Raw genomic sequence first — 55,410 nt, 5'->3', positions numbered from 1 at the left:
AGATATGATAATTGGATGATTACTGTGTGTAACTTATAGCAACTTTGTCATGGGTAGGTCCATTGGAGTCTGCAGTTGCACGATATTCTATCTTTTTATTTAATCAAGCTGTGAACATTTTTACATTCCCTCTGGCCACTGTAATAGCTTCACCCGTCACCAAAGACAAAACTCTCGGAAAAAACATGTGCCAATCTAACAAAAGATGAAAGCTCAACTAAGGAGATAGAACTGGAAGAGTCAATGCATGATAATGAAAGTAATTTATCTTTGGAGATAGATGGCCAATCTCAATGACGATGAAATCATAAAAATAGAAGAGCCAAGGCTTGATGATGAAATCGTTCCAGCGGAAGGTACGTTCCAATCTCATCTTATTAGTTTCACCATTTAATCAAAAGACATGGCAAGATGTCAGTTCTTTAATGACCGTATTTGTAGATGACCAGATTTTACGGCAGCTACATGTAGTAAGGAAATGGAATATATGTCTTCCAATCTACTTTACTAGTAGTTGCTGAGATCCTTGGCGTTTTGTTACCATTACCTCTAGCATTTGGTGCTAAAACCATATTTGTTTTAATGAGCGTAATATTTGTAAGTGTCTTTCTTCTAGATATAATTGTTGGATTGCCTTGACACTACATTGACTAATTGCAGCTGAGCTTATTTGAATAAGCTCCCATACAAACCTCAACTAGGAGCTACTTGCGATTGAGATCCATTGGGGCTCCTGCCATTCTTCTTTCTAATGTTATGCAAGGCATGTTTCTAGGATTCAAGGATACTTGAACTCATTTTTATGCCACTAGTATGAGGGATGATTTTCTTACTCTTCCTCATAAGTTATTTTTCCAGTTGTTGTGACAAAATGGTAAATTTGCATTTGAGTGATTATTATTTACTTTAGACTATTTGTCTTGTTGAGAACTTAAAAGTATGGAGAAATGAGCTCACAATATATACATAACACAGTTCTTAATACTTCATGTTGTTCGTAAATGAGTCTGATATGTGAAATTTAAATCAATTAGATGACTAAAAGCAGGAATATCAAAAGTGGAGAATATGCAAAATTGCAATAAATGAGATGTCACAACTTGAAATCTACATATATGCTTTGATAAAGGGTTTGACAAAAAAAATTTATTTAAAAGTTTAGCTTGTTAAAAAATAGGTCCACTAGCATATATAACATATGTCTTGGTAATATTCACTACATAATATGTGGAAGCAAATTTGATGTGTCTAACATAGGATAAAATGTGTTTACAATGAAAGTGCCTAAGATAAGGAGAAATCACCTATTGACCAGAGAGACAGAAAAAACAATTGAGTGTAGATTAATTAGAGTCGTTCTATTGGAGCTTCAAAGCATCAAAGTTTCCAATGATTAAAAGTCTAGGTTGGAGGAAGAGTGCTTTTAAAGATAATCATGTCAACAAAAAGATTAATAGTCATTATTTTACATGATGCACTATTAAAAATCCTAGAATGGCTCAAATTTTTAGTTAAAAAAGTTTACCATTCCACTTATAGTAAGTCATGTCATATTTATGGATTTCTTTGTCAATTAATTGACTCTATTATACTGATTGGATGGTAGGATGATATATCTGGGTAAAATGCGTAGTTCTTGTCCCAGATAAAGTTGTTACAAGTTCATTTTATAATTAACTTAAGCCAACAATACAAAAAGATATTTGATGTTTTAAGCTAGGAAAGCAAATACAATAGGAGAGTCTAGAGATTTCCTATCTTGCAGTTTACATTTTTAGGCTATACTCATGCTTCATTACCGCAGTGAAGTTAATGGTCTTTGTAGCTAAGCAAATTAAGAACTATGCTTATTTCTTGGTAGTTGTTTGATTGTTTATCTGATTGATTAATAACAGTTGCAGGAAATCTTGCAAATATTGCATTGGATCAAATATTAATTTTTGTCTACAAATTGGGGGTTAGAGGTGCTACAATTGCTCATGTCTCTTCTCAATGAGTAGTGCTATCCATCTATAACTTTCTTTGGTTTTGTATTTTTGTTTCAAGAAGTCAAATAGAATCACCTATTCATACACATGTCATAATGTCTTAAAGTATTGAAAAATGACAATATCCTTTGTCTTATTTCATTAGGTACTTAATATTTCTTATTCTCCTCTGGAGGCTGACAAAAAAAGTTTATATTTTACCTCCAAGCATTAAAGATATAAATTTTTGTCAGTTTCTAAAGAAAGGTCAGTGAATATTTTATCACTTTGTCTTCCTTCTTCCTTAGACAAAAGGACTAGAGCTGCCCTTTAGATTATACCATTGTCTTATATGAATATTGATAATTTATTTGCTCATGGTATTATAGCCATGTGCTCCCCAGTATTACAATATAAAAAAGTTGCCTCAATGACAAATTTGATAGTCTTTCGTGTTTATATTGCAAAATACTCTTTCTTGAAATTTGAGAATACTGCCAATTCTAAATGTATACTTGTGTTCATTCACAAGACTTCTTGTGTTGGTAAGGTGATAACTCTAACAACCTATTTATCATTTGCTACCTTTTTGGTTGCATGCTTGGGCTCAACATTTATGACAGCAAATGAAGCATGCTTAATGGTTTGAACGATATCATCATTTACTACTAATGGTTTGGCTGTTACTGAATAGGTAAAACTACTTCCTTATATACTTTTTAGAAACAAATGCACTTCATCAGTGTGTGACAAATTCATTAGATCTTTAGGTGAAGCAATGCAATGTACATGACAATTAGCTTCTAGAAAAACAAGAATAGGAATTCCCCAAGTGTTGGTCACTTTCTTGGAAAAATGTAGTTCCATGTCTAGAATTCTTTTTTGTTTTCTCCCTTCTATACTTTTTATTTTGATGTCCACTTCTAATCTTGCTTTAAAATGGTCACCATCCACCTGAGCACACATTAGAAAGATCTCAAATAGAGTACATAGTGCAGCTTGGTATCTAAGACCAAAAGGAAATGAAGAATATTTAAGAGGTGTCAATCTTGGCTTGAATTATTTTTCAGTGCTAGCATAGCGTATTTAAAGGATTTCCCACAAGCTTCTCTAAACCACCTAGACACTAGCCAAATGCAAAAGAGAAATATGATTCATTTAATTAGCAGGTAATAGTCATTTAATAACTTAATATAGAGAAATCACTGCAATCATATGTAACGACCCGAGCCCTATTGTGTAATATTGTTTGCTTTATTCAGTAGAAGACATGACTGAAAATTTGGGATGTCACACGAAATAACTAAGTAACTTTGCTTCATCAACTATAGAGACGTTGAAGTTGAAGTGGTGCAGATAAAGTCAGTTAAAAAGTGAAGACAAAGTGAAAGAACATCGTGGAAGTTATTGATACGAGGAGTAAGTTTTGCAACTTAACTATTAAGTAGTATAAAGTATTTGAAAATCTTAGACGGTTGCCTTGTCAAAGTCGGTAAACAAGCCTTATTCAGAGTGGACAAAGAAAAATGGAAGCACGAAAAGAATATAGCTACCGACGAAAGCTACAATCCTAGTCCAGGTACTTAATCTTGGCTTGGACTTTCGACTGCGATAATATCTACACGACTTGTATATAATTAAATGACACAGGGGAAACAGACAACATATATGAACTGAAGCAACGTTGATATTAGTGAGGCGAGTTTAGTGATGTGTAAAAGTTTATAGTCTTTTGCGTCAATAGAATGGTGCTAAATTACCAGTTAAACTTCATTATTTCCTTTTCAAGATTTTGAACTCCTAATTTAGCCCTTCCTCCTCCCAATCCTAGCCATTGGACCATTTGCGTCAATAGAATGGTACTTAATCTTGGCATGCTGCCGCACGATAGCTGCACGAACGTCGCACGACCGCCGCACGACCAAAAACCAAAACATTGAGATACTCTTGCTTTGCATCATTTAATCAATGTAGTGTCAAGGCAATCCAAACAATTATATCTAGAAGGAAGACACTTACAGATCTTACGCCCATAAAAGCAAAGATGATTTTAGCACCAAATACTAGAGGTAATGGTAGCAAAATGCCAAGGATCTTGGCAACTACTAGTGAAGTAGATTGGGAAGACATATATTCCATTTCCTTACGTCATCCAAAAATACGGTCATTAAAGAACTGACATCTTGCCAAGTCTTTTGATTAAATGGTAAAACTAACAAGATGAGATTGGAACGTACATTTGTTGGAACGATTTCATCATCAAGCTTTGGCTTTTCTATTTCTATGATTTCATCGTCACTAACAAAATGAGATTGGCCATCTATCTCTAAAGATAAATCATTTTCATCATCATGCGTCGACTCTTCCATTTCTATCTCCTCAGTTGAGCTTTCATCTTTTGCTAGGTTGGCACATGTTTTTCCGAGAGTTTTGTCTTTGGCGACAAGTGAAGCTATTACAGTGGCCAGAGGGAATGTAAAAATATTCATAGCTTGATTAAATAAAAAGATAGAATATTGTGTAGCTGCAAACTCCATTAGACCTGCCCATGACAAAGTATCTATAAGTTACATACAGTAATCATCCAATTATCATATCTCTTGAAGTCTAGATGCTATTGTAAGGGGTGGATTGGAAAATTGTATCTCTAAACTAGTCATCATCAGATGAGCTAAGTACTAAATTCATTGTTAATTTGAAACCATCCACACAAAAGTAGGTATCAAAACAAATAAATGAGCAAAACCAGCTATATTCACCAAATGTTCCACATTAGGAAGACAACACAAGACTCTTGGTGAATTTAGGCACACAAAACCTAAACGCATTTGCTTGCTATTGAAATTTGGCAGTCAAATATGCTATAAGAAATGCTCCGATTGCACAACCAAGCAATATTAGATGCAGGTTCTATCATGATTCAAGTAAAGCAGACATACCAAAGAAAGGCAGCTAAACCAAACCTAATGGAAATGGTATATTATGCGTTCATTAAGAAAGAATGGAAGAACTTCCAGAGAAGTTGAGTGTCACGCCATCAAAATTCTCCAGAACGCAGAGAAAGTGCTATCTGAAAGTATAGTAATCAACATAAGCATCCTGAAAAAAGAGATTACCATCCAGGCCAATTTTCAGTCCAAAGTTTGGGCTTTTTTGGAGAATTGGGAGTATATTGATCACAATAGAAGGCATTGCAAGTATCTATCTGCAGAGCACGAGAAACTCCAGTTAAAGATGAATGTTGATGAAACAAGTCTTTCTTTCACCATGCCCAAAAAACAGTGAATAAGGCTACTTCAAGTAGAAATTAGTCTCAATAATGTCCTCAAAATCAGAAAACATCAGAGAGCAGATGTCAGAAGTCTCCACATCAAAAGCAAAATATATAGTTATCATTTTCCTGCGTACAAATGCTACAATGCACAAATATCTACCCATGACACATTGTGGAAGAGGTAAAAAATGATGAAACTCTTGCGATATATTCAGGAGCATTGGGCTGTTGGCACATAACCCATGGAACAACAGTATTTTGAGAGACTGCCATCCTCGCAGCCCACATGACATGTGGCTTCGCCTCGCCGTATTATTGTACATTGTATCCATATTCATTTTCTACCTGCAGTGAGAGATGCATGTCTCACCCACTAGTTAGAGGCTGATCAGACTTATGAAGATAAAAAGAACCGCAATGTGAAAGTTTGAAAACAAGAAAGGACTCACAAATAACGTACTACCACCATCAAAACTTTGAAACTCTTGTCATTATCATTATACTTGTATGAAAATAACTTGCCTGGGCTAAGATGATAGGACCTCCTTGCAAAGCATAAAGCTTTTCCTTCTTCATCAGTTTCACTATGAACACACGAATTTCTTCATGTGATACTGAAAAAAACGAACAACAACATTGGACCCACGTCAGAAATACGAATTCTTAACTAACATTCATTTATAGGGCATCTTTTCAAGTTCCTCCAAAAAGCGTTTGTTGATATTCCAATTAACATGCCTTGAAGGGCACGTTATTAGTGCGGAAGACTGTCCCTGGGACAAAATGCAGCCAGATTGGCAGCCCTCTGTGTCAAGAAGTAGCATGTATACCACTCCAAAGCAATCATCACATTCTTCTATGAAGTAAGTATATCATAATGTGAGGAAATTCCATACTCAGTAGCTAGTTTCTATGACATTCTTATCATCCTATTATCAGGGAAGAACATACCCAAAGTTCCATTCAGCTGTGATAAAGGGGCCAATTCGGAGAATCATGTACATCCCTGCATTCTGCACTATCTTCACGAGCTTGACAAGATCATATCTATCTTCGAAGCAATACTACACTCCCCCAAAACAAATGAAAGCATTAATTACAAAAATCGCTACACCGGGAAAAACATCATAGCTTCTTAACGAAAATGAGAATGTGGAGCACTCACATTGCCTTGAGAAGGTTCATGACCATTCCGAAACACATACGATTCGATCGTATTTGCTCCGCCTTCTTTGGCCAGCCAAACCAGTCTGGGCCACATCTAAACGCATTCCAGATTATACACTTGAGCACAATCTTAATTAAGACTTGCAACATATCACCAACACAGCAGTGCCAACAGACGATGGCCCATGGATTTAACCAAAAACATGAACCCGCGTGCTGACATGCAGAAAAACCGATGAAACCAGAAGTTACAAAATCAAGAAACATGAAAACACACCCATGAGCAATCCATAAAACAAGCGCATTACGTGAGCTTCATTTTCGTGGAAGACAAGCAGCTGGGTCAATTAAAAGACAGAACATTTCATCCCCAAACAATCAAAAAAGGAGCATTGCAGAAAAAAAGTAGCTCTTTCGACCGTTATTTCTCTTTCTTTCATAGTTTTTTATTATTGTGGGTGGTCTCAGAACCAGAAAAGTTGATGAATTGCTCACCCCAGGAACGCTGCGAGGATAATGAATCGAAGCAGAGATGAAGAGCTTCCTCTGCCCATCGATGATGAGCGACTGACGTTCGTACGTCACGTTCGCTGCGAAACAGGACGTGAGAAATGAAAATAGGATGAGAGCCACAATGGTTGTTGCTGTCTCGAGAGAAAGCTTCATGTGGAAGCGAGAAGCAGAAGCAGAGCAAGCTGTAGCAGAGCAAGATGAAGCAGAAGGTGACGTGTCTTTTGTCAAGCAGATAGACCGTGATCGTCAGCTTGGACTCGTTTTTTACCTACTAAAAATTTGTTAATTTCATTGCCTAAATTCGATAGGCTTAAACATATAATAATTAATCAAAAAAGCTACCTACTGCAGTAATGCTAACGTTTATCTTTCTTGCTTCAACGTTGACAATTTCGAAAAACAATCTCACAAAACCTGAACAAAATTTACAAATCACCTCAATACTTGCCTGGAATCCATTTCTTTTTCCATCTCGATTTTGTAATGACTTTGATGAAATTATGACCGCTATCAATTAGTGACGGCTTTGTAATCTTTGATTTGGTTTGATTTATGATTCTCTCCTCTACTTGTTTACAAAGAGAATTCTCAAATCACAATAAAAATATATCAGAAATAAGAGATTTTCTCTCTTTCTTTTCATTTATTAGCCAAGTTCTTTCTATTCCCTCCAATTATTCTGCACGGAATATAGAGGAAGATAATCCGTTGTATCGACCTGGCACGGTGGCTGCACGTCTAGAATATTTTGTTCTTGTATTTCACCTTCTCCAATGTAGTATACTACAAATTTCTCCTCTCAAAATCATCTTTAGAAAGAGCCGATCTTGCTGCAGGATTTCCTCCCTTCGGAAACGAAATTCAAAGCATTGATATCGGGAAGGAGGAGACCGCCACATTCTCTGACAAAAGATTTGTCTGGACAGCAGCAGGCTTTTTGCTTTAGCAATTGACGGTTGTTTTTATCCAGTATCTGAAATTTCTGATGTGAAAACATTTGACTTATCCTCTTCAGTTTCCTTGGAAACGTTCAAGACGGTAGAAATAGAAAGCCCGCAGACATGTGAGATCTGACAGCAAATTGCAAAATTTTGTCTTTTGGACCGTCTCATCCCCTTTGCCAAAACATTGCTGGCAATGGCATGACCTCAAGACGCTTCTTTCATTATCCAACATCACCATGCTTATCCAAATTCTTGAATTGTAATTTGTGGATAAAGTTAATAAAGATGCGGCATTTTTTTTTTAACTCATGATGGGATACTCTATAATATCGAATTGAAATTATTACAGAATTTCTGGGCCAAATTTTGTGCACCTCAATTAGTACATCTCTCTTGGATCTTAAAGACACTCGCCTACGTCGGCTTGATGGATTATGGATTCTAGCTCCCAAAGTGCTCCGCAAGTGATCTTCTGATGAATCCAGAGATTAGCCATCTCCTTGTTAGTAAATTAGAATTTTCTAGCTTAGGATAGGTATCGGTACTTTGAGAAAGCAGTCTATTTACTCTTTGAGCGAAAAAATTCTATCTCGACACTTGCAAAATATTCAAATACATTAAAACTCTTTTCTAGCATCCGTCCCATAGTTATTATCATTATATAAAGAATTATGCCAAAATCTCCTAATCATGGATTATGAGATCACGATTCTAAAGCTCGCTATGTGCCACCCAGTCAACTCCATGTGAACGATCGTTATTCACATAGGAACGCTAGGAAACGCTAGGAAGAACGTTCTTATATCTCCTAATCATGGATTATGAGAAGGCTTTTCGCGCAACCATCGTTTTCGCCGGGGATTTTTTCCATGCAAGTTATCCTTTTGCAATTGCTACACCACACCTTAAAACAAAAACCAGCATTCTAATTTCCGAATAACGATAGTTTTACAGGATTGCGATGAATCATGCAAGTTACCCCCCGGGACTTCGAGGCGCGGCAGAGGAGGAGGCCAGAGGCATCAGGCCTCGGGTTCAAGACCGCGAGCGAGAGGCGCAATGGTGGTCGTTCGGGGCTTCGGTGGCGGAGGGGGAATGACACATTATGGAGGGGAAGTGAGAGTAGGAGGAGCAGAGGTCGAGACGATGGACATTCTGTTGCTTTCGCAGAGGGTTGAGCTTCGAAGGTCGGGGTTAGTCTGCAATGGCGGAGGAGGAGCAGAAGGAGGAAGAAGAATCTCAGGAGGAGGTTGATGGTTTTGGATTTCTTGCAGGCGAGAAAGAAAGAGAGCGGCATTTTTTCACCCTGAAATATCTTTCGGATTTTTTTTTTCATTTACTTTTTTTCTTTTACAGTAAATAAAAGTTAAAACGCAGAAAAGAAAATCTTTTAACAGAAATAATAGTAGAGCTGGTAACGGTTTATAACCAATTTTTTTTTTTTTTTTTTATAATCTCATTTTTTCAAGAGATGTCGGAACCCGACTGGCACGGTCCATCTTTCTAGCCTCTTTTCTATGCTCAACCACGTACATCAAGACAAGACACTTTTCGAAATCAAAGTGCAAGCTACAAGAGAACCATGTTAATTAGATAGAATGTCGTCAATATCTCCTAACCATATTTTAGGATGAAGACACTATCTAAGGGATCGTTAATATAAAAGAAAACAACTTTCAAACTCTGCTATTTTCGATCCATTGCTATTTTTAATCATTTATTAATTCTGGACACTACTACATTATCCTTTACAGATTTCACTCTCAATTTAAAATGATATATTTTACTTTTTTTTCTTTCTTTTTTAAATTTTATTAAAATACAAAACTACCTACATCCCTTTCAAGTAACTTTTCTCTCAATCGCTTCTTCTACAACCATTCCATTTTAAGGTCCTTCATGTTTGTTTGTGTCTAAACTTCTCCGCGAATTATTAACTTTATCCTAGTAATCGTGAATTTTTCAATTTTAATTTTTCATACAATTAATGACAATTTACTCAAATATTGAATATTGTGGTTGATGAATGCATTACACAATTTACTCATCTTTCATTGTATTCTTTTTGCAGTGCAGTCACTTTGGAAGACAATCTTGGAGAGAACCGAAATAACTTAGAAGTATCTATTAACGATGAAACTATGAGTGGAGAATAACAATCAATCATGCAACTAGAAAAAGTTACTCTCTTGAAAAAAAAATTAAATCAGACAATGGAAGTTTTTAATTATATCAATAAGAGATTCATTATATATTCAGTGCATTTGTATTTTGAGGATAATTTTTTTTTCATCAATGATTATAAGAGAATTCTGATGCATTTAAAATTGACCAAAAAAAAAAAAAAAAAGAGTTTGCAAATGGCTTGAATGGCTTATCTTATAATGCCATTACAATAGCCATAATTTATTGCCAATAACTAATTATATCACGTTATCAGAGCAAGGATGGTGTTATGTGTAATAATGTTTTAGGGAGCATTGTCTTTTGCATTTGCATATGCACCTAACTTTATCATTTTTTTTTTTTTTTTCTGAAAGTATCTTTTAAAACATTATGTAATTATGCATGAAAAAAAATTAAAGATTAGACTATTAGATTCAATTGATAAATGAAAGTAAAACAGTTAAAACATATAAACTATGACGTAATGATGCATATTAAAATTATAATTAAATGAAATGTCTACTAAAACGAAATATGTACTTAACTTTATCATTTGTTAATTTTTTTCTAAAAGTATCTTTTAAAACATCATGCAATCATGCATGAAAAATAATTCAAAATTGAGCTATTAGATTCACTAATAAAATAAAAGTAGAGCTACACCATAAAGACGCATATCGAATTTATAATTAAGTGAATTGTGTACTAAAACTGGAAGATGGATTTTTTACTCATAATTTTGCTTAGGTTTTTTTTTTTAAATAATAATTTTTGTGATATCTTGAATTTCGACCTTATCTCGATTAAATGAAATAAGTATTTCTCGATTAAATGAAATAAGTATTTCGTCGACGTACCTATAGTCGTTTACTTTGAAATGAGCCCCTCATGAGTTAACTCGATCTATCAGGTTATTATCTCATAATAATTCCACCACGATGTATCTCCAAGATTTTGTTTGCTAGGGTCTCATAATTTTAAGGGAAGAAGAAAGCCTCCCACTCGCAATTGGTACTTAAGATACCTTGATTCGAAGATTTGACACTATTTCGATAAGATCAATAGGCGTTTATGTCTCAGATCTCGCAATTATTCATTGATATGCACCATAGGTAAATTTCAGAGAGCACAGTTTGATGCCTTCTGATATAGTAAGGCCGACTGATATCACAAAGTAACATGTCTCACACTGCTTTTGCTGGAAAAAGGAGAAAGAGCCTAAAGCTAATGAATTAGAAGCCGAATAGCTACTTTCACAAAAAGGGAGGGAAAAAACAATCATGGAATGGAACCTCCGGCTTCTGATCTTCTCTCTACTAAGCTCAATATCATCTGCACACTGCTTCCACGGCTAGTTTCCTCGTCGAACCAGGACACAGGTTCTTACTAAAGTTCCCTTCAGTTAGCTCTATAGCACATTCATTTTTGTTTAAGCAAGCCTGCAGTGATGAAGCGTGTCAGGGAGGTTGCAATGCAATGAAAATGAATCAATTTCACTCTTAAGAAATGAATTTCTATAGCAGCTACAAGCCAGAATACGAAGTTAAATAAATAGAACATGGCGAAGACCTTCTGCAACAATTAAGACTGCGCGTCTTGAGTTTAGAAAATGTTCATCCTCATAAGAAGCCAATAGCACTGAACTGACCTTTTCAACCACAGATTTGGACAAGGGATCATGGCAGTCCCCCAAGCTGTAGGATCCACAAGATCCCACCGGATTCCCAAAGCTTGCAAAATTAACAGCAGATATGTGGGTAGAATCGGGGCATTTCAAGTGAGCTCTGGGTGCTTTATCCTGACTGCGATCGCCATTTAAGTCTGGCTTCCAAGATTCTAAGTCAATAGATGGGTAATCTTCTGCAACAGAGCTGCAGACAGTTGACATTTTACGCTTTGAGAAGGCGACTTTCGTTGGATCACCTCCTACCTCCTCCAAGATAACCAGAATGTTTCCAGATGGCTTGAACCAGGATCGTGGGACATGGTACCTGTTCGATGTAGCAGAAAAAACAATAGATTTAACACGACAAGAGACAAAAATTTCTCTCCTTATATTATCAAGTTTGAGAAAGTTGATCCACCAGGCATCATTTAAATTGTCATAGAGAACGTTATTCCAAATAATCTTTGGAAGAAGACTGGGCATTTGCAGTGTCACTTCATGTTCTAATTTTTAAAGTATGAGTTTTGTACCATCTCTGGCTAGGCTCTCCACATCCAGTGACGCATTTGTCGGGCTTGAAGGTGCCTCTGTAGTCGCACTCCTTGACACACGGGTCCTCAAAGGAGACTAACCTAGGCCAGTAAATTCCTATTGGCTGTCCGTTTAACCATGCTAGTCCTTTACCCATATGGATCATATCCAGCCCAACAGGTTCATTACCCGTTGGAGGGTCCACAATAGCCTGCAATATGTCAACTTAATTGTGACAGATGTTACATTTAACTAATAGCGCACTCTTCGGGCCAATGAAAACAAGACCATCGAATGCATTGGGCATTGTCCAAGCACCTTTTACCTTGTACCATGTGAGTGGCTGATTCTTTGGTGGTTCTGTTGTTGAAACCCAGTTTACACTCTTCTGACCATATGGCGCCCCCCAACTGTTCTCCCTCCAATCCAATCTGCCAAGGCAGCAAAGAACACGTATTTAACTATAAAGACTGAATACTTCAAAAAGAACATTGCTTACATTAATATCTCTTTTTTTCAATAGTTTCTTCTGTTGATAATTCAAGTTATTAGTAGGCTGTCTTAGCCCTTCTCCTAGGTTAGAGTTGACTAGATTCCCAACAGAATAGCTGCTCTATGCTGCAGGCAGAGATGGCATTTATAACCACACTGATGTTTAAGCATCATATGGCATGATGTTTAACAATACCTTGTAGGTCCACTTATATCCAGATATGTCCAGTATCCCCTTGTTCAATCCCTTAATCTTCACAGTAGTCAATCCAGCTGGCACCCATTCATAATGAGACCCTGCATTCTGAAATCATACCAAAAAATCAAACAAGGATAATGCGCAATTAATGAAAAGGCACTAAGGAAGGACCTTAAAAGCCAAATGTATATAAGATAGCTCCTGCTAACTTTTCCATTGTTATCAAGAACAGTTTCATCGTCATCAGACTCTCTTACATGTCCTGAACAATTTTACACTACAGAACTGCGCCCGGTAGCTGTCAAAGTTGGCCACCCTTCTAAAGTGCACTCCACTACTTTATTAAAGTTAGCCATTCTTTTGCTAAGCAAAAGATTTAATGACTAGGGGCAAAAAAGGAAGTTACTTTTTCATAAACCCATAAACCTTGGACCAGGAACATGGACATGGGACTCACTTGGATTCCAACTGTCAAGCTCAAAATAGCAATATCATTCTTTCCAGCCTTGAGAGAAATGGGAGCGGAGAAGTTGAAAGGTACATTCGTTCCATTTCCATAACCACTACCTGACAATTGACAGTGCAATAATCAAACATCAAAGTCTGAACTGCAACCATGCATTATGACCTGACGACTGAATGAAAGAAACTTTCTCCAACATCTATTATGACAAGAGCTCACCCTTAAAAACAATATGCCATTAAAAGCAGGGCATGGAAGGAAGAAAACATTACATGGTGAAAAATCCATACCCATTTAACTCTTGAAGGAAGATCAATTTGCACCACACATGGCATGAAAAACACATAGGCGAAATGGAGGCATAATTGAAAGCAGAATGCTAGGCTGCAAGTTGAATGATAAGTAGAAGAAGTTCCCCATAGAAAGAAATCTCAGAGGAGACACAACTCTAACCTTGAAGCATCTGATTCACAAAAGCATGGAGCCCATGACCCTTTGATTCAACCAAAAGGTAAGGTTGGCTTCCTCCCTTTAAGAAATCCTCATTTTCAGCGACATTTATACTGGAAATGCCAAACAAGAGCATTCATCAGAAGTTGCTCAATCAGGATCAGTCCATAATCCATATATGTAAGGGTGAAATTTTGAATTGAGAGTGCTTGTTTGTAATATAAATAAGTGTGCACTCACTAGTAAGCTAATTTAACTGTGAAGAAAGTGACGAATCCAAGAAGAGGCCAATTATCGATTAAATGCATGAAGAAGTGCAGAAGAATTAGAAAGGGAGAAAAGGAGGAATAGAAACACAGCGATATGATACAGATATATGCAGAAACAATGGACTCCTCGACTGTGAGGGTCGAACACTTTTTATGTATAGTTCCACTTCAATCTGGGACATGCATAACCATGTGTATATCTTTGGCAGGAAAAATAAATTAAGAAATGTGTCAGTGATTTTCTACAAGTGAATGGGAACAAGAACAACCTTGTTGTATACCAAAGGTAGTCTGTCGTATACTTTGTGGTGTTGATGTGATCTACAAAACTATTCAGACTGAAGTCTTCTTTTCCCCATAGTCCAGGTTTCTCAGTGAATATTTCCCATTCAAGAGCTTTTGGATCCTTATCCGATGATGAGGCAGATGGTATCAAAGATTCTGGTACCATATCCACCACGGAGCTCGGGGAGCGAACCTGTTCAAGTTATGCTGTTAATATGGAGGCCATTCTACAGAGGGCTTGTAACAGAATCGAAGGCATGCACACCGAAGAGAAAAAATGTGGGTCCAAACCCAACCTTTTGGCTAAGTATGTGATGCATAAAAACTCTTAAGGAAAAATGCTTATTAGAGAAAGGCAAAAGAGTTGAAAGTGCTACCTTTGCCGAGTTAAAGACTTCATTTTTGCAGTCAGGAAGAATGCTGACTGACCATGCAGGCAAATTATAAGACATGTTTCGGAACTGTACTGTCTTGTCTTCTTTATCGTCAGTGTTTGCCAGAAAGGCGACACAAAATTCTGAAGAAGCATAGACATCGGCCTACACAAATTTTGGTCAGGGAATGACAATTCAATAAGGTTAATTGGGATTGGGAAAAAAGGAATAGATTTAAATAAATAGTTGTGACATGAAAGCCGTATAATATGACAGAGGAATATAAACAGTAAGAATCAGAATATGCATCATTGCAACTACTAAGTCTGCCATTTTTCTCGATGGTCTATTTATAGTAGACATGACTAAAACTGTCGAGAGATCCTTTAAAAAGGAAATAAGCTTTTAACTGGAAATTATTCCAAGGTTGCCTATCAACTAAAATGAATGAACATGGTTTTGAATATTAATTCCTCATGATAATTTAGTATGATCCTATATTAATTCGCTTCTTTCACCAGGCTATTAACCAGGATTCCACGTGACAAGTGCAAAATAAAATTCGGAGATGATAGTCTGCAGAAAAGGAAGTAAACAGGTAATTACATTAAAGGGTGACACTATGTTGAGGTTAATATTTGATATAAGTCCAGTTAGCATCAGAACAGAAGTCATAACATTAAGAAGTGAAAAGAAAAAAAGAAAGAAAGAAAGAATCAGTCACCTCGGCTTTGGGACCTAATGACAGAGTAGTTGGCTCACTGTTCAACAGCGCATGCTCACACAACATTATAGATTTGTGAAGCTCCTTGAGATGTCCCCACTTTGGGAACCTTGGTAAACCTGAAAGCAAGCCAGTCAAATTAACAGCCAAAATATAGTCATCCTCTAGAAACATTCACGGTTGTCAAGTTTAAACATGTGCGTGTACATGCTAACAAATTATGCTTACCATATTCATCAATTGGTGCCTCATAGTCATAACTTGTGGTGATGAATGGCCCGCCATTAGTTCGACCGAAATTTGTTCCTCCGTGATACTAAAAGAGACAGAGCATAACATGGGTAATTAGAATATGTAAGGATGAGTCATTTATGAGGTTAATTACCAATCAAGCACTAGATAGAGGATAATATACACATCCAAATCTATCTGTGAATCAATTCAAACCACAGGTTTGACTTCCATCATTTCATTGATGATGGGTGATCTCCTTCAAGATATAAAAATATCCACAATGTTCTGGAAATGATAGAAAATTCAACTATTAGCACATCCACCCACTTTATTAATCGGTAGAAGAATGAGGGATTATTTTCTTTCTTCTGAAAAACTAAAACCACTATTATAAAATAGCATCAAGAGAGAAAAGAAATAGAAACATAGTTCTACTAGGGAAGACACGTCTTTGCAGAAAAGTTATGAATTGCAACCCTGACATCATATGTTCCAGTTCCTTTAACATAGGAAATTATATACAGGTAATGGACAGGTCGATTGGCCAGTGCATAGATAAGAGAATGATTCTAAAACAAGCAAGTTTACCATGTAATAATTGTGCACACAACCGCCTTTCTGGAAGAACCGCGCAACTGAAAATGCCACATCTTCTGAGGGCCGGTGTGGATCTCTTGCCCCAAAAGTCTTAAACCTGAAAAAGGAGAGGTCATCATAATTTATCAGGATCACATGATTCAAAAGGAACCTGAAATGCTAATTTAAGTCCAAAAGTTCTCGGCTCTCCAAAGCTACAATTCTCTGCAGCACAACTACAGCATGGCGCAGATGTTGTACAGCAACAGCAATTACCAAATGGACTCTATGTGAATAAGGCCATCATGGACCTGATATGCAAGTGGAGTGGAATATTTAAACACAAAATAAGGCTTGTCTTCATGACACTCTCTTGCAAACAACAATACATTTAAATACACTTTTGAGAAAAACAAATGAAATAACTCAAAGTTTCCTGACTAAATCATGTTCACCTGCCTATCCTAAACAAAAACATCAGAAATGACTCCCCCAGGAAAAGCATAACTACTCGAGTAATTCTTAAGATGGTCCCACAAAAATTCATTGGGTAAGAAACTCTATAGATTATCAAACCGGAGAGAAGGTACTCTCCGGAGAAGGTAATATTACAATTCAAATCTATAATACAACAGATGGACCTGTATGATACTAGGGATCACATGCACTGGGCCTAATGCACCAGGTGTATGTAATTTGTGCTTGTAACACAACAGATGCCCTAGTGAATCTGCCACCAAATCAGAATTTAACTCAACTAATAATGTAGCACAATACAGAATTCTTCATGAAGGTCCATAGTGACAACCAGCTTCTGAAAACAATACATTCTAAATACTCTTGAAAATTACTAAAATCATTGTGCAAGTTAAACTCTCTTCATTCCACATAGTCAATTTCAGATGCAGGTTCTATCATGATTCAAGTAAGGCAGGCATACCAAAGAAAGGCTGCTATAGCAAAAAAGAACCAAACCTAATGGAAATGGTGAAGCGTGTGTTAAGTAAGAAAGAATGGAAGAACTCAAATAGAAGTTAAGTGTCACACCATCAAAATTCTCCATAACACAGAGAAAGTGCTATCAGAAAGAATAGGAATCAACATAAGCATCCTGAAAAAAGAGATTACCATCCAGGCCAATTTTCAGTCCAAATTTTGGGCTTCTTTGGAGAATTGGGAGCATATTGATCACAATAGAAGTCATTGCAAGTATCTATCTGCAGAGCACAAGAAACTCCAGTTAAAGATGGATGTCGATAAAATTGGTCTTTCTTTCACCATGCCAAAAACACGGAATAAGGCTACTTCAAGTACAAATTAATCTCAATAATGCAACCCCACAAAATCAGAAAAAATCAGAGAGCAGATGTCAGAAGTATCCTCATCTAAAGCAAAATATATAGTTAGCATTTTCCTGCACACTAAAGCTACAGTGCACAAATATCTACCCATGACGCATTGTGGAAGAGGTAAATAATGATGGAAACCCTTACGATAAATTCAGGAGCATCGGGCTGCTTGCACATAACCCAAGGAACGCCAATATTTTGAGAGACTGCCATCTTAGCTGCCCACATGATATATGGCTTCGCCCCCTTGCCGTAATATGCTTCATTGTACCCATATTCATTTTCAACCTGCAGTGAGATATTCATGTTTCACCCACTAGTTAGAGACTGATCAGACTTATGAAGATAAAGAGAAGCGCAATGCAAAAGTTTTAAAACAAAAAAGACTTGACTCCAACCATCAAAACTTTGAAACTTTTGTCATTATCATTATACTCGTATGAAAGTAACCTGCCTGGGCTAAGATGATAGGACCCCCTTGTGAAGCAAAAAGCTTTTCCTTCTTCATCAGATTCACTATGTACGTCAAAAATTTCTTCATGTGATACTGAAAAAAAGAACTACACACATCAGAAATGTGCATTCTTAATCAACATTTCAGCTTATTGGCATAGAACATTTATTTCAAGTTCCTCCAAACTGGACTTGTTGATATTCCAATTAACATACCTTGAAGGGTGCATTATCAGTGCGGAAGACTGTCCCTGGGACATAATGGAGCCAGATCGGCACCCCTCTGTAACAAAGAGTAGCATATATAACCACTCCAAAGCAATCATCACATTCTTTTATGAAGTAAGATCATAATGTAAGGAAATCTCATACTCAGTAGCTTGTTTCTATGACATTCTTATGATCCTATTATCAGTGAAGAACATACCCATAGCTCCATTCAGCTGCAACAAAGGGGCCGATTCGGAGAAACATGTACATCCCCGCATTCTGGACTATCTTCACGAACTTGACAAGATCATATCTATCCTCGAAGTAATACTACAGTCTCCCAAAACAAATGGAGGCATTAATTACCAAAATCACTACGACAGGAAACTCGCCACAGCTTCTTAACAAAAACGAGAAGAAGTGGCACTCACATTGCCTTGAGAAGGTTCATGACCGTTCCAAAACACATACGATTCAATCATATTGGCTCCCCCTTCTTTGGCCGTCTTAACCAGTCCGGGCCACATCTATACACATTCCAGATTACCCACACGAGCACACTCTTAATTAAAACTCACAACACATCGCCGACACAACGGTGCCAACGGACGACAGCCCATGGATTCAACCATAAAAAAACATCAACCCGCATGTCGACATACAGTAAAACTGCCGAACCCAGAAATTACAAAATCAAGAAACACGAACCCACATACATGAGCAATTCATGAACCAAGCGTATTACATTAGCTTCATTTTCGTGGACTGGGTCATTGAAAAACCAGAACATTTCATCCGCCAAGCAATCAAAGAAGGAGCATTGCAGAAAAAAAGTAGCTCTTCCCACCGTCATTTCTCTTTCTTTCCCAGTGGGCAGTCTCAAAACCAAGCAAAGTCGATGAATCACTCACCCCAGGAACGCTGCGAGGATAATGAATCGAAGCGGAGATGAAGAGCTTCCTCTGCCCATCGATGATGAGCGACCGGTGGTCGTACGTCACGTTCGCCGCGAAACAGGGCGCGAGCAACGAAAGCAGGACGACAGCCACAATGGGCATCGTTCTAGAGAGAGAGAGCTCCATTTTCTCTCTCTTTTCAGCTGGGTTTATGATGTTGAGCTAGCGAAGGAGGGAGCAGTATATAAGCAGAGGCTCATGTGAGGAGCTGAAGCAGAGCAAGGTGGAGCAGAGCGTGACGTGTTTCTGGATAAAAACAAAAGGGATGAAAAACAAGGAAACAGAGGAAGATACGACCACTTTCCTTTGTCAAGCAGATAGACATGGACGGGGGATGAGACCGTGATCGTCAGCTTGGACTCGATTTTCTACTTACTTCAAATTCGTTGATTTCGTTTCGTAAATTCAGTAAGCTTGAACATATGGAAATTAATCAAATTAGCTTCCCAATGCAGCAATGCTGACGTTTTATCTTCCTTGATTGAATTTTGATAATTTCCATCTTAAGTTTTGCCGGATATTTCGATGGTCTGGAATCATTCAATGCCATTAATGAAAATAATGTTTGCAATCAATTCATAACAGCTCTCTTACCTTTGATTTGATTTATTTGATTTATTGATCTTCTCCTGTATTTGCCCATAAAAAGAATATCCAAATCACTATAACAAAATTCAAAAAATAAGGTATCTTCTCTTTTCTTTTTATTCATTAGCCGAGTTGTTCCTATTTTCTTTATTTATTTGGTACGGAGTATAAAGAAATATCTCTTATATCATGAATAGGGTATCTCTTAGACATTTTATTCTTATAAATTTCTCCTCTCTAAAATCATTTTTTTAAAGAAAAGCAGATCTTGCTGCAGAATTTCCTCCCTTCGGAAATGAAATTTATGAGGAAAGCATTAAAATCGGGCGTGAGTAGACCGCTAAATTCTCTGACAGAAGATAGTCAGCAGAGCTACAGGCCTTCCGCCTAGCAATTGACAGTTGTTATCCAGCATCTATCTGTTGTAATAAACTTTGACTTGTCATTTTCTTTTGTTTTCTCTGGAAACCTTTAGGCCAATAGAAGTAGAAAGACCCGCAGATCCGCGAAATCTGGCGGTAAATTGCAATCTTTGTCTTTTGGACCGTCCCATCTGCCTCGCCAAACCATTTGCTGGCAATGGCATGACTCAACGCGCTTCTTCAGTATCCAACGCCACCATGCTTATCCCAATTCTTGAATTGGTAATTACTAATTTGTGGATAAAATTTATGAAGATGTAGCGTTTTTAACTATGATGAGACATTCTACGATATCAAATTGGAATGATTATAGGGCTCTCAACCCCGATTAGTACACCGCCTTTGGATCTTAAAAACACACTCACCTACATCGGCCCTAATGGATTCTAGATGCTGGCTCTCAAAGTGCTCCACAAGGGTTGGACTCAAGACTATAGAAAAAAATGAGAAAGCGTTCTTATCGTTTAAGCCAACTTCTCTAGAATTATCTATTTTAGGGAAGGTATCGATATTTTAAGAGGTGGTCTATATACTATTTCAATGAAAAGAATTTGTGTCAACACTTGCAAATATACCGAAACATTTTCTACATTTATCCCGTTATTGTTGTATAGAGAATAATGCTGAAGTCTAATCATTATAGATCATGAGATCATGATTCTAAAGCTCATTATGATGCTACCTTGCCAACTCCATGGGAATGATCGCTATTCATGTTGGAATGCTACAAAGATTGCACCGACATTGTTATCTCTCCAGTCAAAAGTTTCGTGAAGAGTATAAAACTCAGGCGACCACGCTTAGAGGGGGTAAATTTTATTGATCGATGTCCTTTCTCCTTTTGACTTATTAAAAAATGTAATAAAGTTTGGCCATCTGTAATCGGGGGACAAGCAAAAGGGGAAGATGTCTAGGCTGGACCCCAAAGGCAGGATCGCAGTGAAACATGGGGCAAAAAGTCAAAAAAGCAGACGGTCGCGAGAGTGCATCCAACATTGAAGTAGACAAAAGCTGGAGAAGGCTTTTCGCGCAACCATCGCTTTCTTTTGGGGTTTTCCTTCGCTTCTAGGTTTCATGCAAGTTGTCCTTTTGCTATTGCTCCACCTTAAATAAAAACCAACCATATTTAATTTCCATAATGATTTGACCATAAAAAGAATTCAAAATAAAAATTTATGGCAAGTTATCATTGCCATTTCTTGGACCATGAATCCACTAAAACATGCGAAGCCACGTTTCTATAAAAAGAATTTGATTGCACTTTTTCAAAGAAGATTCACAACTTTTGTATAACAATCTAAAATTTTAAGGTTCGGCCTAGATAAGATTCGGGATTTTCAGTATTTTCATTTTAGTTCTTATTATAAGGAGTCAAAGCCCTTTCTTTAGGTTTGATTTATGTGCTTGAGTGCAATGGTTCCATCTGGAAGGGACGATCTCATCATTTCATCTTGATCAAGCAATTATCTATAAAAAGAAAAAGAAAGAAACCCTTGAACACACATGAGAAAAATAATTGACTTTGATGGAACTTGAGGAGGAAAAACCTTATTATTAGTTTCATCACCTCCCCTTTTTTTCTCCTAAATTCCATTATTTGATAATGAATCCAAAGAAAAAATCAACCTTATTAGTTTTCTTATAAGTGATGAAATAGGAATAAATCTTATAGAATTGTTGAGATTTATTCTCAGATCCATGGGACATGGATAATTATATATATATAAACACTCAACCATATCAAAAGAAAAGTTTTAGGAAACTTCATCTTTCATAAAGAAAAAATAAATGTAGATGTAGCAGTCTTGTGCACACCCTGGTGACGTGGGATTATTTAAACCATTCTTATTGGTTAATCTCGAAGAAATTGTCCAGATTAAAATGATAAAATATACACCTGCTGAAGGAAAAAAAAAAAAAAAAAAAAGATATCCCTTTGACGGTGGGCAAGAACCAATGAGACTGCTGTTCTCTAGGGAAAATAGAAACAATGATACGGGGTCACGCGGAAACATGGTCCCCCGACACAATCCTCAACGGGATGCTACAAATATTATTACAATAATTCTGACCAACCCAAGCCATAAATAAAAAATAAAGGAGAAATAATTAAAAATTTATTGGCCTCTTGATGTTTCCACGCGCCAAATTCCGAGCGTGATCAAGAGAATTCGTTCTTATTAAAGAACAATACTAACAAACATTAGCACAAATGACTCTTGAATTTTTTATTTTATAAGGTCGTCCTGGAACTTTTATTTGTGCAATCTGACCTCCAAACTTTGGCTCAATTTTAATGTCGTTTCTAAATTTATGACTTGTTCAAAATAGTCCTCAAACCATATAAAAATATTTAAAAATTTGAGAATCATATAGAATATTGAATCAAAATTCAAATATCATATTAAACAAAAGGAAATTTTATAAATGACATTGCACATTGAACTAATATTCAATGATCATATTAAACAATAGTTTAAAGCTAACATTGTACATTAAACTATTTGTGTCGTTTTAAAAATTTGTGTTTTCTTTTCTTTTTTGAAGTTTTTGCTTCTCTTTTTTTTTTTTAAAGCTGACAACATACGTTAGATCATTTGTGCCATTTTAAAATTTTGTGTTTTCTTTTCTTTTCTTTTCTTTTTTAAAAGTTTTAGTCCTTTTTTTTCTTTTTTTAGCTTGTCTTTTTCATGAGGGAAGAAAACAAGAAAAAGCAAAAGGACAAAAATGCCATGATCGGCTAGTGAGGTTAGATCTTTTTTTTTCGAAATTAATATAATCACTTTAGATATTTATTTGAAATAATATCCATTTCATATCTTTATTCGAAAAATTAAGGATATTTCAAGTCCCTTTGGAAAATAATTTTCTAGAGAATTAATGGGGAGTGGAGAGGGTTGAATGAGGTGGGTGACGTGCACGCTCTGAAAAACCGCGAGTGACGTTTCCAAGGAGGGCCGTGCCGGGGAGGTTGGGACCGCATTTAAGAGGGGACACGTGTAAGTGTCGAGAGCAGGACATGTGGTGATGCTGCTGTTTGGTGCGGTGGTGAGGAGTTCAAAGGACATCCAGCTCATCCCCATTACATACTTTGGGCCCTTCATTGCACCCAAATCCAAAGCCCACTTCACTGTGCTTGTTCTAATGTGAACATCCACACCTTCCCATGAATTTCCGGAATAATTATCCAATCGATCATAAACCTATTATATTATATATCAATTTGACCAAAGTTCTTTTTAATTTTATCAATTTGGTTTTACATTTTTTTTTCACAAATTCTAATATAATCATTTTGGCTAATTATTGTCGGGAATCACTAACATGTCGATGTGTAAATTGATGGGAATGACTGTTTTAGAATTCCGCTTAGAGGTTTAGAACTAAATTAGTAAAAATTGAAAATTTTATTACTGAATTAATGTCCATATAGTACGACAAGCTTATAATTGATTTGAGTACTTGGTAATGAGGATGATAATAAGTTATGATGTAATTCATACCTTTAGCTTGGGGCTTAGGAATTTAGAGCAAGAGATTTCGAGTTTGATGTTGACCCCCCTCATCCAAGTCATTCCCATTCATTCACGAGGTTCTCTTATTTACTCATTGTAGACTTATCGGAGTCTTCCGCTCATGTGTATCGAGTTTGCATGCATCAAACGATATCGTGATGCGGACCCTCAAATTTATGGTCGAAGCATAATAAGAATGACAGTTTTTGTCCAACTTGGAGGAAAGAAGAAATGCAATGGTCATCATATAGCATTTTGAGTCGTCTATCCCCAATGATTAACTTATTGATAAAACCTCTCCTATTGTAGGAAGCGTTGGTGGAGCCATCTTCCAAAAACTCATCACCTATTTGCTCTTCGAAATGTTTTGACCACTACATTTTAGAAGAGTCGTCACTTGTCATGACATGCAACCATTTGTCATGATACATCGCCACTTGTCATAATTAGATCGTCACATGTCGACCAACACTTTGGAATCGCTTCTACCTAGATATAGTGGCTCAACAGCTCAGTCCTTTGTGCACCGATTATTAAATTAGAATACAACATCGTTTAATTAGTAGGTTATAATTCTACCTTATATGCATGTTGTTTGCCTTCCAAGGATTCTATTTTATAAAGGTATCCCTTTAGATCAAAATACTCCTTCCTCGCATGGAGTCTGCACAGCACTCGTACGTAGCCTTATTCCACACTTGTACATTTGGGTTTAACCTGATTTCATATGTAGTCATGTGAATACAGCCGTGCCCAGGATTACATCAAGGCATTTCAGGGAATCCGACGAACGGCGGGAAGTTCATGTATCATATAACGAGCAAATTACTAGCGAGACGATAGCATGAGGATCCAAAGAAGACTGAAAGACAATCAAGTAAACTTTGCAAATTTCAAATTCTGATTTTGATAGCTTCGCCTGTGAAAAACATTGGCACTAGGATTGAGCAAGATCATTAGTTGACCGCAGACCAATGCAAGGTCCTAAAAAACCTACAGACAAGGGCAAGATATCCAAAAAAAGCAACCGAAAGGCATCTCATCTTCGTAAGTGATGAAAAAAGTCGTGATCTCTAGAACTGCAAAAGCACTAAAAGCCAAGTCAAGATTCCGTTGCTCAACGAGCATCATCATGTCAGATCGTGCTACTCTGGCTCGATGCTGGTTCCCTCAGTAACTGATCTAAGCTTGACTTGAACCGCCTTCGGGCTTGTCATCTGGGGGAGGACGAGCCGGCGAGTCAGGTTTAGGGCAGGTATTGACCTTGGGGAGATGCTTCGACTCCGTCCGGGAGACTGAACAACCCTCCTCGAAGGGAATGCATTAGGATTACGAGATTGAATCCGCTCCTTTGCTTGGAAAACTGAGTCCTCCATTTCATAGAGGTTGTAGCAGAGTCTGCACGCACAAGAGTCGGTACAGAAAAGTTCCGCCGCAAAGCATTCGCAATTTCTGCCAACATGAAAGGTCCAGCATTATTTCAAGCAATACAATGCCTCTCCTATCTTTCGGCCAGGAAAAACAACAGAAGAAATCTCAGTTAAGCAAAGTAATCTATTAGAACCTGCTCACTGTTCCGATCAAGGACGTAAATGAAAAACAGTGGATTAGCTATCTATATCTAAGTAGACAGGCTGTTCCGATATACGGGAATTGCATAACACAGAAACTACCATCACTTGGCACACCCAAATTGAAACTTTCGATGCGTGAAATCTGGACACAACAACAAGTATGAGAACCCTGCAAACCACAGTACTGCTTACAGTTGCAAGCATTTAAATGTCCTGCAATCGCATCTTTTAAAGCCTCCATTCTGTGTGGCATTTTCTGCACTCGTCCTAAATCAAACCAAAAATAAAACTAGTTCAGCAACACGTAAGCCTGTCGATATAGTGTACAAACAAGGATGTCATATGTGTGCTCACCCTCCAGGAGTGGCCGAGCTTGGTTCTGCAGCTTTCTCACGATCTTGTACTTTGGAAGCGGTTTCACTGCTCCCCCTATTCCCAGTGTCAGTCGCTCCATCTCCATCTTGACCGTCGCCAACAAGATCGGAGGATTTCCAGGTAGGATTGCTGAAAGCAAAGCTACTTTCCAAGTCCTCTGGCATCTGAATCAGCTTCTCCTTATCCATTAGGCACTGGAATGACATCTCGCTTGCATCTGAATCCATGGAAATTGAAATGTCAAGGCTATGAAGGAAAAAGATGTGCGGCGACTCATAGAAACAGGTTGGCCATTTAGTCTTTAAATCGTAACCACTAGATTGACCCCTGAATTGTTGCCGACTACTGGATTCTTGCAGTTCGCCGCTGCTCAAAAGCGAATGGCCCGAGTTCTGGGGGCTAGGAGGAGGCCCTCCTGAACTATACCCAGCATGATTGTGGCATGTGCAGGACTCGTCGCTCCTAGGAGTGGAACAGTGGCAGGGAATTACATCATCGAAGTTGAGATGCCGGCAAATATCATGGCAGTGAGGATGTGCTTCCTGCATTGATAATATAGATTATCCAAGCACATGAACTCTCTGATGACGGTTGATTAGAACCGAGTTATAATCATCAGAGACGAATCTCTTTTTATTCTATATTCTGGATTTCGATACTAATCAAGAATACTGATCAAGAATAAAATATGAAATAATCAATCAAGAACATCAATCCTGTCAGTTCAATTATACTACAACAAGCCGCAGATACCTGCTCATCAAAAAATCTTCCCAGATGCCAATCTTGGAATACATTAGGAGGGACATCAAATCTCCGAACCACATTTTGTTGACTGGAAGGATGCTCTTCCATAGCTTCTTCTGCCGATGCTGAACCCCATAGCAGGCCAGGATCGCCGGCCTGTAAGCAAGACTTAATGGCATCAAAAGGATTAAATTTGCTGAAGTAACCAAAGGCGGTGGACAATTCCTGCAGACACCAAAAGCCATTCAAGAAGGCAGCGAGAAATCCACACTCTGGTCGACAGCAGAGGAAGAGGAATGCGAATCACATCCGAACTGACTAAACCCCGAGAAAAACCAACCCAAAGAGAGATCAGAACGCTAGAAGCAGCATGTAAATCAAAACCTGGTGATGACAAGCAGCCGAACCACTGCTGCCGTCGCCTCCTCGGTCCTCGTCCTCCTTTGGAGCGTCCATGGGAAATGGAGCCATCGAGTTTGCCAAGAGAATAGAGGAGGGGAGAAAGCAAAAACAGAACTTGATGTGAAATTGAAGAGGATGAAGGATGAAGGATGATGGGGAGTTTGAGTGGAGTAGATATATAGGCTCTGCCGTTCTTGATTCTGGTAAAGGCGTTCAAATCCGTTCGCCATTGAGCGGGAACGAGACCGTTACCTCCTGCCCCGATCTCTTTGCATTTCCAACGAACTGGGTACACTCCTCGCCGAAAGCCCATTAACTGAGAATGAGCCCGTCAATTGGGCCTCAGGCCCATTTACCGTATGCGGGCAGCCACGGCCCAGTCGCACGAACCGTTTGGGCCCATTTTTTTACTCATATCATAGAGACCTTTTATTGATCTTAGATATCATTGGATTTTGTTCTTATTAAAGAACGATGGGGTTTTGCAGAATTTTTATTTCTAACCAATATATAACAACATAATATAAAAGGACAATAACACAAGTGATCTGTGAACTTTAGTTTAATGTACATGTCGTCCTTGAATTTTTAATATTTCCATGTTTAATGTCGTCCCTACATTTTGAATTCGTTCAATATGGTACCCGAATTATGGGTAAATATTCAATATAATTCTTAGATTATATTAAAATATTTTTAAAAATGGTCTATAATACAAACTAGGGAAAATGGAAACACAATTGGTAGCAAGTATGTTATCACACATGCATGGCCCTTTTGATGTTAGAGTAGGAGATCGCTTGTTAGCCACTAAATTCTTTTTTATCTTTTGACTCATATCATAGAAAATTTTATGATAGTAGAATTCTAATGAAAAGGTTCCTTATTGTGGCAAATGCAAAGTATACTATTAGAATTCTATAGTTTTAAAAAATCATACCAGATAAAAAGAAAGATATCGAAAAACTTTAAGGATTTTTAGCAAATCACACAAATTTCAGGAATCATGACATTACACGTTGAATCAATGTTCAATCATCATACCAAATAAATTAAAAACTTAGAAATGATATTGCATATTAAAATAAATTTTAGAGACCAGTCGTATCATTTTTCATAAAGGATTCTACAATAATAGAGGAGGAATAAGGAAGAGTCGAGGGGATGAGTGAGGCGGGGGAAGTGCACGCTTGGGACGGCATTTAATAGGGCACACGCCTGAGTGTCGAGAGCAGGAAATGTGGTGGTGGTGGTGTCGTTTGGTGCAATGTCGAGGGTTCAAACGACATCCAGCTCACTCCCAGCCTGGCTATTTTACTAAGCTTAGGCCCTTCGTGGCACCTAATTCCAAAGCCCACTTTACTGTGCTTGTTCTAATATGAACATTCATAGCTTTCTCCCGTGTTGGGAAAATAGTCCAAGCAGTGTTGAGCGTATTCTATAGATATTAATTCAATCCTAAAATGTTTTTAATTTTGTCAATTTAATTATGATAATTCATACAAAATTCTAATGTAACATTTCCATCAATTTTTTGTCGGAAATCGTTGATATGGCGGTGTGCCACGTTGAAAGACTTGAGATGATTCGATCGCCATTAGCAATTTCAAGCGAAAATTCAGAATGATTGTTTTGGAAATTTGTCTAAAGGTTTAGGATTAAATTGAACAAAATTGAAAAGTTTGTTTTAAATTGACATTCGTATAATGTGTTTAAGACTGATTGGGTAATTTTCCCTAACAGTCTTTATAATGCAGAATGTTTTCATAATGAGGATCATATTTATGATGTAATTCGTACCTTCAAGCTGGGGATTTAAGGATTTAAAGCAAGAGATTTCGAGTTTGATGTCAACCACCCTCATTCGAGTTGTTCCCATCCATTCACAAGATTCTCTTATTTATTCGTTGTGGACTTATCGGAGTCTTTCACTCACGTGTATCAAGTTTGCATGTATCTATTAGGGAAATCCCTTATAATATTTTGAAGATGACAAAATAAATCAAAGACTACTAACGTGTTTAAAGGTTGAGTAATAGATTATGCGGATGATAGAACATGTAAGGGCCTGTTTGGCAACATGCCAAACAATGCATGATTTTGATTTTTTGTTCCCAGAATCAATTTGGGACAAGAATCGCGTTTGATAAAATTTTTGTTCCCGGGAACAGATTGGGAAGAGAATTGAGAATAAAAAAAAAATGTGATTCTCCATCCGAGAATCAAAAAAAGAATCAAAACAGTAAAAATCTCCTTCTTTCCTTCCGACATCCCGCAATTGCTGTCCACCACCGCCCGCCGTTGTCGCGTCCGGCGAGCTCGCGAGCAAGCCTAGCCACCGGTGAGGCCGAGTGTCGCCTCGTCGATGGCCGGCAGGCACGGCCTCATTGGTGGCCAGCCTCGCCCGCCCAGCCATCGGCGAGGCTCGCCCTAGCCATCGGCGAGGTCGCCTAGCCCCGGCGAGGCCGCCCGCCCAGCCAAGGCTCGGCGGCGAGGCCAAGCCACCGGCGAGCCTTCGCCTAGGCCGCCTGACGCAAGGCTCGGACCGATGAGGGTTGGCCCTCGTCTAGCCGGTTGCCGGTTCGGCGATCGGCCACATGAAGAAGAAGAGGAATAGGAGAAAAGGAAAAAAAAAAAAAAAAAAGAAAAAAAAAAAAGGAAAAAAGGAAAAAGTAAAAAAAAAAAAAATTATTTAAAAATTAAAAGAAATTAATTTGGAATAGAATCAATTAGCATGGTATCAAACGTAATTCTATTCTAAAATAAAAAAATTTGGACAGTTACCAAATGCGTTCTTTTACTCATAATTAGTTCTCGGGAACAGAATAAAAAAATAATTATTTCTAGTTAAAATCAGCTCCCGAGAACAGAATTGTTACCAAACACATCCTAAATAATATCATCAAAGTTTATACTTGGAAGAATAAGAAGACAAACTCTATGATATTATTAAAGTCTATATTTGGAAGAACTAGAAGACATATTTTATGTTGAAGCTAAACTTATTCAAATTGTATTTAAACCTTAAAGCTAAATATATTCAAAAGCAGAATATGTTCAAATGGACGTCCATATTGTAAAGTCTATTTAGTTCAAATTGACGTCTAGATTGTAAAGTCTACTTTAGTTCAGACTGACGTCCAAATTGTAAACTCTATTTCAGTCTGAAGACACTAGACTTTACTTCAAACAAGACACTCTTAGACTTTATATCTAGAATGAGACACAAGTTCATAACGAAGCAAATTCAAAATGAAACAACTTAAAGAACGTAACACAAGCCTCAAACATATAACACTAGTGATCTGGTTTGGATTCTACATCGAGATAGATTTAATTGACTTAATCTAATTGATTGACAATTGGATTTTGAAAACAAGAACTTTCTAAACAAAGAAGCTCCACTTATGGAAACAAAAATTCTATTTGTATGAGTGATCAAAATCAATTTGGGATTTTATTTTTGTTACTCAACGGCTACTAAATCTTCTAGATACAAATCTGTCTAATGGGTAGATTGGAAGACGATCATCTAGATATTGTCCAACGGCTAGTTTGTAAGTGGAGAAGTACTTAAGGAGATCAATGATCGATGAATAAGTAAGAGACGAGGTGTAGAATTTATAATTCCAAAGTCTGAGCGACCTTCGTTCGATCATACACTTATCTTTGGTGAGCTTAAACGTTTGTGATTGTGAGAGAAATACCAAAAGAGTGAATAGTATGATCTACTACTAAGTGTTTGCACTCAAAGTTGTAATCTTTTGTTGATTGCATAGTGGAATCTAGCTAGAAGGCTGTTAGCATGGAAGAGTAGACATAGGCTTAATCAAATCCAAACCACTATAAATTCAATGTTCTTATTCTCTTCCATAAACTCATTTATTTTGTTCATAATTCTATTTAACTACTAAAGTCTGAACTCACTTAAAGTCTGTTATTTTTCAGACTTAGATTTGAAAGACTTCAAAAGTAAAATATTTCTACTATTCTTTGCGAAAAATTGTTTTTACACCTATTCACCCATCTCTAGGTGTTCATACTAGCACTTCCAGCATCAAGTGATATTGTGATACTGACCTCTTATTTACTCTTTAGGACGGTTTGATTACTATATTTCATGCCAGTCATCACTTATTATGATATACAGCCACTTGTCATGACGCATTGCTCGATATAATAATTAAATCGCCATGTGTTGACCAACACTCCTGAATCACTTCTGCCTAGACATAGTGTGGCTCAATAGCTCAGCCCTTTGTGCACCAATTATTAAAATAGAATGCAACATCGTTTGATTACTAGGTTTAATCATGCATTATATGCCTGCTGTTTCCGTTCCAAGGATTTTAGCTGATTTCATCGTTGATGGCAGATTTATGTAAATGTAGTCATGTGCTGATACCAAGGTGTCAATGCAGGCCCGGGATTGTATCAAGGCATTTCGGGGAATCCAACGAACCCTGCGAAGTTCATGCATCAAATTACGAGCAGATAACCATCGACATGATGGCATGGCGACCCAGACAAGACCGAAGGGCGATCAAGTAAACTCTGCAAATTCAAATTCTGATTTGATAACTTCGCCTATGAAAAACATTGGCACTAGGATTGAGAAAGATAATTAGCTGACCGCAGACCAATGCAAGCTCCTACAAAACCTACTGACCAATGCAAGATATCCTAAAAAAAACAACCAAAAGGCTTATCATCTTCGTAAGTTATGAAAAAGTCTTGATCTCTAAAACTGCAAAAGCACTAAAAGCTAAGTCAAGATTTCGTTGCTCAACGAGCATCATCTCAGATCGTGCTCCTCTGGATCGATGCTGGTTCCCTCGGTTACTGATTTACGCTCGACTTGAACCGCCTCCGGGCTCGCCATCTGGGGAAGGAGTCCACGAGTCTGGTTTGCGGGCAAGTCTCGAGCTTGAGGAGATGCTTGGACTCCGTCCAGGAGACCGAAGCTGCGGAGTTGATGCTTGTCTCTGATCGGGCGAGCTAGCATTCGCCGGGTTGGACAGCGAAGAAGTACTCATGCTATTGTATCTCCTGGAAGATGCCGAAGGACCCGGAGATGGAGTGTTGTTGAGCATGTTGACTGTTCCTTCCAAAGTCGAAGCAGACCCACCTCCGATCCCAGTTCGGAAGGAGTTGGGCATGCCCGGCATACCTGTTGGAGAAATATGTCTTCAAAATGGGTTGAACAATGAAATCGGATCGAGTAAAACAACTCGGACTTTGAGGCGTGATATCACTTTCTTTAAGGATTTATTTGCCCCACAACGTTACTAATGGTCACTGGCAAAAATCCTCCAGGATATAACAAAGTCTCGGATGAGAATACTAAATAGCAATTTTAGTATTTCTCCAAAGTCCCTCTAAGAAACAATCGAAAAATTGGCTGCTGTTTTTCAGAAAGAGGACTCGAAAATGACAACACAACACACTTTTCTTTTCGAAAATGACAAGTATATATATGAAACAGTATTGCAACAGAGGAAAAGAAAGCAAAAGCGATTCCCGTAGTAGCGGCGAGCGAAATGGGAGCAGCCTAAACCATGAAAACGGGGTTATGGGAGAGCAATACAAGCGTCGTGCTGCTAGGCGAAGCAGTGGAATGCTGCACCCTAGATGGTGAGAATGCTGCACCCTAGATGGTGAGAGTCCAGTAGCCGAAAGTATCACTAGCTTACGCTCTGACCCGAGTAGCATCCTAGATGGTGAGAATGCTGCACCCTAGATGGTGAGAGTCCAGTAGCCGAAAGCATCACTAGCTTACGCTCTGACCCGAGTAGCATGGGGCACGTGGAATCCCGTGTAAATCAGCAAGGACCACCTTGCAAGGCTAAATACGCGGGTATGGTGGGATCTAGCCCCACCTATCTAGCCGCACCTAATCACTCCTTTAACTACAAAAGAGGAAATCCCACATTAATAAACTGACCCTCATGCTCTCTCACATTTTTTATGTGGGACAAAGTAAAATGCACTCATTTTGTTCACCCGCACGCGGGTATGGTGGGGTCTAATCCCACATAATCACTCATTTAACTATAAAAGAGAAATCCCACATTAATAAACTGACCCTCCTGCTCTCACATTTTCTATGTGGGACAAAGTAAAAGGCACTCATTTTGTTTTAACAAACAAAATTCCAACAATACCATCTGGCGTTCCCTTAGGTGACATTTCCTTCCTGTCAATCCCTTGCTCAACTACTTTGAAGTTCATGTCCCAGGGAGTATAACACGCATGGATAAGAATTAGACATTCTTAATGTGATAGAATCGAAACAGAATTCAAGCAGAATATATCTAGAAGAATGCAATCTCTTGATGCTTTTATTTCTTTCATTTTGCAGAAGCATAGATGTGGCAATTGGTAATGATCTTATGACGCCAAAGCGGAGTGTTGTACCGGGAAGAAAATCAGAATGTGCTTGATCAAAGGATGCTTGATTTGCATCAGGAGGAGCGAAATATTGCTTCCGGTTTGTGTTCACGGCGAGAATGTTAACAATCTATACAAAGATGTATCGGAATAGCAGCCACAAGTGTGCCGCTTACCTGATTTTGGGCCAAAAGGGTTAGAGCAATCTTGGCAGTTGCATTCATGGAAACATCCAGCTTTGCCCTGGCAGCAGGAAAAATATAGCGTTCCAGTAAGATTGTTATAGAAGAATTGGAAAATCCGTAGGATGCGTCGGTTCAGAAATCAATAGTCTTAAGAGTTCGTCTCACCGTTGTGATGTTATGAATCCACTTAAAATAAGTGACATTGCTTAAACTGGTATACTGACTAGTGTAACAGTTTGGTCCGACTATGATACCAAATCATCTAAAACAGCTAAATCCAAGTGTTACATTGTACGAATTAGCTATCGAATCTTTGTTTTGATAGATTGTATTAGCTGCAAACCTGATAGCACTCGCAGTAATTTTTCAGGCACTGAGACTTCTTGCAATTACATCCGCGTTTGTGCCTCACGAATAATGGGGTGTCCTCACTCTCACCACTACCACGACCACCACTTTCCTGTTGCATTGCCGCTCAAATTCAGATTTCCCTTCATACTCATTAACTAAGAATGAGATAAGACTTCCCGGATGGAAGGATGGTTACCGCTATTTCCGGAGGCAAATCGTTGGGATGCGGAACTACCTTCGGACCGAATGCAAGAGGATCACCAGATTTAATCCGGTCCTTTGCCTTGAAAACTGAGTCCTCCATTTCAAGGTTGTTGTAGCAGAGTCTACATGCACAACTGTCGGTACAGAAAAGTTCCGCTGCAAAGCATTCGCAATATCTGCCGACACAAAAGTTTCAGCATTATTTCAAACAATACAATGCCTCTTCTATCTTCCGGCCAGGAAAAACAATAGGAGAACTTTCAGTCAAGCATGGTAATCTATTGGAACTTGCTTGCTGTTCCGATCAAGGACATAAACCAAAAACAGTGGATTAGCTATCTATATCTAAGTAGACAGGCTGCCCCGATATACGGGAACTGCATAACACAGAAACTAGCATCACTTGGCACTCCCTAATCAAAACTTTCGATGCGTGAAAACTGGACAGAACAAGAAGTATGAGAACCCTGTGAACCGCACTACTACTTACAGTTGCAAGCATTTGGATCTCCTGCAACTGCATCTTTTCGTGCTTCCATTGTCTGTGGCATTTTCTGCTTTCTTCCTAAATCAAGCCAAAAATAAAACTAGTTCAGCACTAGTAAGTGTGTTGATATAGTGTACAAACAAATATGTCTTTTGGGTACTCGCCTCTCCCTCCTTCCAGGAGTGCCCGAGCTTGGTTCTGGAGCCTTCTTTTGATCTTGTACTTTGGAAGCGGTTTCGCTGGTCCAATTTTTCGCAGTGATAGTCACTCCATCTCCATTTTGACCACCGGCAACAGGATCGGAGAATTCCCAGGTTGGATTGCCGGAAACAAAGCTACTGTCCAAGTCCTCCGGCATCTGAATCAGCTTCTCCTTATCAATTAGGCACTGGGATGACATCTCGCTTGCATCTGAATCCATGGAAATTGATATGTAAGGGCTATGAAGAAAACAAGACACGCGGCGAGTCATAGAGACAGGTTGGGCATTTAGTCTTTAAATCGTAACCACTAGACTGACCGCTGAATTGTTGCCAGCTACTGGATTCTTCCGGTCCGCCATTGCTCAAAAGCGAATGGCCCCAGTTCTGCATGCTAGCAGGAGGCATTCCCGAACTACAACCAGCATGATTGTGGCATGCGCAGGAAACGTGGCTCCAAGGAGTGGAACAGTGGCAGGGCATTACATCATCGAAGTTGAGATGCTGGCGAGTATCATGGCAGTGAGGATGCGCTTCCTGCATTGATAATATAGATTATCTGAGCACGTGAAACTGAGTCATAATTATCAGAGGTAATCTTTTTTTAATTCTAAAATCTGGATTTCAATACTGATCAAGAATTATATAAGAAATAATCAGTCAACAACATCAATCCTATCAGTTCTATTTCCCAGCCGTCGCGAAACAATACTACAAGAAACCGCGGATACCTGGTCGTCAAAAAATCTTCCCAGCTGCCAATCTTGGAACACGTCAGGAGGGACATCAAATCTCTGAACCGCATTCTGTCGACCAGAAGGATGCTCTTCCTTAGCCTGTTCTGCCAGTAACGAAGCCAACGGCTGGTCAGGATCACCGGCTTGTTCGCAAGACTCTATGGTATCAAGAGGATAAAGATTACTGAAGTAACCAAGGACAGCGGATAATTCCTGCAGACAGCAAAAGGCCATTCAAGAAAGACAGCGAAGCTTGAGAAGGGTCACGTCCGGACCGACTAAACCCCAAGAAAAACCAACCCAACGAGTGATCAAAATGAAAACCTGGTGCGGACGGGCAGCAGAATCGCCGCCGCTGCCGCGGTCATGTTCCTCCTTGGGAGCGTCCATGCAAAAATGAAGCCAGCGAGTTTGCCATGAGAACAGAGAAGGGTAAAAATAAAAAAACCGAACTTGATTTGAAATTGAAGAGGATGAAGACAAAGGATGAGATCAACTCTTCCGGTTCTTGATTCTGGTAAGTCGTCCAAATCCAGTAGGCAGGGAGCGGGAACGAGACCTCACCGCCCCACCCCCACCCCACCGCCGATCTCTTCGCATTTTCCAAGAACTGGGCCCACCCCGCCAAAAGCCCATTAATCAATACTGAGCCGTCAATTGGGCCTCAGGCCCAATTACGGCCCAATTGTCACCATGTGCCTACCCTTTGCAGCTAGCTTCCGTTGCATCTCCTCGGGATGAGGGAAAAGCACCTTATCCCAGGTAAAGTACTTCTTGCCGTCCGTGTGCTCAATATCGAGCCAAAGAACGTCGTAAGGGATGTCATGCTCATCGAATTTGGCATCCACGTTCTCAACATCCTCCTCATCCCTGTAGTTCCATCTACACTGGTGATAAGCTGTCGCGAAGAGCTGAGGCATCGCAGGGCTACCGGTCACACTAACGTATTGCTCCACGACATCCTTAGGCCCTGGACCAATGAAAAAGAAAGCATCCACAATCCCAGCCTCACTCATCCAAAAAGTATCCATCCGCTTCTGCGACGAAGGAAGCGAAAGGATAGGGATTCTCTAGTTTTTACACGGGAGGTACATATTCATCTCGATAAGGATAGGGATTCTCCAGTTTTTATTCGCAAGGTATGAATTCATCTTAATCTGTATCCCTAATAGATCGCATCGGCTACAAGCATCTCCATCCTTGAAATTCTTTATTCTCGAGACTTTACTGATGTGGTTCTATGTATTGGTTTCCATGAAGCATTTCCTCATCTTGTCGTCGTGCCACATCAGCACTGAGGACAATTGACTAGATTAGGTCGGTAAAGAGGCTTTGGGGGTAACAAAAAGAAAGAGGAAAGAAAAAGAAATTTGAAAACCCAATTGCTTATAACAGAACAAAAGCTTACCTAGTTTTGATTATGAAAAGTTGTTAGTGCGATTCGAGATATGATAAAATTGCTTATGGCGTGTGTTGGTAACATTTATGTTCTTAGGAATAATTTCTTTTTAGTAATAGCTATTTTCTATTTTTACTCTCTATAATACTTTCTGAGTAAAACAATACATTTGGTAATTGCCAAAAATTTATATCCTCAAAATAGGAAAAAAAAAAAATGAATGCGTTTGGTATGACTCGCAAGTTTTTTTCTTTTTTTGTAACATAACATTTCTTTAAATTTTTAATAATTTTTTTGAGAATTTTCTTTTTTTCTTTTCTTTTTTCCTCTCTTCTTCTTCCGTTGTCGCCTGCCGCTCACCACCATATGCTAGTTTTGCTGGCAATGGCAAGGGGTTGGCAGCAGGTGGCAAGGAAGAAAAAGACAAGAAAAAAATAACTTATTTATAAAATTTGCTTATGGGAATAAGTTGTTTTTTTTTTTTTTTTTTCTACTTCTTTTTTTGTTATAAATCTATTTTTTGACCACTTTTCTATTTTAGAGAATAAAAAAGTTAATTGATGTTTTCAAACAAATTTTTGTTCTTTTTTTTTTATTTATTCCGATGAACAAAAGAACAAAAGAACGGAGGAATAAAAATGTTACCATGCACAGCTTTAAAATAGATTTTGTTGGGATCCCATGATTATGAAACAATCCATGCAAGTAATAGGAAGGGATAATAAAACAAATAGTCCCTAAACTTTGACCTAATCTGCATTGTGGCCTTTAAATTTTTAATTTGTTTAATGTGGCTTTGAATTTTAGCTCAATATGTAATGTGATACATGAACTTTTAATTTATACAATGTGATTCCTAAATTTTTTATGCATGTTCAACTTAGTCCTTAAATTGCATGAAATATTCAATATTGTCTTTCCATTAATTGAGGTTCAAGGACAACATTAAACATTGTCATATAGTTCGGAAACTAAATTAAACATGTTTCAAAAGTTGAAAGATCAAATTGAATATTTTTATATAATTCAAAAACTAAACTAAACATGTATCAAAAGTTTAGGAACCATATTAAATGAATTAAAAATTTAGGGATCACATTTTCAATTAGATTAAAGTTTAAGGATAACATTTAATAAATTAAAAGTTTAAGAATTGCATTAAGAATTATTTGTCATTTTTTCCTAATAGAAATGGAGATACGAGGATTAATTGACTGATTAATCAATATACCCGTTCGACCAAAAAAATAAAAATAAATCAATATACCCGTGGAAGGAGATTCAGATCCAATATTCGACTAATCCGATGATCTTCGTGTCCACGTCACGTCATTGGTTAACTGAGGTCATGTGTTGCGTCACTTCGTATCAAAATTTCATATTCAGTTCATCACGGCTTTTCATCTATAATCAAAGGGGTTGTTGCTACCTAATCTGCGGTTCTGAATAGACCATGGCCCATCCTTGAACAACGACGCACGGGTGGAACCCCTTCTCTTCGTTAACTCTTACTTCTTACACTAACAGAAATCTTACGATTAAAGGTAGTTTTTTTTTTTATTTTTTTAAATCCAAAGCATTAACGTTTTCACAAATTGCAAATATTAATACGTAGATTAATATATAGTATTTTATTCTTTTTTTAGAAATCTAAATAAACTTTTTTTTACTTGACGCGGCCGGTATAAATATCTACAATATTTTCAGTTTTTTTTTTTTAATTTTAATTTCCTAGTTTCCTCTGCCGATTTGGGCCTGGTGATGGGAACCTCCAATGATTATAACGATGGTCAAGCCACTACATTGAATGTTTTCCAAAGTCAAGGTCCAAATGGCTCAGAAATCATGTGAAATGAATCCAACTCCGGGCAAAGTTCGTAACTTGACAGATAATTTGATACACACTGAAGACGCAACTAGAAACTTATCAACTAACTTTAAACCTCCGCATACCAATTAAGTCGAAGCTTTTCGATCTCTGTAGGGGTGAGATATAAATAGGGTTCATAAGCTAGAAATCGCCTAACACCCTCAATCAAGTATGCAAATCCCAAGTGGTAAGTGTACTCGTCGTTGTTTTTTGACATTTGGGTTTGAATCATCAAATTAGTGCATTCTCTTAAAGCCACCTTTAGCAGCACAAACCTGTGTCTCTTATAATTACTCAATGTGTGGTCAATTTTTGTTGAACATCACTAGTGTGTTGATGTGTCATGTAGGAAGACTTGGGATGACTAAATCGTTATGTTAGCAATTTCAAACGAATAATTATTTTGGAATTCCGTTGAAAGGTTTATGACTAATTTGACAAAAATTTAAAAAATTTATGATTGAATTATTATAATACATTACAGTCCTAAACTTTTTTTAAATTTCATCTAATTTCATCAATTTAGTTCTAAAAATTTGCACAAATTTTAATGTATACTTTTCAATCAATTCTTGTTAGACGTTGCCGACGTGTCAATGTGCCACATAGGAAGACTTGGAATGATTGAATCACCACATTAGCAATCTCGGGCGAAAATTGAAAAGGAATGACTATTTTGGAATTCCTCTTAAAGGTTCAGGACTAAATTGAAAATAATTTAAATGTTTATTACAATCAGCATTCATATGGTATAATAAATTTAGCATCGATTGAGTAATTGTCCTCTTATAATGCAGAATATTTTGGTAACGCAGATGATAATAAGTTATGATATAATCCTCACCTTCAGCTCCCGAGCTTAACGATTTGGAGTAAGAAATTTCAAGTTTGATGTCGACCCCACTCATACGAGTCATTCCTACCCATTCACGAGGCTCTCTTATTTATTCGTTGTTGGCTTATCAGAGTCTTTCACTCACATAAATCGAGTTTGTATGCGTCGAGCGACATTGTGACCCTAGCCCTTGAATTTATGGTCGAAGCATTATAAGAATGATAGTTTTTGTCCAACTTGGAGGAAAGAAGTGCAATTAAAATCATATAGCATTTTGAGTCATTTGTCCCCAGTGATTAACTTATTGATGAAACCTCCACTTTGGACTTGTCCTATCTATGGAAGTATCACTAAAGCTGTTTTCCCAAAAACTCAACACCTATTTGCTCTTCGACTGCTATATTTCAGGATAGTCATCACTTACCATGACATGCAATCACTTGTCATGACGCATCACCACTTGTCATAATAAGATCACCACATGTCAACCAACACTTCCGAATCGCTTCTGCCTAGAAATAGTGGCTCAATGGCTCAGTCATTTGTGCACCAATTATTAAATTAGAATGCAACATAGTTAAATTACTAGGTTATAATTCTGCCTCATATGCATGTTGTTCGCCTTCCAAGGATTCTACCTCCTTTTTTTTTTTTTTTTGGTCAGAAAAAGGAAACGACTTCCATTACTGGGAAAAAATAGGTGGATACAATTCGTTTGCTTCAGAACGGGAAGCTCTAAGAGAGCCGGGGTGGTTTTTTTTTTTTTTTTTTTGAGCAAAAAAACCCAATTTCATGATAATTATTTCGTGATAATTTGTTTTTACTCTGGGCTCTAACAACCCAATCAACAATCCTATTGGACTCTCTCTTAATATGGGATAACTTAGGGTGCGTTTGGGAAGTCTTTGGGGGAAAGTCTTTAGGAAAATGCAAAGTCCTTTGAGTCAAAGGTATTTTCCAAAATGTAAAGTGTGTTTAATATAGTTTGAAAGCCCATTTGAAGTACCTTTGAGTAAAATGGTGTTTGGGGGAATCACATTTACAAAAGGGCTTTGGTGATAAAAAAAAAAATTTCAAAAAAAAAAAAAAAGACCGGCAAGGGCAGGTGGCCGCCGGACGTCCATTGAAGACCACCGGCGAGGGTTGCCGGACGTCGGGCGACCACTGAAGACCACCGAGGAGGGTCGCCGGACGTCGGGCGACCACTGAAGACCACCGGGGAGGGTCGCCGGACGTCGGGCGACCACTGAAGACCATCGGCGAGGGTCGCCGGAAGTCGGGCTACCCCCGCCGCGACCCGCATCCGGGTCGTGGCGGGTCGCGCGACCTCGCCGCCCCGGGATTTGGGTCGCGGCGAGGTCGCGCGACCTCCTGGGGCGACCGCCGCAACCAAGATCGGGGCGGCGAGGTCACGGAGGACCTCGCCGCCCTCGGATCCGGGTCGCGGCGAGGTCAACCCAAACCTTGTCGCAACCCACAACGATGGCCGCGACCCAGACAAGGCGGCGGCTGCACCACTCCCCTGACGATCGCCCGGGCCACCGCGACCATGCCGAGCTGCATCGGCGCCGCTCACGGCTTCGAGGAACACGTCGTCGGCCTTCAACGAGAAGAAGATGAACAAGACAATGACAAGGGCAAAACCGGAAAAATTGAAAGTAGCTAAGGATAGTTTTGGAAGAAAATAAAAAAAAAAAGTGAACGATTAATCGGCAGATGCGAGAGCTGGCCCAAGGCACCCCTTCACCTGCCTTGGGCTTTCAGCCTTGAGAAGGCCAGCTTTGGCCTAATGGGAATTCTAAAGTTGTTCCCAAACACCCCAGCTTTAGCCCAAGTATCTTTAGGAGCCCAAAGCCCCTTGTGAGTGGGCTTGTTTGATGAGCCCTTGAACTTCCCACATGATCTGTGCTCCGCAAGGATTCTACCTTGTAAAGGTACTCCTTTGGATCAAAATACTCCTTCTCGCATGGAGTTTGCACAGCACTCGTACGTAGCCTTATTCCACACTTGTACATTTGGGTTTAACCTGATTTCATCATCCTCGTCGGGCTTACGCATATGTAGTCATGTCCTGATATCAAGGTGTGAATGCAGCCGTGCCCAGGATTACATCAAGGTATTTCAGGGAATCCGACGAACAGCGGGAAGTTCATGTATCATTTAACGAGCAAATTACTAGCGAGACGGTAGCATGAGGATCCAAAGAAGACTGAAAGACAATCAAGTAAACTTTGCAAATTTCAAATTCTGATTTTGATAGCTTCGCCTATGAAAAACATTGGCACTAGGATTGAGCAAGATCATTAGTTGATCGCAGACCAATGCAAGGTCCCAAAAAACCTACAGACCAGTGCAGGATATCCTAAAAAAGCAACCGAAAGGCTTATCATCTTCGTAAGTGATGAAAAAAGTCTTGATCTCTAGAACTGCAAAAGCACTAAAAGCTAAGTCAAGATTTCGTTGCTCAACGAGCATCATCATGTCAGATCGTGCTACTCTGGCTCGATGCTGGTTCCCTCGGTTACTGATTTACGCTTGACTTGAACCGCCTTCGGGCTTGTCATCTGGGGGAGGACGAGCCGGCAAGTCAGGTTTGGGGGCACGTCTTGACCTTGGGGAGATGCTTCGACTCCGTCCAGGAGACCGAAACTGCAGAGTTGATGCTTGTCTCTGATCGGGCGAGCTAGCATTCGCCGGGTTGGACAGCGAAGAAGTACTCATGCTATTGTATCTCCTGGAAGATGCCGAAGGTCTCGGAGATGGAGTGTTGTTGAGCATATTGACTGTTCCTTCCAAAGTCGAAGCAGACCCACCTCCGATCCCAGTTCGGATGGAGTTGGGCATGCCCTGCATACCATCCGGCGTTCCCTTAGGCGACATTTCCTTCCTGTCAATCCCTTGCTCTGCTGCTTTGGAGTTCATGTCCCAGGGAGTATAACACGCATGGATAAGAATTAGACATTCTTAATGTGATAGAATCGAAACAGAATTCAAGCAGAATATATCTAGAAGAATGCAATCTCTTGATGCTTTTATTTATTTCATTTTGCAGACGCATCGATGTGCCAATTGGTAATGATCTTATGATGTGAAAGCACAGCGTTGTAACGGGAAGAAAATCAGAATGTGCTTGATCAAAGGATGCTTGATTTGCATCAGGAGGAGCGAAATATTGCTTCTGGTTTGTGTTCATGGCGAGAATGTTAACAATCTATACAAAGATCTATCAGAATAATAGCCATAGGTGTGCCGCTCACCTGATTTCGCGCCAAAAGGGTTACAGCAATCTCGGCAGTTGCATTCATGGAAACATCCAGCTTTGCCCTTGCAGCAGGAAAAATATAGCGTTCCAGTAAGATTGTTATAGAAGAATTGGAAAATCCATAGGATGCGCAGGTTCAGAAATCAATAGTCTTAAGAATTCGTCTCACCGTTGTGATCTTATGAATCCACTTAAAATAAGTGACATTGCTTAAACTGGTATACTGACTAGTGTAACAGTTTGTTCCGACTATGATACCAAATCATCTAAAACAGCTAAATCCAAGTGTTACACTGTACGAATTAGCTATCGAATCTTTGTTTTGATAGATTCTATTAGCTGCAAACCTGATAGCACTCGCAGTAATTTTTCAGGCACTGAGACTTCTTGCAATTACATCCGCGTTTGTGCCTCACGAATGATGGGGTGTCCTCACTCCTACCACCAACACGACCACCACTTTCCTGTTGCATTGCCACTCAAATTCAGATTTCCCTTCATACTCATTAACTAAGAATGAGATAAGACTTCTCGGATGGAAGGACGGTTACCGCTTTATCTGGAGGTGAATCGGTGGGATGCCGAACTACCTTCGGACCGAATGCAAGAGGATTATGCAATTTAATCAGCTCCTTTGCCTTGTAAACTGAGTCTTCCATGTCACGGTTGTTGTAGCAGAGTGTACATGCACAACTGTCGGTACAGAAAAGTTCCGCTGCAAAGCATTCGCAAAATCTGCCGACACGAAAGTTTCAGCATTATTTCAAATAATACAATGCCTCTTCTATCTTTCGACCAGGAAAAACGATAGGAGAACTTTCAGTCAAGCACAGTAATCTATTGCAACGTGCTTGCTGTTCCGATCAAGGACATAAACAAAAAACAGTGGATTAGCTATCTATATCTAAGTAGACAGGCTGCTCCGATATACGGGAACTGCATAACAGAGAAATTAGCATCGCTTGGCACTCCCAAATCAAAACTTTCAAAGCGTGAAAACTGGACAGAACAAGAAGTATGAGAACCCTGTGAACCGCACTACTGCTTACAGTTGCAAGCATTTGGATCTCCTGCAACTGCATCTTTTCGTGCTTCCATTCTCTGTGGCATTTTCTGCTTTCTTCCTAAATCAAGCCAAAAATAAAAGTAGTTTAGCCACTAGTAAATGTGTTGATATAGTGCACAAACAAATATGTCATATGTGTACTCGCCTCCCCCTCCTTCCAGGAGTGCCTGAGCTTGGTTCTGGAGCCTTCTTTTGATCTTGTACTTTGGAAGCGGTTTCGCTGCTCCAATTTTTCGAAGTGTTAGTCGCTCCATCTCCATTTTGACCACCGGCAACAGGATCGGAGAATCCCCAGGTTGGATTGCTGGAAACAAAGCCACTTTCCAAGTCCTCCGGCATCTGACTCAGCTTCTCCTTATCCGTTAGGCACTGGAATGACATCTCGCTTGCATCTGAATCCATGGAAATTGAAATGTCAAGTTTATGAAAGAAACAAGACGTGCAGCGACTCATAGAAACAGGTTGGCCATTTAGTCTTTAAATCGTAACCACTAGACTGACCCCTGAATTGTTGCCGGCTACTGGATTCTTGCAGTCCGCCGTTCCTCAAAAGTGAATGGCCCGAGTTCTGGACGCTAGGAGGAGGCCCTCCCGAACCATACCCAGCATGATTGTGGCATGTGCAGGACTCGTCGCTCCCAGGAGTGGAACAGTGGCAGGGAATTACATAATCGAAGTTGAGATGCTGGCAAGTATCATGGCAGTGAGGATGTGCTTCCTGAATTGATAATATAGATTATCCAAGCACATGAATTCTCCGATGACAGTTGATTAAAACTGAGTTATAATCATCAGAGACAGAGTTTTTTATATTCTATATTCTGGATTTCGATACTGATCAAGAATACCGATCAAGAATGAAATATGAAATAGTCAATCAAGAACATCAATCCTGTCAGTTCAATTATACTACAACAAACCGCAGATACCTGCTGATCAAAAAATCTACCCAGATGCCAATCTTGGAATATATCAGGAGGGACATCAAATCTCCGAACCGCATTTTGTCGACTGGAAGGATGCTCTTCCATAGTTTCTTCTGCCGATGCCGAACCCCACAGCAGGCCAGGATCGCCGGCCTGTAAGCAAGACTCAATGGCATCAAGAGGATTAAGATTGCTGAAGTAACCAAAGGCGGTGGACAATATCTGCAGACGCCAAAAGCCATTCAAGAAAGCGTCGAGAATTTCGCACTCCAGTCAATGGCAGAGGAAGAGGAATGCGAAGCCCAAGAAAGATCACACCCGAACCGACTAAACAACGAGAAAAAGACCAACCAAAAGAGAGATCAGAACTCTAGAAGCAGCATGTAAATCAAAACCTGGTGCGCACAGGCAGCGGGACCGCCACCGCCTCCTCCGTCATCCCCCACCTTGGGAGCGTCCATGGGAAATGGAGCCAGCAAGTTTGCCAAGAGAACAGAGAAGGGTAAAAAGCAAAAACAGAACTTGATTTGAAATTGAAGAGGATGAAGGATGAAGGATGAGATGATGGGGAGTTTGAGTGGAGTAGATATATAGGCTCTGCCGTTCTTGATTCTGGTAAAGGCGTTCAAATCCGTTCGCCATTGAGCGGGAACGAGACCGTTACCTCCTGCCCCGATCTCTTTGCATTTCCAACGAACTGGGCCACTCCCCCGCCAAAAGCCCATTAACTGAGAATGAGCCCGTCAATTGGGCCTCAGGCCCCTTTACCAGATGCGGGCAGCCACGGCCCAATCGCACGAACCGTCGGGGCCCTTTTTTTTTACTCATACCATAGAGACCTTTCATTAATGTTAGATATCATTGGATTTCGTTCTTATTAAAGAACGATAGTAATTCTAATGAATTGGGGGTTTCACGGAATGGTCATTCCTAACCAACTCATCCCCACTACACTGTGCTTGTTCTAATATGAATACTCATACCTTTCTACCACGTCGGAAAAATTGTCCAATCAATGTTAAAGGTATTTTATAATTATTAATTCAGTCATAATTTTTTTTTTTTTAAATTCCAATTTAATTCTGAAAGTTTATACAAAATTATAATGTAATAATATTTCCAATCAATTCTCGTAGGAAATCGTTGATGTGATGACTTGCCACATAAAAAGACTTGAGATGACTCGATCACCACGTCAGCAATTTCAAGCAAATTATTTTGGAATTTTGCCTGAAATTTTAGGATTAAATTGATAAAAATTGAAAAGTTTGTAACTGAATTGACATTCATACAGTAAGTTTATGGTTAATTGAGTAATTTTCCCTAACAATCTTTATAATGCAGAATGTTTGATTATTATATTTCCTAACATTCATCACTTGTCATGATATGCAATCACTCGTCATGATGCATCATCAGTTGTCATAATTAGATCATCACATGTCCACCAACACTCCCGAATCACTCCCAGTCTCCTACCTATACACAGTGTGTGGCTCAACAGCTCAGTCCTTCATGCACCAATTATTAAAATACAATGCAACATCATCGTTTGATTACTAGGTTTAATCATGCATTATATGCCTGTTGTTTCCGTTCCAAGGATTTTACCTGATTTCATCGTTGATGGCAGATTTATGTAAATGTAGTCATGTGCTGATACCAAGGTGTCAATGCAGGCCCGGGATTGTATCAAGGCATTTCGGGGAATCCAACGAACACTGCGAAGTTCATGCATCAAATTACGAGCAGATAACCATCGACATGATGGCATGGCGACCCAGAGAAGACCGAAGGGCGATCAAGTAAACTCTGCAAATTCAAATTCTGATTTGATAACTTCGCCTATGAAAAACATTGGCACTAGGATTGAGAAAGATAATTAGCTGACTGCAGACCAATGCAAGCTCCTAAAAAACCTACAGACCAATGCAAGATATCCTAAAAAAGCAACCAAAAGGCTTATCATCTTCGTAAGTGATGAAAAAAGTCTTGATCTCTAGAACTGCAAAAGCACTAAAAGCTAAGTCAAGATTTCGTTGCTCAACGAGCATCATCTCAGATCGTGCTCCTCTGAATCGATACTGGTTCCCTCGGTTACTGATTTACGCTTGACTTGAACCGCCTCCGGGCTCGCCATCTTGGGAAGGAGGAGTCCACGAGTCTGGTTTGCGGGCAAGTCTTGAGCTTGGGGAAATGCTTCGACTCCGTCCAGGAGACCGAAACTGCGGAGTTGATGCTTGTCTCTGATAGGGCGAGCTAGCATTCGCTGGGTTGGACAGCGAAGAAGTACTCATGCTATTGTATCTCTTGGCTCGAGTAGCACTTGAGCAGCCACTTGTGTCGGCATAATTGGAAGATGCCGAAGGACTCGGAGATGGAGCGTTGTTGAGCATATTGACTGTTCCTTCCAAAGTCGAAGCAGACCCACCTCCGATCCCTGTTCGGATGGAGTTGGGCATGCCCTGCATACCATCCGGCGTTCCGGTAGGCGACATTTCCTTCCTGTCAATCCCTTGCTCTGCTGCTTTGGAGTTCATGTCCCAGGGAGTATAACACGCATGGATAAGAATTAGACATTCTTCATGTGATAGAATCGAAACAGAATTCAAGCAGAATATATCCAGAAGAATGCAATCTCTTGATGCTTTTATTTATTTCATTTCGCAGAAGCATCGATGTGCCAATTGGTAATGATCTTATGATGCCAAAGCAGACCGTTGTAATGGGAAGAAAATCAGAATGTGCTTGATCAAAGGATTCTTGATTCGCATCAGGAGGAGTGAAATAGTGCTTCTGGTTTGTGTTCATGGCGAGAATGTTAACAATCTATATGAAGATCTATCAGAATAATAGCCACAAGTGTGCCGCTCACCTGATTTCGGGCCAAAAGGGTTAGAGCAATCTTGGCAGTTGCATTCATGGAAACATCCAGCTTTGCCCTTGCAGCAGGAAAAATATAGCGTTCCAGTAAGATTGTTATACAACAATTGGAAAATCCGTAGGATGCGCTGGTTCAGAAATCAATAGTCTTAAGAGTTCGTCTCACCATTCTGATGTTATGAATCCACTTAAAATAAGTGACATTGCTTAAACTGGTATACTGACTAGTGTAACAGTTTGTTCTGACTATGACACCAAATCATCTAAAACAGCTAAATCCAAGTGTTACATTGTACGAATTAGCTATCAAATCTTTGTTTTGATAGTTTGTATTAGCTGCAAACCTGATAGCATTCGCAGTAATTTTTCAGGCACTGAGACTTCTTGCAATTACATCCGTGTTTGTGCCTCACGAATGATGGGGTGTCCTCACTCCTACCACCAACACGACCACCACTTTCCTGTTGCATTGCCACTCAAATTCAGATTTCTCTTCATACTCATTAACTAAGAATGGGATAAGACTTCTCGGATGGAAGGATGGTTACTGCTTTATCTGGAGGCAAATCCTTGGGATGCCGAACTACCTTCGGACCAAATGCAAGAGGATTATGAGATTTAATCCGGTCCTTTGCCGTGTAAACTGAGTCTTCCGTGTCAAGGTTGTTGTGGCAGAGTCTACATGTACAACTGTCGATACAGAAAAGTTCCGCTGCAAAGCATTCGCAATATCTGCCGACACAAAAGTTTCAGCATTATTTCAAACAATACAATGCCTCTTCTATCTTTGACCAGGAAAAACAAAAGGAGAACTTTCAGTCAAGCACAGTAATCTATTGCAACCTGCTTGCTGTTCCGATCAAGGACATAAACAAAAAACAGTGGATTAGCTATCTATATCTAAGTAGACAGGCTGCCCCGATATACAGGAACTGCATAACACAGAAACTAGCATCACTTGGCACTCCCAAATCAAAACTTTCAATGCGTGAAAACTGGACAGAACAACAAGTATGAGAACCCTGTGAACCACACTACTGCTTACAGTTGCAAGCATTTGGATCTCCTGCAACTGCATCTTTTCGTGCTTCCATTCTCTGTGGCATTTTCTGCTTTCTTCCTAAACAAAGCCAAAAATAAAACTAGTTCATCCACTAGTAAGTGTGTTGATATAGTGCACAAACAAATATGTCATGTGTACTCGCCTCCCCCTCCTTCCAGGAGTGCCCGAGCTTGGTTCTGGAGCCTTCTTTTGATCTTGTACTTTGGAAGCGGTTTCGCTGCTCCAATTTTTTGCAGTGGTAGTCTCTCCCTCTCCATTTTGACCACCGGCAACAGGATCGGAGAATTCCCAGGTTGGATTGCTGGAAACAAAGCTACTGTCCAAGTCCTCCGGCATCTGAATCAGCTTCTCCTTATCAATCAGGCACTGGGATGACATCTCGCTTGCATCTGAATCCATGGAAATTGATATGTCAGGGCTATGAAGAAAACAAGACGTGCGGCGAGTCATAGAGACAGGTTGGGCATTTAATCTTTAAATCGTAACCACTAGACTGACCGCTGAATTGTTGCCAGCTACTGGATTCTTCCGGTCCGCCATTGCTCAAAAGCGAATGGCCCCAGTTCTGCATGCTAGCAGGAGGCATTCCCGAACTAAAACCGGCATGATTGTGGCCTGCGCAGGAAACGTGGCTCCTAGGAGTGGAACAGTGGCAGGACATTACATCATCGAAGTGGAGATGCTGGCGAGTATCATGGCACTGAGGATACGCTTCCTGCATTGATAATATAGATTATCTGAGCACATAAAACTGAGTCATAATTATCAGAGGTAATCTTTTTTTAATTCTAAAATCTGGATTTCAATACTGATCAAGAATTATATACGAAATAATCAGTCAACGACATCAATCCTGTCAGTTCTATTTCCCAGCCATCGCGAAACAATACTACAAGAAACTGCAGATACCTGGTCGAGAAATCCTCCCAGCTGCCGATCTTGGAACCCGTCAGGAGGGACATCAAATCTCTGAACCGCATTCTGTCGACCGGAAGAATGCTCTTGCATAGCCTGTTCTGCCGGGACCGAACCCAATGGCTGGCCAGGATCGCCGGCTTGTACGCAAGACTCTATGGTATCGAGAGGATAAAGATTTCCGGAGTAACCAAAGACGGTGGATAATTCCTGCAGACAGCAAAAGGCTATTCAAGAAAGGCAGCGAAACCTGAGAAGGGTCACGTCCGGACCGACTAATCACCAAGAAAGACCAACCCAACGAGTGATCAGAAGCTAGAGGTAGCATGTAGAATGAAAACCTGGTGCGGACGGGCAGCGGAATCGCCGCCGCTGCCGCGGTCATGTTCCTCCTTGGGAGCGTCCATGCAAAAGAAGCCAGCGAGTTTGCCATGACAACAGAGAAGGGTATAAATAAAAACCGAACTTGATTGGAAATTGAGGAGGATGAAGACGAAAGATGAGATAAACTTCCGGTTCTTGATTCTGGTAAGTCGTCCAAATCCGCTAGCCATGGAGCGGGAACGAGACGTCACCTCCCCCACCCCCTCCCCCTTCTGGTATTTTCCAAGAATTGGGCCCACCCCCGCCAAAAGCCCATTAATTAATACCGAGCCCGTCAATTGGGCCTTTGGCCCCATTACGGCCCAATTGCACATCACTTCGGCCCATCTTTAGGGAATCGGGGTCAAACATGGTGGCGGGCCTACGAAATTGGAATTGGGGGGCGAACCTTCGGGGGAGGGTGGATCAAATCGAGACACGAAAAAAGAAGAAGAGAAAATAAATAAATTTAATTTAAATGAAATGAATGAAGCACGTGGTTAATTTTACATGGACCGCCACCCCACTTTCATCATCATGTCCAGCACAAAAACAACAGGCGACGGCCGACGCGAACAAGTGAATATTCCGCCGTGCGTGGACTCATGAGTCGGACAAAGAAAGGTCAATAGAAAGGATAATGATTCTTTAGTTTTTACTCGGGAGGTACAGATTCATCTCGATAAGGATAGGGATTCTCTAGTTTTTACTCGCGATGTACATATTCATCTCTATCTGTCCCCCTAATGGATCGCATCGGCTGCAAGCATCTCGATCCCTAAAATTCTTTATTCTCGAGACTTTACTGATGTGGTTCTATGTATTGGTTTCCATGGAGTATTTCCCCATCTTGTTGCCGTGCCACATCAACGCTGAGGACAGTTGGTTGGATTAGGTCAATCAAGAGGCTTCGAGCATAACAAAAAGAAAGAGGAAAAAAAAAATTGAAAGCCCAATCGCTTATTTCATGAGAAACAGAACAAAAGCTTACCTAATTTTGATTATGAAAAGTTGTTAGTGTGATTCAAGATATGGTAAGGATGCTTAAGTTGTGTTTGTTAACATTTCAGTTCTCGAGAATAATTTCTTTTCAATAATAGTTTTTTTCTATTTTTACTTCTATAATAGTTTCTGAATAAAACAATGTGTTTGACAATTATATAAAATTTATATTCTCGAGATAGAAAAAGAACATGGATGCGTTTGATACCACTCACAAGTTTTTTTTTTTTTTTTATAACATAGCATTTCTTTAAATTTTTAATAATTTTTTTTAGATTTTCAGATTTTTTTTTTTCCTCTCTTCTTCTTCCTTGGTCACTCGCCGCCGTCCACCGGTTTTGTCGGTAGCGGTAGGGGCTGGTAGTAGGCGGCAAGGAAGAAGAAGATAAGAAAAAAATAACTTATTTCTGGAAATTGTTCCTAGGAAAAAGCTTTTTTTTTTCTACTTCTTGTTTTTGTTATAGATCTATTCTTTGACCACTTTTCTATTTTATGGAATAGAAAAATTAACTAAAATTATCAAACTGATTTATATTCTTTTTTTATCTCGATAAGCAAAAGAACAAAAAATAGAGGAATAGAAATATTACCATACGAAGCCTTAAAACAGATTTTGTCGGGATCCCATGAATATGAAACAATCCATGCAAGTAATAAGTGCGGATAATAAAATAAACAATTCCTAAACTTTGACCTAATATGCATTGTGGCATTTGAATTTGAATTTGTTTAATGTGATCCTTTAATTTTAGCCTAGTGTGCAATGTGGTACATGAACTCTTAATTTATTCAATATGATCCTTAAACTTTTTATGCATGTTCAACTTATTCCGTAAACTGTATGAAATATTAAATATTGTCATTTCATTAATTGAAGTTCAAGGATAATATTGAACATTTTCATATAGTTCAGAAACTTAATTGAATATATTTCAAAAGTTGAAAGACTACATTGAATGTTTTTATATAGTTCAGGTTCTAAACTGAACATGTATTAAAAGTTTAGAGATCATATTAAATGGATTAAAAATTTAGGGATCGCATTATAAATTAGATTATTCAAGAATTACAATGAATAAATTAAAAACTCAATGATTGTATTAGAAATTATTTGTGTCAGTTTTTTCCTAATAGAAATGGAGATACGAGGACTAATTGATTGATTAATCAATGTAGCCATGGAAGGAGATTCACATCCAATATTCGACTGATTCGATGATCTTCATGTCCACGTTATGTCATTGGCTAATTGAGGTCATGCGATGCGTCACTTCGTATCAAAATTTCATATTCAGTTCGTCACGGCCTTTTATCTATAATCAAAGGGGGTTGTTGCTACCTAATCTGCCGTAGATCATGGCCCATCCTTGAACAATGACGCACGGTGGAACCCACATATTTTTGTTGACCCTTACTTCTTACCTTAACCAACATCTTACGATCAAAGGTAGTTTTTTATTTTTATTTTTATTTTTTTAATCCAAAGCATTAACGTTTTCACATAATGCAAACATCGATATGTAGATTCATATATAATTTTTTTATAGAAATATAACCTTTTTTTTTTATTCATTTTGGTTTTTTTTTTCTAGAAATCTAAATAACATTTTCTTTTTTCTGTTGGTTTTGGCTTGGGTCTCTTTTTCTTCTTTGAAAAGGGCACGCCATTTTATGGTTTCGCTTAGTTCTTTACCAAAAAAAAAAAAAAAACAAACAGGCCTATTATTCTTTTATTCTTTTGGGGCAAAAGTTGGTGGTATTCTCACTAATTCCTTCTTGATATCAGAATAAGAAATCTTGAATTCCCAATATACTAATTGAATTCGACTCGTTTCATCCACCTAATTCAGCTATAATTTTTAAGTCAGTCGAGCCCTTTCAATTTTATTTTTAATTTTTTTTCCTATTTACCTTTGCCGATTTGGGCCCGGTGATGGGACCCTCCAATGATTATGACGAGGGTCAAGCCACTACATTGAATGTTTTCCAGAGTCAAGGTCCAAATGGCTCAGCAAATCATGCGAAATGAATCCAACTCCGGGCAAAGCTCATCACTTGACAAATAATTTGATACACATTAAAGACCCAACTAGAAACTTATCGACTACCTTTCAACCTCTTTGTACCAATTAAGTCGAAGCTGTTCAATCTATGTAAATAACCTAAATCAAAAAAATTTGCACGCAAGGGGTGAGATATAAATAGGGTTCATAAGTTGGAAATTGCCCGGCACCCTCTATCAAGTATGCAGATCTCAAGGGGTTTGATGGATACACCATTTTTGCTTAAATGGTAAGTGTACTCGTCGTCGTCGTTTGACATTTGGGTTTGAATCATCAAATTAGTGCATTCTCGTTAAGCCACTTTTAGCAGCACAAACATGTGTCTCTTATGATTACTCAATGTGTGGGGGCTGAAGAATAGTCATGGTGAAAACTATTCAGGTGCTTAAAGATCTCTAGAAGCCTAACGATTTAATAAAATTAAAAAATAATGGGTTGAATATGACTTTAGTTTTCAAATCTATGCAACTTTTGAAATTGAATATGCTGAACTAAAGAATAACTTTGGTCCGCAAGATGATAATCACAAATGGCCATTGGCGAGTTTGAAATTAATAGAAATGATCGAGTGGTACCCGAAGTATAGATATAAAATGAGATTTCATCGTCCGGTGAAGTGAGGGTTCGGTTCCTTTTCCTTCTTTAAATAATATCAGGCGCCATATAACACACAAATATAATATGGGAAAGGTCTAAGTAGATTCCTCTAATGTTTATCCTATGCACATTCCCATGCATGCTTATCTCATGGGGTGCGTCACTCGCAAGAACCTCCTGTCCTGATCGGACAATGACTTCTTCCTTCATGTTTTTCAAGCATTGATGAACAACTGGTCAATGGAGAAGTTTCTTGAGCACTCTTTCTTTACTTAGCTACTCCCCTACATCGGATATATATAATATTGATTGACATAATAAAATAGTACATTTCTTAATTATATAAAAGCCACCATGAATTACGCTTGACTAAAAAAAAAATTTCTGGCCAAGCATGCTTAATTATAATTGAGTAAGCCCCAAGCAAGCAACCCCACTATCTTCTCCACCTCGTTAAGTGTCACTTTTGACTAGGCCCAGTCGCATGTGCATGGAACCTAGACAGCCAAGAAATCTCCCTTAATTGGGCCAAATCTCCTCCAAACGATTTTCTAACTAAGTGAGTTACACTACATCACCTAAGTATATTTTTACTCAAAACTGTATAGGAAAATTGTCCATCTTTCTTAAAATTTATTGCACTTTTATCAATTTAATTCTAAACTTTAAATCTTTTCACGCTTTACCAATTAATTCTATCCGACCAATTTTAACAAGAATTTACTGACGTGACACTTTTTAAATAATATTTAATGATATATATATATTTTTGAAATTTTAATTGTTTTTTTCATTTTACTTTCCTTTCCTTTGCTTTTTTTTTTTTTTTTTTTGGCTTTTTGGAGAGGGAGCCGGCAAAGGATGTCCAATTCTAAATATAATTAAAATATTATTAAAAAAGTGCTACATCAGCACTGCATGTCCACGTCAACGAATTTCCGCCAAAATTGACCGAGGAAACTTAATTGGTAAAATGTGAAAAAGTTAATTGATGACAACATTATATAATGTGGATTTTCCCATTGGCTTCGACCGCATCAAAGTGTTTTGACTCTTCATTTGTATTTGGCTTTTGTAACTTGTTGACTTTTGAGATTTGATTGGATTTTTACTAAAGAACCACTCTCAAAGGGTGCAATAATCATGCCATTTATGTTGCTCAATTGCACGAGTGATTTGATGCTTTCATAGGCTCGAGATTTATTTCAATTTGACCTTCGAAGTAAAGCAGCAGAAAGTCATCAATGCAACCCCGGACAATTCGCACTGGAAACTAAAATAAATCAACCTTCTTTGACTTGATTGCAATCTAATGGGGTAGGTCATATAGCCATATATGCGTTGATGATTTGTAACCTATGCTCATGTAGCTAATTTGGCAGGACCATGTGAGAATACGGTAATTGGTCAAAAACCGAAATTAAAGTAAGATGAGAAAGAAGCAAAGTGAGTATAAATGTATATCATAATTGTGAGATATGAGTCAATACAGGCGAGTGTGATTCGAAATTTTTTGATTTGGATGGATTAGTATGGATGTAATATGAGAATACAAGATGTCGACAGAATGAGTCCATTGTTTTTTCTTCTTTTTTTTGGGTGGGTTCAAAAAGATGAGTTTGTCTATGCTTTTCACTTGCCACTCCCACGGATCTTTTTGCCTAAAGAACAAGGGCTTGTCTCAATGAAGGGGCAAAAGGGGCATAGGAGGATCGACGGTCGAGGAC

At 38.9% G+C, this 55,410-nt stretch overlaps 4 protein-coding genes across 7 annotated transcripts; all 4 read right to left on the bottom strand.

The window, feature by feature from the left end:
- Positions 1-5,195: 5,195 nt before the first annotated feature.
- Positions 5,196-7,063, bottom strand: LOC104418029 (beta-galactosidase 10-like). 2 transcript variants are annotated; one of them, XR_001981523.2, is made up of 4 exons: positions 6,904-7,063; positions 6,407-6,502; positions 6,193-6,305; positions 5,196-5,855 (listed from the first exon to the last, which is right to left on the bottom strand). XR_001981523.2 is itself a non-coding variant. In XM_039301916.1 (4 exons), the coding sequence occupies exons 1-4, from the start codon at positions 6,960-6,962 to the stop codon at positions 5,846-5,848; spliced, it is 267 nt and encodes an 88-aa protein (XP_039157850.1). In that variant the 5' UTR covers positions 6,963-7,063; the 3' UTR covers positions 5,196-5,845. The 2 variants fall into 2 exon arrangements, 1 of the variants encoding a protein (XP_039157850.1); XM_039301916.1 differs by having other exon boundaries at positions 6,407-6,491.
- A 4,021-nt stretch (positions 7,064-11,084) lies between these two features.
- Positions 11,085-19,503, bottom strand: LOC104418061 (beta-galactosidase 10). Its single transcript, XM_039301915.1, is given in 20 exon segments — positions 11,085-11,470; positions 11,680-12,022; positions 12,228-12,439; positions 12,554-12,632; positions 12,634-12,659; positions 12,917-13,024; positions 13,377-13,486; positions 13,836-13,945; positions 14,371-14,579; positions 14,764-14,925; positions 15,485-15,603; positions 15,713-15,800; positions 16,307-16,412; positions 17,423-17,511; positions 17,788-17,931; positions 18,098-18,190; positions 18,313-18,379; positions 18,524-18,636; positions 18,738-18,833; positions 19,218-19,503. Coding segments are annotated over 20 exon segments (2,556 nt in total). The 5' UTR covers positions 19,389-19,503; the 3' UTR covers positions 11,085-11,359.
- A 13,798-nt stretch (positions 19,504-33,301) lies between these two features.
- On the bottom strand, positions 33,302-35,897 carry LOC120288237 (protein tesmin/TSO1-like CXC 7). The gene is made up of 8 exons (XM_039301875.1): positions 35,764-35,897; positions 35,434-35,652; positions 35,023-35,239; positions 34,640-34,913; positions 34,506-34,580; positions 34,008-34,191; positions 33,804-33,920; positions 33,302-33,518 (listed from the first exon to the last, which is right to left on the bottom strand). Exons 1-8 carry the CDS (start codon positions 35,827-35,829, stop codon positions 33,384-33,386), a joined length of 1,287 nt encoding a protein of 428 aa, XP_039157809.1. The 5' UTR covers positions 35,830-35,897; the 3' UTR covers positions 33,302-33,383.
- Positions 35,898-46,435: 10,538 nt separating this feature from the next.
- Positions 46,436-50,211, bottom strand: LOC104420071. Of its 3 annotated transcripts, none has more exons than XM_039301666.1 (9): positions 50,000-50,211; positions 49,653-49,868; positions 49,242-49,458; positions 48,886-49,132; positions 48,726-48,800; positions 48,268-48,412; positions 48,025-48,141; positions 47,673-47,739; positions 46,436-47,324 (listed from the first exon to the last, which is right to left on the bottom strand). In XM_039301666.1, the coding sequence occupies exons 1-9, from the start codon at positions 50,063-50,065 to the stop codon at positions 46,903-46,905; spliced, it is 1,572 nt and encodes a 523-aa protein (XP_039157600.1). In that variant the 5' UTR covers positions 50,066-50,211; the 3' UTR covers positions 46,436-46,902. The 3 variants fall into 3 exon arrangements, with proteins under 3 accessions (XP_039157600.1, XP_039157598.1, XP_039157599.1); XM_039301664.1 differs by having other exon boundaries at positions 46,437-47,324; positions 48,229-48,412; XM_039301665.1 differs by having other exon boundaries at positions 46,439-47,321; positions 48,229-48,412.
- Positions 50,212-55,410: the final 5,199 nt, after the last annotated feature.

This window comes from Eucalyptus grandis, chromosome 9 (assembly GCF_016545825.1).
Source record: "Eucalyptus grandis isolate ANBG69807.140 chromosome 9, ASM1654582v1, whole genome shotgun sequence".
Lineage (NCBI taxonomy): Eukaryota > Viridiplantae > Streptophyta > Magnoliopsida > Myrtales > Myrtaceae > Eucalyptus > Eucalyptus grandis.
This window is presented reverse-complemented; position numbering and strand designations above follow the sequence as displayed.

Coding starts and splice junctions, on each gene's coding strand:
- LOC120288237 (XM_039301875.1), bottom strand. CDS start 35,829: ATGGACGCTCCCAAGGAGGAACATGACCGCGGCAGCGGCGGCGATTCT. Junction 34,581..34,639: donor CCCAAAAGACATATTTGTTT/GTACACTATATC, acceptor GGCTTGATTTAG/GAAGAAAGCAGAAAATGCCA. Junction 33,921..34,007: donor ATTTGCCTCCGGAAATAGCG/GTAACCATCCTT, acceptor GCAATGCAACAG/GAAAGTGGTGGTCGTGGTAG.
- LOC104418029 (XM_039301916.1), bottom strand. CDS start 6,962: ATGGGCAGAGGAAGCTCTTCATCTCTGCTTCGATTCATTATCCTCGCA. Junction 6,492..6,903: donor ATCCTCGCAGCGTTCCTGGG/GTGAGCAATTCA, acceptor GATGTGGCCCAG/ACTGGTTTGGCTGGCCAAAG. Junction 6,306..6,406: donor ATGAACCTTCTCAAGGCAAT/GTGAGTGCTCCA, acceptor GGGGGAGTGTAG/TATTGCTTCGAAGATAGATA.
- LOC104420071 (XM_039301664.1), bottom strand. CDS start 50,065: ATGGACGCTCCCAAGGAGGAACATGACCGCGGCAGCGGCGGCGATTCC. Junction 48,801..48,885: donor ACTCCTGGAAGGAGGGGGAG/GCGAGTACACAT, acceptor GGCTTTGTTTAG/GAAGAAAGCAGAAAATGCCA. Junction 47,740..48,024: donor ATTACTGCGAATGCTATCAG/GTTTGCAGCTAA, acceptor TCCTGCTGCAAG/GGCAAAGCTGGATGTTTCCA.